The sequence below is a fragment of the Triticum dicoccoides genome, chromosome 3A (assembly GCF_002162155.2).
Source record: "Triticum dicoccoides isolate Atlit2015 ecotype Zavitan chromosome 3A, WEW_v2.0, whole genome shotgun sequence".
Lineage (NCBI taxonomy): Eukaryota > Viridiplantae > Streptophyta > Magnoliopsida > Poales > Poaceae > Triticum > Triticum dicoccoides.
The window spans coordinates 622399752-622471840 of NC_041384.1; the positions used below are offsets into that span (position 1 = coordinate 622399752).

At 48.0% G+C, this 72089-nt stretch overlaps 1 protein-coding gene across 7 annotated transcripts; it reads left to right on the forward strand.

Moving 5' to 3' along the window:
• The first annotated feature begins 28897 nt into the window (after positions 1-28897).
• On the forward strand, positions 28898-37175 carry LOC119272333 (bZIP transcription factor ABI5 homolog). 7 transcript variants are annotated; one of them, XM_037553835.1, is made up of 8 exons: positions 28898-29018; positions 29099-29178; positions 29969-30030; positions 31097-31147; positions 35295-36368; positions 36476-36547; positions 36646-36675; positions 36831-37175. In XM_037553835.1, exons 5-8 carry the CDS (start codon positions 35388-35390, stop codon positions 36921-36923), a joined length of 1176 nt encoding a protein of 391 aa, XP_037409732.1. In that variant the 5' UTR covers positions 28898-29018; positions 29099-29178; positions 29969-30030; positions 31097-31147; positions 35295-35387; the 3' UTR covers positions 36924-37175. The 7 variants fall into 7 exon arrangements, with proteins under 7 accessions (XP_037409732.1, XP_037409731.1, XP_037409738.1 ...); XM_037553834.1 differs by having other exon boundaries at positions 29099-29175; XM_037553841.1 differs by having other exon boundaries at positions 29099-29175; positions 36649-36675.
• The last annotated feature ends 34914 nt before the right edge of the window (positions 37176-72089 follow it).

Genomic DNA, 72089 nt, shown 5'->3' on the forward strand with positions numbered 1-72089 from the left:
GTCCCCTACGGCGCTGGTTATCATTGCATGCACCTGTGATGGCCACAAAGTCATCAGCTTTGCGCTTACCATTGCTGCCTTGATTGGTAGAGTTGTAATGTTGTCCCTTCATGCCGTTACTCTTCTTTCCCTTTCTCGATCTTTCGTCCTCTGAATCGAGGTCCTTGGTACCATCAGAGTTGGCATACTTAACAAGAGCCGCCATCAGCTCCTCCATGTCATTGCAATGACGCTTGAGGCGCCCAAGCTTCTGCTTGAGTGGAATGAACCGGCAATTTTTCTCCAACATCAGAACCGCTGAGCCAACATTGATATTATCTAAAGAATGTTTGATAGTTGAGACCCGGTGCACCCAGCTGGTTGTTGACTTGCCTTCAGCCTGAATGCAAGAAACCAAATCCACAATCGACATAGGTTGCTTGCACGTGTCTTTGAAATTCTGTATAAACCGGGCCTTCAGCTCCGCCCATGACCCGATGGAATTAGCGAGTAATCCCTTCAACCAGGTACGAGCCTCAGGGGGTTTATCGGTTGTGTAATTAGGAACCTTACGAGGGCCTTTGAAGTCCTTGGGCAGACGCTCGTTGCGTATAGCTGCCGTTAGACACGGCACACTGAAAGCCTTGGAAGTCACACCTGCCTCAATTGATGCTGTCGGGTGAATCGACGCATGCTGATGAGCCACTAGTTGAGCCGCCAGCTCAGCCTCCCGACGTGCTCTGGCCTAGTCCACCAAATCCTATGCGTTGGCTCCATTGCATGCCGGGTCATGTCCGTGAGGTTGGTTACGGCGCCATTCAGTACTCGAGACCGCTGGCGAGGCAATGTGCCTGTTGTAGCTCCGGCTTGGATGAGGGGTCTCATGAATCTGATCACGGCTATAAGAGTAAGCCTACTACTGCACCAGAGCTGTTTGAAGAAGCTCCATGGCCCTTCGGGTTTCAACCGCTGCTGGAGTTTCACCCTCATCGGGCAGAGCCGCCAATCATGTAGTTGCAACAATCATGTTGCCTAGATGGGTGGAGTAATGACCCGGCGGTGTCATCACACGCTGAGGCGGAGTGCTGTTCATATGCGGCTGGCCGAGCGGTTCAACTATCCGGTTCACCACCGGCGGGTTACTGGCCTCGGCTCCAGGAGTGTTGAAGAGGTCCCTTGACTCATAAACAAAGGGCAAACGAGTCCGGTGCTTCCTCCTCAAGATTTCGTGTGAAGCGTTTTGATCTACCCTAAGTCGATATGAATCTGCTTGAATCTGCTATGCTTGGGCGTCCAAAACGGCTTGTTCTACGGCCATCCTAGCGTTCTCTGCCACTAAGTCTGACTTAGCTTGCGCTATTCCATCACGTAATTTAGCCACTTCTACCTTCTGTTGCTCCTGGTTTTCTGGGGTTACCTCAACCTCCATCAGAGTCGCCAGAGCATCCAGTAGATCTGTTAAGACTTGAGCCGGCGGGCGAGCTGAACCGCCAGCCCCGGCTATCGTGACCGCAGCTGCACTAGAAGTTATAGCTACAGTGGCTGTCGAACCCAGAACCGACCGTCTGCCAGCCATGAAGATCGCCACCTTGTTTGGCGGCTCACGGGGGTTCGGAATACTGTCGCCATCGGAACAGCCCCGAAGCCTCCCATCTTGCAGCTGATACATTGAATTGGCCTCGCCCGTGGACTCATCATCAGAGCAAATTTCCGTCTCACCGCCAGAGACAGAGCCTTATATATAGCTCAGCCCCATGGTTGAACCCAATGAAGACATACTTTACAGCAGGTTGAGCCCGGGCGGGTCATGCACGCTAAGCCGTTTCGATGATGTCGGTGCAGACGTCCGGCTCAGGGCCTGGCTCGCCAATATTTCGGATGAAGACGTGGATTCCGCCGAAGGGGACCCGGTACCCGTACTCAATTGAGCTGGCCTCGGGGCCCCAGCCTGCATCATCGATGTAGAGCTTGCCGTGACGACTCTTAGTCATCCGGCCCACAGTGTATCCCTTGAGCCCTTCCAAGCTGCCCTTTAAGAACTCGAAACCACCATGCACGGGCCCCACGGTGGGTGCCTACTGTCATGGAAGTGTCACGGTAGATGTCCTCATGGAAGGACTTAGTTTTGGAGCCATTGCGACGAGGTTAGCTTAAAGGGGTTTAAATGGGACAAAGGACACAGAGAGTTTATACTGGTCCGGCCCCTTGCGGGGAAGGTAAAGGCCTACTCCAGTTTGAGGTGGTATTACTAGGGTTTCGATTACCAGGGAGCAAATACACTTTCCCTCGCTTTCGATTGGATGTTTCTTGCCCTAAACCGCCACCGGGTTGTCCCCTTATATACATGGGTTGACGCCCTGCGGCCTACAGAGTCCCGGCTGGCTCATACAACATGTCCGGCTCGATGACACATCGTACATGCCTTACATTACAAGTCTACACATACAAGGCGGTTTTATACTTATGGGCCTTCAGCCGCCTCTAGGATTGGGCCTCTTATAAGTCTAACTATGAACCGCCATCTTGTATATTCTTGGGCTTCATTTAGATGAACCGCCATTGTGGTTGACCCGGCCCCTCCTGGGCAGGTCATATCTGATAGTCATATCCCCAACACAGCATGACCTAAGAAACTACGAATACCTTTTATATCTTTAGGGCATGGCATTTTCTAAATTGCATCAACCTTAGATTTGTCCACTTCAATACCCCTTTAAGAAATGTTACGACCCAACACAATGCCTTCATTAACCATAAAGTTGCACTTCTCCCAATTCAAGACAAGATTTGTTTGTTCACATCTTTGCAAAACTCGATCAAGATTGCTTAAACAATCATCAAAAGACTTCCCATAAACAGAGAAGTCATCTATCAAAACCTCAACAATCTTTTCAGAAAAGTCAGAGAATATAGCAGTCATACATCTTTGAAAAGTAGCAGGTGCATTACATAAACCAAAAGGCATACGTCTATAAGCAAAGGTTCCAATGGGACAAGTAAAAGTGGTCTTTTCTTGATCAGGTTGAGAAACATGTATTTGTGAAAAACCAGAATATCCATCAATGAAGCAAAAATATGTGTGCTTAGACAATTTTTCAAGCATTTGATCAATAAAAGGCAGAGGGTAATGATCTTTTCTAGTTGCTTTGTTTAATTTTTTAAATCAGTTACCATTCTATAGCCTGTAACAATTCTTTGTGGAATAAGTTCATTCTTATCATTAGGAACAACCGTTATACCTCCTTTCTTAGGGACACAGTGAATAAGACTTCCCCATGTACTATCAGCCATAGGATAGATTATACCTGCTTCCAGAAGTTTTAAGATTTTCGTTCTTACCACTTCCTTCATTTTTGGATTTAACCGACGTTGGTGATCAACAACGGGTTTAGCATCCGATTCCATATTAATTTTGTGCTGGCATAGAGTGGGACTAATGTCCTTTAAATCATCAAGAGTATATCCAATAGCAGCTTGGTGCTTCCTTAAAACTTTCAATAATCTTTCTTCTCCATGTTCTGAAAGGTTCGCACTAATAATAACAGGATATATCTTCTTTTCATCAAGATAAGCATATTTCAAAGTGTCTAGCAATTGTTTTAATTCAAACACAGGATCACCTTTAGGTGGAGGAGGACCTCCTAGAGTTTCAATAGGCAAATTGTGTTTAAGCAGAGTACACTGTTCAAATATAATCTTATTTATTTCATTTCTTTCATGCATATGTAAATCATTTTCATGGTCTAGCAAATATTGTTCTAGTGGATCAGTAGGAGGCACATAAATAGAAGCAATACCAATTAAGTCATCTTTGCTATGAATCATGAAGCTTTCTACTAAACTGGGAAAAATGAAACTCATGAGACTCATCACGAAAACTAACACCGATAGTTTGTTTCTCACAGTCTATTCTAGCATTAACGGTGTTCAAGAAAGGTCTACCAAAGATAATGGGACAAAATACATCTTGTGGGGAACCAAGAACAAGAAAATCAGTATGGTATTTTATTTCCCCACACAAGACTTCAACATATCTAACAATTGCAATTGGTGATATAGTGTCTTTGTTAGCAAGTTTAATAGTAACATCTATGTCTTCTATCTCTACAGGTGCTATGTCATTCATAATTTATTGATATAAGGTGTAAGGAATAGCACTCACACTAGCACCTATGTCACATAAACCATGATAACAGTGATCTCCTATTTTAACTGAGATGACGGGCATGCCAATAACAGGTCTATGTTTATCCTTTTTATCAGGTTTGGCAATTCTAGCAGCTTCTTCACAGAAGTAAATAACATGCCCATCTACATTTTCTTCCAAGAGATCCTTAACCATAGCAATACTAGGTTCTACTTTAATTTGTTCATCAGGTTTAGGTGTTCTAATATAGCTTTTGTTGACCATAGTTGAAACTTTAGCATGTTCCTTTTATCATAACAGGGAAAGGTGGTTTCTCAATATAAGCAGAAGGAACAACTGGATCAACATTGTAAAGTATAGTTTCTTCTTTAACTGGTACCAGTTATTTGATTTCTTATTTAATAGGTGGGTAATATTTAAACCACTTATATTTAGGGAGATAAACATGAGTAGCAAATGATTCACAAAAGGAGGCTACTATCTCGGAGTGAAGTCCATATTTAGTGCTAAACCTTTGAAAAGCATCGGTATCCATAAAAGATTTAACACAATCATACTTAAGTTTAATACCTGACTCTTTACCTTTGTCGAGTTCCCAATCTTCAGAGTTGCGTTTAATTCTTTCCAAAAGATCCCACCGGAATTCCATAGTCTTCTTCATAAAACAACTAGCACAAGAAGTACCAGGCATGGTTTGATCATTACGAGAAAGCCGAGCATAAAAGTTCTGGATAATAATTTCTCTTGAGAGCTCATGATTGGGGCATGAATATAACATTGAATTAAGCCTTCCCTAAGCTAGAGAGATACTTTCTCCTTCACGAGGCCAAAAATTATGTATATATAATTCCGATCACGATGAACTAGATGCATAGGATAATTTTTTTGATGGAACTCCAATTTCAAACGATTCCAATTCCAAGATCCGACATCATCGCATAGCCTATACCATGCCAATGCTTTTCCCTTCAAATATAAAGGTAAAACCTTTTTCATAACTTCATCTCCGGTTAAACCAACAAGCTTGTAGAATCCACGAATTTTTTCTACATCTATCAAGTGCATATCAGGATGTTCGCTTCCATCTCCTGCATAAGGATTAGCTAGCAGTTGTTCTATCATACCCGAAGGAATTTCATATTCAATATTTTCTATAGGTGCAGTAGGTTGAGGGGTAGCTGAATTTGGTTTCGGTCGAGGTGAAGATACCCCGAACAAACCCCTCAAAGGAATGTTTTCCATAGTAACAAGTGACAATAAATTTCAGCACACTATATAAATCTTTCCTTACCAAAGGCGCTTCACTCCTCGGCAACAGTGCCAGAAAATAGCCTCGATGAACCACAAGTATAGGGGATCAATTGTAGCTCTCTTGGATAAGTAAGAGTGTCAAACCAAACGAGGATCAGAAATAAATGACAAGTGGTTTTCAGCAAGGTAATGTCTGCAAGTGCTGAAATTATAAGTAGTAGAGTAGTTTGATAGCAAGGTAATTTGTAACGAGCAAGTAACGATAGTAGTAACAAAAATGCAGAAAGGTAGCCCAATCCTTTTGAGGCAAAGGACAAGCCAAAACGGTTTCTTATGATAAGAAAAGTGTTCTTGAGGGTACACGAGATTTTCGTCTAGTCATTTTCATCATGTTGTTTAATTCATGTTCGGTATTTTCATAATTTTATATGTGGGTGGACCGGTGCATAGGTGTTTTTCTTACTTGAACAAACCTCCTACTTATGATTAACCCTCCCGCAAGCATCCACAACAATGAGAAAAGTATTAAGAATAAATTCTAACCATAGCATTAAACTTTTGGATCCAATCGGTCCCTTACGGAATAGCGCATAAACTGGGTTTAAGCTTCTGTCACTCTCGCAACCCATCATCTAATTGCTACTCCACAATGCATTCCCTTATGCCCAAATATGGTGAAGTGTCATGTAGTCAACGTTCATAAGACACCACTAATGGAATCACAACATACATACTATCAACATATCGAACACATATCAAGTTCACATGATTACTTGTAACATGATTTCTCCCGTGAGCTCAAGAACAAAAGTAACTACTCAGAAATGATAATAATACTCAAGATCAGAGGGGTATTAAATAGCATATTGTGTCTGAACATATAATCTTCCACCAAATAAACTATATAGTAATCAACTACAAGATGTAATCAACACTACTAGTCGCCCACAAGCACCAATCTGTAGTTTCGGTAACAAGATTGAACACAAGAGATGAACTAGGGTTTGAGATGAGATGGTGATGTTGAAGATGTTGATGGAGTTTGCCCTCCCCAAGATGGGAGAGTTGTTGGTGATGATGATGACGATGATTTCCCCCCTCCAGGAGGGAAGTTCCCCCGGCGGAATCGCTCTGCCGGAGGGCAAAAGTGCTCCTACCCAAGTTCCGCCTCGAGACGGTGGCGCTCCGTCCTGAAAGTCCTCTCCTTATTTTTTTCTAGGTCAAAATGACCTATATACTAGAAGACGGGCACCAGAGGTGGGCCTAGGTGAGCACAACCCAGCAGGGCGCGCCTAGGCTCCCTGGCGCGCCCACATGGGTTGTGCCCACCTGGTGGGCCCCCTCTGGTAGTTACTTGCTCCAATATTCATCATATATTTGATAAAAAATCCCCGTGAAGTTTCAGCTTGTTTGGAGTTGTGCATAATAGGTGGCCTGACGTAGCTTTTCCAGGTCCAGATTTGCAGGTGCAGAAATTCCCCCTCTTTGTGTGTACCTTACATATTATGAGAGAAATGGCATTGGAATTACTCCAAAAAGCATTATTATGGATAAAAACATCATAGATAACAGTTAGAAAACATGATGCAAAATGGACGTATCAAGGGTGATGCTAAGAAATGGTTTAGTACTCTTGCTCCTGGTTGTGTGCGTAGTCCCCATGATATAATATATTACTTCTCTGAAAAATATTTTCCTGCTCATAGGAAACAAGCTGCCTTACAGGAAATATTTTTTTTAATTTGAAGAAGAGAATCTCCCTCAATCTTGGGAGAGGCTTCTCCAATTAGTTAATGCTTTGCCTGATCATCCTCTTAAGAAAAATGAAATACTTGATATATTTTATAATAGACTAATTAAGCGATGATTCTAGGGACCACCTAGATAGTTATGCTAGTTGTGTTTTCACGAAATGAATTGTTGAAAAGGCCGAAGAATTAATGAGTAATATATTAAGAAATGACAATGATTGGACACTTCCTGAACCACCGCCGAAGCCAACTCCGAAGAAAAGAGGTATTCTATTCCTCAGTCCAAAAGATATGCAAGAGGCAAAGAAACCTATGAAAGAAATGGGTATTATAGCTGAAGATGTTAAGAATTTATCACCTATCAAAGAAATACATGGACTCTATATCCTAACACAGGTAGTAAAGGTAAATTCTCTTTATAGGTGATATTCCTTATAATAAATCTGCTAGTCAATGCTTGGATGAATTTGATAATTACATTGTTAAGCAAGAACACATCAATATGTATGTTAAGAATCAATTGAAATGAAATGATATTTTGATTGATTGCTTGAGTGACTTGATGTTTAGAACTGCTAATGATGTTAAAGGTTTAGGTAAACATGCATCCATGGTTCATACTCAGTTAGAACAAGTTGCTAAGTCCCAAAATGATTTTCTTAATGAGTTGAATAATAAAATGAATGATCATGCTGTTAGAGTGATCACTAGAGGAGGTAGAATGACTCAGCAGCCACTATATCTTGAAGGTTACCCCAAAAGAATTGAGAAACATTCTCATAGAATTAATATCGATGCACCTAGTTCTTCTAAGAAGAAAAAGAAAAAGAAAAAATATAGAACTTTGCATTCTTCTAGTGAACATGAGGTAGAAAAACCTTCTGAGAATCATAATGATGTTTCTATTTCTGATGTTGAGACACAATCTGGTAATGAGCATCCACCTAGTGATAATGATAATACTGATGTTCATGTGGATGCTCAACTAGATAATGATAAAGAACCTGATAATGATGTAGAAATAGAACCTGCTATTGATCTTGATAATCCACCCCCTAAGAATAAAACACATGATAAAAGAGACTACATTGCCGGAAAACATAGTAAATAAAGATAACCATGGGTCTAGAAACCCATGCCTTTTCCTACTAAGCCTCTGAAAAAATAAGATTGAGGAGGATTTTGAGTGCTTTGTTGAAATGCTTAGACCTATCATTTTGCATACTCGTACGACTGATATTTTGAAAATGCCTCCATACGCAAAATACATGAAGGATATTGTCACTAATAAAAGAAAGATATCCGAAGCTGAAATTTCCACCATGCTTTCAAATTATTCTTTTAAGGGTGGAGACCTAAGAAGCTAGGAGATCTAGGAATACCCACCATACCATGCTCCATTAAAAGAAGTTATGTCAAAACTGCTTGATGTGATTTGGGAGCCGGTGTTAGTGTTATGCCTTTCTCTTTATATAGAAGATTTGATTTGAATAAGTTGACACCAATGATGGCTCGTGTTCGCGTCAGTATTTTCCCCGAAGAGGAAGGGATGATGCGGCACAACTACGTTAGGTATTTCCCTCAGTGATGAGACCAAGGTTATCGAACCAGTAGGAGAACCACGCAACACTATGTAAACAGTACTTGCACACAATGAACAAATACTTGCAACCCGACGTGTAAGAGGGGTGGTCAATCCCTCCCGGGTAAAAGATAGATTGGTTTGTAGTAGTTTGGATAAATAGATCTCGCGGAAACGTGAAATAAAATAAATAACAAAAAAATGCAGCAAAGTATTTTTGGGTTTTTGGAATAATAGATCTAAAAATAAAAGAGGCAAATAAGAGATCGGAAAGCAAATGTGATTGTCGGATTACGGGTTCCGGCAAACCCTTGAGGTTTGAACACCGGGGTGTGCACGAAGATCTCTCTGCGAGCCCACTCTCGCAACGATCTCAAAGCCTAACTTGCCGAACCCGAAGAACAAGGGACACAAGGGTTTATACTAGTTCGGGCCACCGTTGTGGTGTAATACCCTACTCCAGTGTGTTTTTGTGGATTGCCTTGTAGGTCAAGGATAAACAAGTACAATGGAAGAATAGCCTCCTGAGGAGAGGTGTTCTTTAGCTCGATGAGCTTGTGTGTGTGTGGATGGTCTGAATCATCCCTCCTCCATGGTGGTGGCTAGTCCTATTTATAGAGGCCCTGGTCCTCTTACCAAATATTAGGCAGGAAGGGATCCCACAACGGCCAATTTTAAGGGGGACAACTAGTACAAGTTATCCTGACAAAAGGTGGTCTTCGCTTGGCAAAGGCTCTGGCAGTGACGCCGTCGTGGGCTCCGCGGTGACGTCCATCCTGCCGTCCTGCTGGCCTTTGTCTCGTTGCACCAATATGGAAACCTTCGCCTGATGCCTCGAGACTCCTCGCCTGTGCATGCCCCTGTAGCATCAAAGGGGAAACTCGCACTCTGCGCCCGGTGGCGCCCGCCTGGCCTTGGTCGTCATGGGTCGCGTCACGTGCTCCTCGTGAGGTGCCCCTTGCATAGGTATCTCTGCTCCTCGGGAGTTAGCCTAGGGAGGCCGCCCCGGAGGAGGTCTTGGTGTCGTCCGCCTCGCGAGGCTTGGCCCCTCGCGAGGGTCTTGAGTGGTTGCTGGTGAAGATGGGTCGTACCAGGCCGCTGGTGGAGCCACGCCCTGGGCTGCAGGTAGGCAAGTATGGGTACCCCCATTCCCAGGATGCCGACAGTAGCCCCGGGGCCTAAGGTGCGCTCGTACTTGGCTTCACGACGAAGCCAAGGGTCAAGTGCGGAGCGCCGCGGGCCCCAATAGCCTGCGGCATTGATTGACGCATGGCGATTGGCCGGTCGTTGGCGTCTCCGCTTCTCCAAGTTGCCTCGGCAACTGCCCGTATGACAAAAGGTTGGCGCACGCCGCAGTGCCCTTATTGGTTCCCTTCGTCTTGCTCCAGATCCCCTTTCTTGCTCCTCTCGCCCCAAAAAACCTCCTACCTACTAGGGATTCACCCGCCTGGTACGAGGCAGCCTTGAGCGCACCCAGCGTCTTAGAGGAGAAGCTCGCCGCCGCACACCAGATGACGGTGGGTGATGACGACGAGGGAAGAGTAGCGGCACTGCGGGCCGGCTCCACCAAGCCTGAGGCTCCGGGAAGCACCTTTCATCCCTTCTTTTTAAACAGCGTGTTCGCGGGGCTGGTTCCTCCCTTTTCCGATTTCTTCTATGCCGTGCTCAGCCACTACGGCCTCCATGCTCTTCACCTCCATCCCAACTCCGTTCTCCTCCTGTCATTTTTTGCCTTCTACTGTGAGGCATTTGTGGGGGTGATGCCATCTGTGGTGTTGCTGCGCCATTTCTTCTACCTTTGGGTCAAGGACGACCACTGCTCGGGATGTGCCAATTCCGTTGCAGCCAACAGGACCAACGCAATCTCGAAGGCGGGGAAGAAGGCTGAGGGCTTCTGGAACAGATGGGTCCTTATGGATGCCAAGAGCTCCTACTCCTAGCTGTCGCTGCCGACTGGGATGCCTTCTTCTGACAAGAGTTGGCTTAGCGTGAAGCTCTCCGACCCCCGGGCGAAGCACGTGCTGGAGAAGATGGCCGCTGACCTGAAGCCCGACGGTCCGAGGGCGCAGAAGCTGACGGGGGCCATGATACTCAAGGAGTTTCTGGCGCAGCGCCTGTCCCCGCTTTAGTCGCATTCGCGCCCCCTTTGGAAGCTCGAGGATGATGGGGATGACCTCCGCTTGCGCCCTGACTCTTTGTCCGACGAGGACCTGGACGCTGCCCAGCGACTCCTGGTTGGGGAGGACCAGGGATTTCCGCCGGACTCACATGTTCCGCTATACCGCCGTTCTGATGGGGCAGAGATCGCCGCCGCCATGCCCATCTTCAATGAAAAGGGGCTTGTGCCTCCGGCGCCCTCCGAGGTCCTGGTGGCGATGACTCCGGTGGTGGTGTCTTCCGGTGACTCTGATGAGGAGGAGGAGCGAGACTCGGAGGCGACCCGGGAGGGGGCAGGGGAGACTTCCCCTCCATGCAAGGCCGACCTTCTTTGCGCCTTGCCTGATGACGACGACGCTGACGATCATCCGGCGAGGGAGGTCTTCCCCTCCGCTGGGGTCTCCATGAGGTCTTGGGTTACCCCCTCGAAGAAGCCGTCGGCTAGGGTCCTGATGAAGAGCCGACCGTCGCTGATCTCCTGAGGCAACGGTCCTGAGATCCACGCGTCGACACCCCTGGCTGTGAAGCCTACGGGCTTCGCGGTCCTGAAGAGGCCGAGGGACTACGTCGCCATGGATCAGTAAGTGCCTTGTCTTGATTTCGTCCTTGCTCTTGCTGCTACTTCTGACGCCCTTCCTTGCTCCGCCAGGCCAACATCGGCGGCAAAGAAGAAGAAAGAAGGGGCACCCGTGCCTTCTATGACCCAGCAGCCTGCCGTTGCCACGCCTCCTCCTGCGCGGAAGGGTGGTGACAGCACCCATGCCTCTCCAGCTCGGTCCTCCTCGTGAGGCCTGGTGGACCGGCCTCAGGAGAAGGAGATCTCCACCACCAAGCCGGCTCCAGAGGTACCTATCCCCTACTCGCCGCTGATGTTTCCATGGCTCAGGAGCCCCCTGGTTCCTTCTTCCGCTGCTGCCAGCGTGCAAGCCGCGGCAGCAACGCTGCATCCTCCTCCTCAGTTATGCCGCTGGCCCTTGATCCTTCCGACGGACCTGAAGTTTTGGGGGAGGCTCTTTCCGTGCTGACTCGGCTGCGGAATGATCTTCAAGGCACCGACTGTCGCTTGGTGGCGGGGCGCCTGTAGCTGATCTCAGGTTGGTTGCACTCCGACGCGTTTGTCAGGGAGGCGTTGGGCCGGGCCTTGGCAGCTTCTGAGGAGGACAATAAAGCCGATGGCCAATACACGGCCGCCCGTGAGGTGGTGGTGAAGGAAGACGAGGCTACCAAGGAGCGTTGCTGGTCGATGAAGGCCGAGCTGGAGACCATGCACAACGAGCACGCGGCCGAGGCCCGTGGTCGCAAGGCGGAGGAGGAGAAGATGAAGGCCCGAGAAGATGCCGTCAGCAGCCGTGACGCTGAGCTAGAGCAGTGGGCGAGGGCGCAGGCCGCAGAACGTAGCCGCCTGGAGGAGCTGGAGAAGAAGGTGGCGGCGGAGAAGACCCAGCTGGAGGCCAAGGCGAAGGTTCTTGCTGAGGACCGCGTGGCCTTCAAATCTCTTGAGGAGAGGTCCCGTGTGGTGCTGCAGGATTTCTATGAGAAGGGCTTGGAGAAGCCGCTGGCGACCGATGACGAAGGCCCTGCCCAGCTGCTCCCTCATCTTGTCGTGGCGCTCGAGGGTGTTGCCAACAGAATCGGTCCCCTGGTGAAGGGGGAAGCCCGCGCGCTCTCCTCATCTGCCCTGATGCGCGTCTTCAGCCATCTCTATTTTCGTGACCACGGCGTTGACCTCGGCGAGCTGCTTGAGCCCGTGGAGGAGGAGCGCTGCTGTAGCTGTTGCTGCAGCCATGGAGGGCCAGGTGGAGGCCCTGCTGAAGAAGTTCCTCGCCATTGAGCCTACACCTCCAACTGACAGCGCCGCCAATCTCGCAACCGAGGCCAACGATGCGATCGACGGTGATGCCGCCAACAGGAAGGCGCCTCCTGACGACGGCGCCCAAGGCTGATGACAAGGCTTGCTTGTGAAGGACGGCACTCCTTCTCATTTTATTTTCCTACGGACTTCCCTGTGACATGAGATGTGCCTCGTGGAAGCATTAAAAAATTGTTTGATGTTTGAAGGACAATATGTAATAATTTATTTAGGTTCCCCGATTTCCTTCCCGTTTGCTTGATGTTCTACGTCGACAGGGCCCGACCCCGCGCATACCTCTACCGCCGTTGGGCCGTACGGATCACCAGGACGAGACCAAGGCATGAGGGGCTACGTGGCCAGTTAGGCTCCTGAGTCACGATGCTCAGGAGTCCCCCTTGACACGCAAACGGCCTGCGGGAAGGAAATGCAAAAATAGGCCTTAGGGTTCTACGTTGGCAGGGCCCGACCCCGCGCATACCTCAGCCTTCGTTGGGCCGTTCGGATCACCAGGACGGGACCAAGGGGTGAGGGGTTATGTGGCCAGTTAGGCTCCTGAGTCGTGACGCTCAGGAGTCCCCCTTGACGTGCAAACGACCTGCGGGAAGGAAATGCAAAAATAGGCCTTAGGGTTCGGCGTCGGCAGGGCCTGACCCCGCCCATACCTCAGCCACCGTGAGGCTGTCCGGATCACCAAGACGGGACCAAGGGGTGAGGGGCTATGTGGCCAGTTAGGCTCCTGATTCACGATGCTCAGGAGTCCCCCTTGACGCTCAAACAGACCTTCATACTTGCCCTCGCCGAGGTCCCGCTCGAGAGGGGTGCGTGACGACCAGGTCTGAGGGACCTGACAGGGCGGCGTACGCTAGGCGAGGCCTGAGCCTAGCCCCTGTGCCGAGTCCCCTCGCGTGACTCTCCCGAGGGGGGAGCATTGCGGTGAGGCTGCACACTAAGTCGGGTGGCTCCCTGAGGTTGGTACGGTCATGGGGCCGCCCTTAGTTGTTTATCACCAGCGCGGAGCATAGCGCTTCCGCACTTGCACGGGCATAGCCGCTCTTCGACCATGTCGACTACTAGCGCGGAGCATGGTGCTTCCACTGGTGCATGGGTGAGGGCTCCTTCTGAGTGGAGCCCCTGGGGCGTGCACAGCCCCGCCCTGACACGTGGCTTGCATGGCAGGCTAGACGATGTGTGTTTGGGCACCCGCAAGCCAGCGCGGGACTCACGAGGCCCTACCTCAAGGCGGGTTGTGCCCGGTCTTGGTTCTTGGTAGCTTCAGTGGTCCTGCAAGATGGTTAGACAACCTACACCGGATGAATTTCCTGAGGCTGTCACATGAGAAGGCTAGACACCAACGACCCCAGGAGGTGACGTGAACGGGTCCAGCCCGCCAGACAGAGCTCAGTCGTTGGGTTTATCGATGCTACAGGGACGGACCCGAGCACAGACACTGTGCCTAGCCTACTCATGCGAGGGATCCTAAAGAAAGACAACCGGCGCGCGGCTCCCGTGGTAACGAGGGCGGTCGCGGGTGGGATATCGAAGTACCAGATAAGCAGGTGGTAATCATAAAACGACTCAAGCAAAGAGGCAGATTAGATTAGATAGATGCAAGAACGATACATGCCACAGGGACGGACCCATGCGGCCTGGGGATGATGCAGCCTGAGGGGCGTCCCCATCAAAGTAAGCTAGAGATGCAAAAGGATACACATCGCAGGGACAGGCCCGTGCGACTTGGGGATGATGCTGCCCGAGGGGTTCCCCCAACTGAATGAACTGGAAAGAGTCACCTGATACCGTAGCAGGAGCGGTGTTGGAGTAGCTGGAGATGCGCGCCGAAGGGTTGCTCCTCATGAGCCACCAGGGTCCTGAGCCTTGGGAGGCTCCGCAGGCCCAAGTGGCTCCTGAAGGACCGTCGCGACCTCCTCTAGGACGGCGTGATGCCTGGCCTTGTTAGCCGCTCTGATGCTCCGCGCATGACGCTGGAAGGTGCCAACCACGCTCGGCAAGCCGAATGGCATGCGAACGTAGCTGTGAGGTGGACCCTCACACCGTCCAACGCGCGAATGCCAGAAACGTCCCTGAGATGCGGCCCTGTTGAGCCCAGGAATGTTGACACAGACGCGCAGCCCGCCATCCTCGCTAGGGTGGGGAGCTGCGCCGGGTGGTGGGCGGCGGTCGCCGTGTATGGCCCTTGCCTCTTGAAGCTCCTGGATCGCCTTGGTGATGAACTCCCAAGCACTGGGTGTTCCGTGCCTTGTGCCGTCTTGAGGGAAACATGCAAAAAAGCACGCCTCCATGTGGTGCTCGAGCACCTCCCTCGTGATGTTGACTAGGTCTAAGGCCCTCTAGAAGAGAGCCCCCGAGCCCAGCCTGAGGAGGGCGCCGGGCGCGCCTTCCTATGCGAGGAAGGGAGGCGCTCCATCTACCGGCACAGGTTCTGAGGAGGTACCACCGCAAACGCCGCTCTCCTGAGGTCCTGGGTGGAGTAGCTGCTTCTTCTTGTTGGGAATGGCTTCATGAGGGTATAGGGTGCCTTCGTTGTTGGGGTTTTCGACTGTTGCAGCCTGGTAGGCGCGCTCGAGGGAGCACATCGCATCTCTTTCTTCGTAGGCAACCGAGATGACGCCTCCACTCCCTGGCATCTTGAGGACGTTGTAGCCGTGGTGGGTCACTGCCATAAATTTGGCCAAGGTTGGATACCGAAGGAAGGCGTTGTACGGCAGGCGGATGTGGGCGACGTCAAAGTCGATGAGCTCGGTTGCGGTAGTTGTCACGCTGGCCGAAGGTGAGAGGGAGGCGGACCTGCCCTATCGGGGTGGTGGAGCCGTCGGTCACTCCTGAGAAAGGCTTGGTAGGCTGTAGCTGATCATATGGCACCTGAAGGCTGTCGAATGTCTCGACGGACAAGACGTTGAGCCCTGAACCATCGTCGATGAGGGTCTTGGTGACTTGAACGTTGCTGATGACGGGTGAGAAGAGCATCGGGAGGACGCCGGCGATCGCCGTGCACTTGAGTTGGTCCGCCGAGCTGAAGGTGATGGCGTACTTGGACCACCTGAGCGGGCGTGTGGCCTCGAGCCTGGGAAGGGCTGCGTTCACCTCACGAGTGAACTGCTTGAAGATACGCTGAGAGGCTAGGGCTTGAGGGCCACCCAAGATGCAGGCGATGGCACGAGGCTCTTGGAAGCCCCCAGCCCCCTCGTCCTGATGATGGTCGTCGTTCTCCTTGGCGGTGGTGGCAGAGGAGGGAGTCCGGCATTGCCGTGAGGGCGGTCCACACAAGGCTGCTCCTTCCAGGCGCCCTCGCGAGGCGGGTCCTGCCGGCGGTCCTCACGAGGCCGATTGTGCCACTCCTGGCGGGGGCCATGGTCGTCCGAGTGTCCTCCACTTCGTCCTCCTCCTCGGCCGTAGCCTCGGTGGTTGTGCTCGGGGCGTCGACTGAAGCGCCCATCATGGATGGCCCTGAGCTCCTGACAGTCGTTGGTGTTGTGGTTGTGGACATTGTGGAAGGCGCAGAACAGGCGGCTGGCCTTGGATGACTCGGGATGGTCGCGTCCATGTTTCATCTCCGGCTCTGCCGCGAGCACGGCAGCCCCCTTGCGCTTCACGTCCTTGCTCTTGGCCTTCTTGTCGTCCTAATCAGTAGCTGGGAGCTCAAGGAGGGAAAGTTGCCCTTCCTCGGCTCTCGTGCACTTGGTTGACATGTTGAACATTTCTAGGGCCGTGCACAGGTCCTCGTGCATGGCGAGCTCCTCCTTCATCTTAACGTCACGGACGCCATCGGAGAACACGGAGATGATCGCTTCGTCCGTCACCTTGGGGATCTTGAGAAGAACGTCGTTGAAGCACTGGATGTACTTCTAGCGTTTCCTGCAGCAGCTGCTTGATGCGCCGCAGGTCGCCCGCGGCCGGCGGGCGGTCGCGAGTGCCCTGGAAGTTGGCAAAGAAACACTCGCGCATCTCGCCCCTAGAGGAGATTGATCCCACGGGTAGGTTCAGGAGGCATGAGCATGCGCCATCTTTGAGGGCCATAGGGAACCAATTCGCCATGACCTTCTCATCGCTGTTGGCCGCCTCGATGCTTAGCTCATAGAGATGCAGGAACTCCGTGGGGTCGGGGGTGCCATCAGAGCACGGAGGCAGGTCTGGCTTGAACTTGCCAGGACAGACGACGCTCCGTAGCTTGGGAGTGAAGGCATGGTAGCCTGCTGTGGTCACCGAAGCTCGTTGTGGAGGCGGAGCCTGATCCAGGTGTCCACGCGTTGTGGCCGCCGCAGGCGGCGCGCGGTCTTGGCACTGCTGTGCTGGGAGCAAGAGCGTTTCCTTGTCGCCCCGGGACTTCTTGGCAGCTTGCTTCTTCGTGCACGGGCGCACGGCGCGGTGGGTCGCGTCGTGGGACCGCGCGTCTTGTTGCGAGGGCATTGTCTTGGTGTGGAGGTGGTGGAAGCACTCCGTGGGCGACGTCGCCCACCGCTAGAGATGGTCCAGGTAGCGAAAGGATAGGTGTAGGATAGCCCCCAGTAGCACTGACGACCTCGGTGATGCGGTCGAGCCAGTCGTTATAGAGGTCGTTGACCAGGCGGTAGCGCAGGAGCTCGTGTGCCATGAGCAGCGCCAGCCTGCGCGTCCGTGGGCGCGTGTCAAGCATGGGACGACAAGCCGGACGGAGTCAATGACGGGGTGGCGGTGTGTCCGTCCCGCCGCACAGATGGGTGCAGTGATGAGGCCTGCTACTCGTTTGCTGCCGGGCCAGTGGTGGCATTGGCAGCGGGTGATGGAGAACGGCGGGGAGGTCCGCCAACGGGCACCGTCTGAGCGAAGCGGGTGGCGAGGGCGGTGCGGCGCTCAGCACGGGCTCGGCGAGTGTCTGACATGGATGCGATGGAGCAGTGGAACTCGGATTGACGGAAGAAAAGGCTTCAATGCACCCCTAACTGGCATGCCAAATGTCATATTATGGGTTCCGGGAAACCCTTGAGGTTCGAACACTGGGGTGCGCATGAAGATCACTCTCCCCCATGAGCCCACTCTCGCAACGATCTCAAAGCCTAACTCGTTGAACCCGAATAACAAGGGACACAAGGGTTTATACTGGTTCTGGCCACTATTGTGGTGTAATACCCTACTCAAGTGTGGTGTGGTGGATTGCCTTGTAGTCTGAGGATGAACAAGACAAGGGAAGAACAGCCTCCTGAGTAGAGGTTTTCTTGAGCTCGATGAGTTTCTGTGTGTGTGGATGGTCCGAATCATCCCTCATCCATGGTGGTGGCTAGTCCTATGTACAGAGGCACTGGTCCTCTTCCCAAATATTAGGCAGGAAGGGATCCCACAACGACCAATTTGAAGGGGGACAACTAGTACAAGTTATCCTGACAAAAGGTGGTCTTTGCCTGGCAAAGGCTCTAGCGGTGACGTCGTCGTGGGCTCCGCAGTGACCTCCGTCCTGCTGTCCTACTAGCCTTGGTCTCATTGCACCGATATGGAAACCTTTGCCTGATGCGTCAGGACTCCTCGCCCGTGCTTGCCTCTTTAGCACCAAAGGGGAAACTGGCACTCTGCGCCCACTGGCGCCCGCCTAGCCTTGGTCTTCATGGCTCACGTCAAGCGCTCCTCATGAGGTGCCCTTTGCATACATATCTCCGCTCCTCGGGAGTCAGCCTAGGGAGGCCGCCCTGGAGGAGGTCTTGGCATCGTCCGCCTTGCGAGGCTTGGCCCCTCGCGAGGGTCTTGGGTGGTTGCTGGTGAAGATGGGCCATACCAGGCCACTAGTGGAGCCACGCCCTGGGCCGCATGCATGCAAGTCTGGGTACCCCCGTTCCCAAGACACCGACAATGATAAAGAATAGACCCCGAGGTCGTAGATTTCACTAGTGGCTTCTCTCGAGAAAAATAGCATACAGCGGGTAAACAACTTACTGTTGGGCAATTGATAGAACTTCAAATAATTATGATGATATCCAGGCAATGATCATTATATAGGCATCATGTCCAAGATTAGTAGACCGACTCCTACCTGCATCTACTACTATTACTCCACACATCGACCGATATCCAACATGCATCTAGTGTATTAAGTTCATGGAAAATGGAGTAATGGAATAAGAACGATGACATGATGTAGACAAGATCTATTCATGTAGGAATAGACCCCATCCTATTATCCTTATTAGCAACGATACATAAGTGGCATGTCCCCTTCTGTCACTGGGATTGAGCACCGTAAGATCGAACCCATCACAAAGCACATCTTCCCATGGCAAGAAAAATCGATGTAGTCGGCCTAAAACCAAAGACTCAAAGAAGAAATATGAGGCTATAGGTAATCATGCATATAAGAGGTCAAAACTCAAATAACTTTCATCGATAAAATAGATCTGATCATAAACTCAAAGTTCATCGGATAGATCTACAAGAGACCATTGTATTGAGAATCAAGAGAGAGAGAGAGAGAGGAAGCCATCTAGCTACTGCCTATGAACCCGTAGGTCTGAACTACTCACACATCATCAGAGAGGCACCAATGATGATGATGAACCCCTCCGTGATGGTGTCTAGATTGGATCTGGTGGTTCTAGAACTTGCGGCGGCTGGAATTGTGTTTCGTCGACTCCCCTAGGGTTTTTGGATTTTCGGGGTATTTATAGAGCAAAGAGGCGGCACGGGAGGACACCGAGGTGGGCACAACCCACAAGGGTGCGCCTGGGCCCCCAGGCGCGCCCAGGTGGGTTGTGCCCCCCTCGGTGGCCTCCCTCTGGTACTTCTTTTGGCCCAACTTGTGTCTTCTGGTCCAGAAAAAATCTCCAAAAAGTTTTGCTGCATTTGGTTTCCATTTGGTATTGATTTTCTGCAAAGTAAAAAACAAGCAAAGAACAACAACTGGCACTAGGCACTATGTCAATAGGTTAGTCCCAAAAAATGATATAAAGTTGCTATAAAATGATTTTAAAACATCGAAGAATGATAATATAACAGCATGGAACAATAAAAAATTATAGATACGTTGGAGACGTATCAACCTACTGAAATATCTTTGCAAATGGATGATAACTGTCATACCTATCGATAATTGTGAGGATGTGCCTGTTGTAGTTGCAAATGTTACCATCTTAACATACTTCGTTATACTTGATATGCCCGAGGACGACAACATGTCAATTAGCCTTGGTAGACCTTTTTTGAATACTTCAGGGGCTGTTATTGATTGGAACAAAAGCAAGGTCACTTTTCATGTCAATGGTAATGAGCATGCGGTGTATTTTCCGAAGAAACAACTCCAAGTGAATACTATCAACTCTATTGAAAGAATTATGACAATCACTATTGGAGGCTTTGAATTCCCTTTTTCGTCTGTCAAAGAGAAATATGAAACAATTATTGTTGGTAAGATGCATATCCCCATTGAGGTAACCTAGTGTTATACGATGATTCTTTGGTTTCATGTCACTCGGAAATAGTTTGTTAATAAGACTTGATCAACCTAATTAATGGATTCTTTTTGAGGGGCATGTGGTCGATGAATTTAGGAAACACAAAATACTGTAATCATAGTTTACTCCCTGTTATTTATAGTTTACTAAAGTAAAATGCCATGATTATCCTATTTTTTAAATTATTCGTGCAATAAAAAAGGACCCAAAAATTAAAGTGCTCGGAATGTCTTAAAATTTTAACATGATTTTTTTGGAATGTATAAGAATTTTTGGCATTGAATACATCCCAGGGGGTTGCCCCTGTTGCTCACAAGGCAACAGGGCATGGCCACCCCCTAGTCATGCAAAGATGCCATGTGGGGTCCACAGGACCCCACTCACTTAGTACATCAACCCACTTCATCTCTTACCTCCAGAAAAAATTGTGGAGCTCTCTCTCTCTCTCGTGTTCTTTCTCCCAAACCTGATATTTTTGATCTCTTTGCTCGGAGCTCCATTTTTGAAACTGTTTTGGGGGATTGTTCCTTGGTATGTGACTCCTCCATTGCTCAAATTAGTTTTTGTTTTAGTGGATTATATTTTGCATATTTTTCTGCTATTGGTCCTACTGAAAATGAGCTTGCATATTGATTTCTTTGAGTTCCAAGTAGTTTGAATACTTGATATAGTATCTAGACATCCATAGGAGTAGTTTCTATCAATCCTGTGAAGTTTTGTTATTATCTTTTTATGGTCCAAAAATTTCAAAAAATTATTCCTAGGAAAATGAACTTCTTCCGAAGAGGATCTTCGAGCTGGAGTCCCAAGGGGATCTTTCGGGATAACCTGGACCGTGACCTCAACATTCCTCGGAGGATGGAGGTCCGGCTATGCGAATGACCACACAATGCCTTCATGAACGAATCTGGATTTCACTAAGAGTTTGCAAAATTCATTGCAAATGCCAGGTTGATCAACTTCCTTGCAGATGAGTGTGATAAATACCACATCCTTACAAACTCCTTTGTGCAAAATTTATATTTCGTACCTACGCTCGATATTCCCATGGTATGCTTTGATTTATGTGTTGGACATCATGAGATACCACTTGCAGAATTTTGCGAGATATGTTTGATTCCCTCTGATGGGGAATTGAGAGAGCCTCGACCAGAGGAGTTCGAGGACTTCCTCTGTACTTTAACTATGGGAGAATATAGGGGCATGTCGAGATCCCGAGTTACTAGTTTTCATTTTTCCTGATGTGCAATACTTTGCTTTAGTCATAGGGAAAGGTTTCACTGCTGGGAAGGAAGGTGGCACACTCAGTGCCCCTGACCTTGCCATATTACGCCACACACTTTTCAGTGAAAACACTTATAGCTTTGGAGCTACCATTGCGCATCGCTTGCACACTAACAGGACAAGGGGTAAAATTCATGGTGGTATTTATGCTACTTGCTTGGCGAGATGTTTCTATGTTGATATAGGCCACACTGTTTATTTTCTACCTAGGATTTACTTAGACCACCAGTCCGTGATAGATCACCATTTTATTGATGATCTTGAGCCTCCTCACCACATTCTTTATAACTTGGTATTTAGCGAGAACACTCATGATACTATTCCATTGCCTACACCCTCTTTGTTTGATTCTCATGCCAGGCACGCATATGTCATCATGCCACCGGATATCACTGCTTACAACAGCGAGTTGGCCGCGGCGGGGAACGAGGCCCAGCCTTGGGACGCTCAAGTGCCTCTGCCCATCCACTTTCCTCCCGGACCCGATGGATACTATGGGTGGTGATTACCAAGCTAGGCCAAAAGCCTAAACTTGGGGGAGTATGTTTTCTCACTGACATTACGTTCATGTTCAAAGATTCATTCAATTGTCAGTGTTCATCCTTTTTCATTTGTATATCCATGTTAGTTTTATTTTCCTTTCTTCTTGTGTGTTTGAAAAACTTTGGAAAATCCAAAATATTTCTTGCTTCTTTTCGGTTTTTCTTTCTTGTTTATTTAGTAAGATTACTCGTTTCTTCCTTTTCTTGTTGGAGCTTTCCCGTGTAAATAGTTTTTCTCGCCTTTTGTTTTCCTTCATTAGTATGTTTCCTTTAGAAAGACTAAAAACTCCAAAAATATTTTAGTGTGTTTCTATGAATTTCTTTTCTTTTCTTTGAGTCTTCGTAAGAAGAAGACCGCGATAAAGTTGTTGAGTGGCTCTCATATGCTTTGTTGCTAATCTAACGAAGAGCCAACATTACCTTATCGTCTCCTTTGAATGAAATGTTTGCAGAGTCCAGCTTAGTCCACGACACTCTTGCACTATTATTATTTTCATCTCGTTCGATCGTGCAAGTGAAAGGAAATAATGTCGATGATTTGATGAAGTGACTGTGGCAAAGAAAAGTTGGTATGAACTCTCCTTGTATTTTTTATAAATATGTTTAACTCAGCATCCATGATTCAGCATGTTTGTGATGACAATTAGATATTATAGTTTCTCATGCCATGTTTAAGTAGCTAGGAGTGGATAATGATTTATCTTGAGTGTCAACATGCATTAAAATGGTTATGATGTAGTATGCTAGTATGGTATCCTCCTCTGAATGTTTCAAGTGGCTTGACTTCGCACATGTTCACACATGTAGTTGGTTCAAAACCAACGTAGCCTCCATGATATTTATGTTCATGGTGTTTATATCCTACTCATGCTAGTATTCAATGTTAATTATTAACAATGCATGATTATGACCATTGTCGCTCTCTTTTTGGTCGCTTCTGAACCTATTTGCTAGCCTTCTCCTGTACTAAGAAAGAATGCTGCTTATGCATCCAAATCCTTAAACCAAAGTTTTTCCAGATGAGTCCACCATATCTACCTATGTGCGGTATTACTCTGCCATTCCATGTAAATTTGCATGTGCCACCTCTAATCATTAAAATAATCATCTGTTTTGTGTGCCTGTACTACTCATGAAGCGACAGGGGGCAGTCAGTATCTTCAATGCTAAGCGGGTTATTCTCACAATGGGTGTTTATTCACTTGTCATTGCATGAGAGAGGCTGGTAATTGGGGTGATCAGTCCCTTTATCAAAATAAAGAAAAATATAATGATCCCTAGGAAGGTTGATTGTATGGATGGCACCCGTGAATTCGGATAGCCATGACTTGTGTTTGAATGGTTGGGGGGTTAAACTTCACCTTTTCGCTTGGGAACTGCTGATAATGTGTTTAGCATGGAAGGTATTGAAAATCCTAAGACGTAACATTGACAGGAAAGGTATACCTCTCAAAATGTATTCATCTCTTATTCAAGCTTCGAGCTCTGGTACCTCTCCAAATATATGATTCACTCTGCGAAGGGACTTCCTATTTACTTTTATGCTATTTACTTTATTGTTGAGTCATCACCTTCTTAATTAAAGCACCAGTCCTGAGAGCGTTATTGTAATTCTTATGCATTGAGTATAGTTAATATTGTGTGCACCATGATTGGATCTCTTCTACCATGAATTACAATGTTTATTCATTGCTTGAACTTTAGAGGTGCTCTGCATTTATGTTTTGCGGTCTAAGAAAACTCTAGCGAGATACCATGTTATCATATTATATCATGATTGTTTTGACAAATTGTTGTCATTTGACATATGTTTTTATTGCTCGCTAGTTGATTGTGCCATTGATATGAGTAAATGTGATTTTTAAGTATTATCATTTGCATGTTTAGTTCACGATCTTTGCTGAAAACTTTGGTGCTATTTAAGCTTATATATAGATACACGAACAAAAGAGTTCGTAATTTTTTTATTTATCGCTTTCAGTTTGTCAACTGAATTTGCTTGAGGACAAGCAATGAGTTAAGCTTGGGGGAGTTGATACGTCTCTGTCTTATCTACTTTTCCAAACACTATTGCTCTTGTTTTGGACTCTAATTTGGATGGTTCGAATTAAACTAACCCGGAATGATGCTGTTTTCAGCAGAACTACCATGATGTTGTTTTTTGTGCAGAAACAAAAGTTCTCGGAATTGGATGAAACTTTTTGGAGATTTTTTATGGAATATATAAAAAATACTGGAGCCAATACCGACCAGAGGGGGCCCACCTATTGCCCACAAGGCAACATGGCGCGACTACCCCTAGGTGCACCATGTTGCCATGTGGGGCCCACATGGCTCCACTGACCCTAATCTCAAGCCTATAAATTCCTTTTCCCCAAGAAAAAAATAAGAGAAGAAATTTCATCGCATATTATGATGGAGCTGCCTCCACCTCCTGTTCTTTAACGGGAGGGCTGATCTAGAGTCAGTTCGGGGCTCCAGAGAGGGGGATTCATCGCCATCATCCTTAGCAACCTTTCTTTATCACCAATTTCATGATGCTCACCACTGGGAGTGAGTAATTCCTTTGTAGGATTACTAGACGGTGATGGAGTTGGATGAGATTTGTCATGTAATCGAGACAATTTATTAGGATTTGATTCTAGTATCCACTATGTTCTGAGATTGATCTTGTATGACTTTGCTATGCTTAATGCTTGTCACTAGGGCCCGGGTGCCATGATTTCAAATCTGAACCCTCTATGCTTTCATGAATATATTTGAGTTCTTGATCCTATCTTACAAGTTGTATGCACCTATTACTTGTTTTGATCCGCATACCCCAAAGTGACAATAGTTGGGATTCTTCCTGGTGATGACTATAGTATGGGGAGTTCATGCATTCACCATGTGTTAATGTTTTGTTCCGGTTCTCTATTAAAAGGAAGCCTTAATATCCCTTAGTTTCCTTATGGACCCCACTGCTACGGGAGGGTAGGACAAAAGATGTCATGCAAGTTCTTATTATAAGCACGCATGACTATGTATGGAATACATGCCTACATTACATTGATGAATTGGAGCTATTGTGTATCGCTCTAGGTTGTGGCTATTATATGGTGAATTTCATCCAACACAAATATCCATCACTGATCCAATGCCTATACTTTTTGCATATTGATCTTTGCTAAGTTGCTTTCATTGCTCCTGTTGTTACAATCACTATAAAACTACTACTGTTACTACTACTATCAAACTATCATACTACTGTGCTACTAAACACTTTGCTGTAGATATTTAGTTCTCCAAGTGACTTGAATTACCAACTCAACTATTAATACCTATAAATATTAGCTTCAATCGGTTAATTCGACTGCTAATACTACCGGCCTAGAAACTTTGTCCTCACCTTTTTTAAGTTGTGGAAATCAACACAATTCTCAAGGAATTGCCCACTGATTGAGCTCCTGGACCTGATGGCTTCAATGGATTATTTGTCAAGAGATGCTGGCCTATAATTGAGAAAGATTTTTTACAGCTTATCCAGGACTTCTATGATGGGAAACTGTCTTTGGAAAATATTGATGGTTCTTTGATCACCTTAATACCAAAGATGCTCTACCCAGAATGACTTGCTGATTTTAGGCCCATTTCTCTGACTAACACATGTTTGAAATTCCTCACCAAGCTTTTGGCCAATAGATTACAAAAAGGTTATTCTTTAGTGCATAGACAAAAATCAGTATGGATTTTTGAAAGGCAGAGCAATTCAAGATTGCCTTGCCTGGGCTTTTGAATACATTCACCAATCTAAGCAGTCCAAGAAGCCTATCATTATATTAAAACTTGATTGTGCCAAAGCCTTTGATACAGTTGAGCTTGAGGTTTTTTTGCAAGTCCTCACATATAAAGGCTTTGATGCAAAATGGATTGCATGGGTCAAGGAGATTCTATCCTATGGATCATCTTCTGTGCTTTTGAATGGTATTCCTGGAAAGCAATTGAAATGCAAATGTGGGGTCAGACAGGGGGACCAACTGTCTCCACTTCTGTTTGTCATTGCTACAGATCTTTTACAAACAGTGGTTAATGATATGTTGCCAGAGGAGTTCTATCACTTCCAATTCCATATCATGATATTGATTTTCCTACTATTCAGTATGATGATGACACCATTATAATTTTATCTGCTGTTGAGGACCAGCTAGTTGCTCTCAAGAACATGCTACACATCTTCCAGCAGTCAACTGGACTTAAAGTGAACTTTGCTAAATCCTCCATGGTGCCCTTGAATGTTGAAGCTGTTGAAGCACAGAGGTTGGCTGATATTTTGGGTTGCAAGATTGGACAATTGCCCTTTACTTACCTTGGTCCGCCACTTGGTACTACAATGCCCAAAATCAGTGAGCTTATGCCTTTAGTTGACAGTGTTGAAAGGAGGTTGTCTGTCAATTCTTCCATGCTCAACCAAGGTTCCAGGTTGCAGCTGCTCATTTCTTTGCTCACATCTCTGCCTATTTACTTCCTTTGCAGCCTCCATATGCCCCGGTATTATCAAACAACTAGACAAGATTTTGAGGCAGTGTCTATGGAGAGAAAACTCTGATGCTCCAAAATAGTCTCTGGCAGCTTGGGATCTAGTTTGCAGACCTAGGGATAAAGGTGGCCTGGGTATTATCAACTTGCACATCCAAGACCAAGGGCTTTTGATCAAGCACTTACACAAATTTTATAATAAAGTTGATGTCCCCTTGGTGCAGTTGATTTGTGACAATTACTATGATGGTATTGTTCTTCACGCCATGGTGATGGCATGATCTTTCTGGTGGAGGATGTTATTAAATTGAGTGATCATTATCAGTCCATTGCTTTAGTGCATATTAACATGGGGGATTCTGCAGTTTTTTGGCTTGATGCTTGGCATGTGGGAGGATCTTCCGGGCCATTATATCTCAGGCTGCCAAAGCTATATTCTTTTGTTATGGATGAAAAAGTCTCTGTTAGGGATTTTCTTCAAAACTAGGATATGTTCTCCATGTTCTATCTGCCAATCTCTCAGGAAGCAACCTCTGAATTGCAGATCCTGGAAGGGTGGTTGTTCCATCTACAGAGAGATCCATGACTGCCTAATGTTTGGATATGGGCCTGGGAAATCTGGACAGTACAAAGCAAAAAGTTTCTATGACATCATGCACACCCACCTTCCAGTCATTCAACCTTGTAAGTGGTTATGGCAGAGCAGGTGTACTATGAAGATAAATGACTTTGGCTGGCTTCTCTTCTTTGATAGGCATAATACCAACGACATGTTGGTTAGAAGACACCGGAGGTCCCCCTCGGATGATAATCTCTGTGTCATTTCCAATGCTTATGTTTATGAAGATAGAGTTCATCTCTTCTTCCAATGTAACTTCAGTTGCAGAGTATGGTATTACTTGCAAATTGACTGGAGCCATGGATCTAACATTTAGCAATGCATCTCTCAAGCTAGAACATGATTTTGTCATCCTTTCTTCTTTGAGGTTATGCTCATGGCTGCATGGAATATATGGATCCTGAGGAATGGGAAAACATTCACAGGGGAACATGCTACTTTTGCTACCTGGAGGTGTAAATTTGTACATGATATTCTCCTACTTTCTCAACTTAGAGATAGCACCAAGCAGAAGCTTATTTCTTGGGTAAATACCCTTTTGTAATTGTAAGTATGCCCTTTCATAGTTTAGACTTGTAGCATTGGAAACCTTCTATACAGTTCCCGTTTCTTAATAAAGGGTTGTGGGGTTTTACCCTACCGTAAATATTCAACAAAATAATTACAAATATTCTTTGGCTCCCCTTGTGTCGAATCAATAAATTTGGGTGAAATATTACCCTCAAAGATTGTCGCGATCCCATATACTTGTGGGTTATCAGGGCTGGGCTATGTCTAGCTTAGCTAGGCCGGCCTGGCTAGTTGGCTCGGTTGGGCCTTTTTCTTTTTTATGTTCTTTTTGCCTTCTCTATTTTATCTCTTCCTTTTCATTTGAATTTGAATTTGATTTTTCTTCCTAGAGAAAACTTTATCTAAATCCAAACATGAATATTTTTGACTGTGCCTACATTTTATTTGGCTCTTCTGAGCATACATTTTCTGCACTTTATTTTCCATCTTGAATTTCAATTTGGTTTAAGATGAAATATGTTTTAAATCCAATTTGGAAAATTTGGCAAAAGGTCAAGCCTATTATTTGGACATATGGGATTCACTTTCTTGCCAAATAATTCAAATCCCCCCTTTTTTTGTAAAAATCCCTATTTGATTTTTGAATTGATTCCAACCAATCCACTCCAATAATTTAGGGAAATTTATTAGGGCTTGAATATCATCTAGGTCTTATTAAGGATAGCCTTATGCCCATTTTTTTAAATTTTCAACCTATTTTGGGATTCAAATTTATTCCCTAAACCTTGTAGGGTTCATTCTGTCTCCCCAAAATTTCAAACAAGGGTTTCAATGTGGCCATAAGGTCCTTGGCCCTCTAGGTGAATTCAAACAGAACAAACAAGTCAACCATTAAGAAAATTCCAAGGCAATATTTAGCTAGAGGCTAACAAGCATAGGTTTTCCTAGAAAAAACTTTAATTACCTGTGAAATTTTTAACGTACTAGATTTGGGAAAAATCTGGGATGTGACACTTTGGAAATTATATTGGATGGACTTTACCTCACAAATATCCTAGCCTAATGCAATAATGTTGCATTGATCACACATGTGGACAATATAGCATGGTCTGGCATAGAGCGTCCGTGTTTTATCCTTTTTGGTGAGACACATTGATAACCGTATGTTACGAAATGAAGGGAGGAGATGATCTGGGGTGTTGGTGGAGTAGGGTTGGCAGTTTCACTATTTTAGGGAACCACGCCCCTTTTCCCCATTAAAACAACGCTTGCCGGGGCTGCATTTACACCACCGCTCCTCTTTCGCACACCAGATCTCCTCACCCTCAAGTTTTACACCAGTTTGGCTCGCCGCCGCATCGCCTTCGCCGGAATCCGTCCACTCTCGCACTCATACGAGGTACGAATCACGCATCCACCCACTCTTCTCTTTGTTGTCCAAATCTTTGACGTGTTTGATGTGCGTTGTTATTATGTCAGATTTTTTGCGAAATCGTGCAGAGTGGATCTAGGATAGAAGTGGTTTTAAGGTTGAATACAAGTTCATTTTCTGCCAGGTGGTGAGGCGCACTTTAATTTTTGTTATTATGATGCATTGATTTCATCCATGTGCTCACCACGACAAGGATTTTGGGGGCTAGGGTTTGGTCATGGAGGGGTGGGGTGGGAGGATGCGGGATCTGACCCCGCATGATGAAATTATGGTTGATCGGGAAGCGAAGTGGCTCGGTCTTTAGGTTCTAGTCTTGTAAAGTTCTATTTGTGAATTAGTAGAGTTGGGGGGAACAAAAGACACAAGATGATGCATGTTCGTGCGGTGGTTGGGGGAAGTGCTTGGGCGGGCGTACATGCATCTTGGTATTATCTAGCTATGATTTCTATCTGGACCCCCTTGGTGGTGAGCTGGACTTTATTATGATTCATCAATTTCATCTATGTGCTCACCACGACAAGGATTTTGGGGGCTAGGGTTTGGTCGGGGAGGGGTGGGGTGGGAGGATATGAGATCTGACCCCGCAAGATGAAATTGTTGTTGATTGGGAAGCAGAGTGGCTCAGTCTTCAATTTCTGGTCTTGTAAAGGAGTGTTTGCGAATTAGTAGAGTTAGGGGAACATGAGACACGAGATGATGCATGTTTGTGCGGTGGTTGGGGAAGTGCTTGGGCGGGCGGACATGCATCTTGGTATCATCTAGCCATGATTTCTATCTAGACCCCCCCCCCCTTGGTGACCCCTACGGTTTTCTAATCCTCCAATTTTTTTATTGATTTTCCTCTCGTTGAAGGAACATATATATGGTTTACAAGTTTTTTGATCTTACATGCATCTTTCCTTCTAACATTGCCGCAGGGGGCGATAGGTATTGGAAACAAAAGAAGGAAGATTCTCATCTCCATAGCCCATCACCAAAGGTAATTAGTCTATGCACACAATTACTTCATCTGCATGCTTTATTCACATGTCTTTGGCAACTATTTGTGACATTAAATTAATTTCTAGTTCGCTTATGTGTGTCCAATTTTACATAGATTCCATGGCAATCTCTCCGGTACATCCCAACAATTTTTATTTGCTACTGATTTTGTGACTACGCATCATATATGACAACTTTTGTTGTCCACATATGGATTTCGTGTTACCTGGGAGACACATTTCACTTTTTTGGTAAAAAAATTCTATGAAACAGAATGTCATTCTCTACATATGCATGCATAACAACTTCTTTCCTGATTTTTTGGTCACACCATATCTCTCAAAACATTTGTAGTGTCCTCTTTTTTTTTACATTCTCCCATGTGTGCATATTGTACATTTATCTCATGGCACCCCTTTGCAAAGGGGTGTCACTTTTTTCTTTCTTGAGGTGTGGATACATATTGACAACTTTCTTGTTCATAAATGGATTTATATATTTGTTTGGCGTGTGGAAAGTTTTGTTTACTTAACACTATAGGGCCAAGTTCCACAGCCAAATTTCCTTTCACGCCCCATGATTTTGCTGATTTTTCACGCACACCCTCTCCATTTTTGCATTTTCTTTGTCATTTGCAGCTACTTCATGTTGACAACTTAGACACTGAACATCTGTAACTTGAAATAAATATATCCCGTGAACCTATCGTTGTATCCTCATGAAAAACAAGCTCATTTCTCAGATGATAAAGGTAGACATTGAGGTTGATGGCTCTTTCAACAATATGCACGCAATTCAAGGAAATCTTTACACAATTAACATGGAAACTTATACTTATATGATAGTAGTTCATGCTCACATGTCATGGCAACTTTAGTAGGGCCAAGTACTGTTGGTATCAACTTTTTTTGCTTGCACATGGTATGCTTCATGATAGGGTTGTCTAGTTTCTCTATGCAAACAAATTTTCCTCATCTTCTCTATTTTTCACTATTGGTCTATGAATGCCAATGAACTACATCTTCTTCTTGTGCATAAACTACATCTTCTTCTGGGGCATATAGGGATTTAAGATATGGAATGATCTCAATACGACTCCTACTAGTTCTACCAAGGTACATTATTTGGTCTTATGTTCTTATCCATTTCCTCTGAGTGCACCATTCGACTATGTGCCATTTTGGAGTATGACCTTGCGTGTTTTCTTTTCCATCCTGGTATTTGTGTTTTTGGATATTGTGTGTGCAACTACGAAAATAACCACGACACATGGGAACTCTCACACACACCATATGGTCGTTTTATTTAGCAAAACATGGCAAACTTTCCTAGCATATGCATAACTGATTGGCGTTAGAATGGAGGCAAACCTAATTGGCTTGTGTTGATGGCAATCTGACACATACTTATATGCTGACATTATACCACAAAACACATGTCAACTTTTAGATAACTACATGGCAACACTAGGTATCGACACATGACAACCTTTTGTTTCCTGGGTTCTCGAGGGAAATTAGAGGGGGTGAAAACTTATCACATGTGGATGGAAGCACTAGAGCATGATACATAGAAGTCTTTTCCATACATTTTTCATTTGACCCATGTTTTTATATGGAGGGTGGAACATTACCATAACCTTAGATGACCACTCCAAAGCACAAGGCATCACAATTTTCATTCAACATTCATGTTTTTTTTACTTTGGAGATAGTGGGAGGGGGAATTGGTGTTGATGGATAGTTGTATCCCTGTGTCGCATGTACCGCAAGGGACATATATGCATAGGGACATGGGGGTTCAAGGGACCCATACATGGGAGACCGATTTAATGGAAGGTGACTTCTGAGGTTTCCTATAAAGGAAGTCAAGGCCTTTCAAAACTAGGGAAGAGTCCAATTCTTAGGGACAAGCATCACTACTGTGTGTGTGGGGGGGGGGGCTGCCATATTTCACATATACAAGGTCGTCTGACACCACAGAGAAGAACCAAGATGTACACACATTGCAACCTGCCCATAGAAGCCACATCAATCCATGACATCCAGTCTAGATCGACCCCTAGAACTCGACGAGTTGCCTCCCAACTTGTCGAAACCCTCTTTGTAAATCTCCATTGTACTCTATATCAAGATTAATCCCATATAATTAAGCATGAGTGGAGCTATTAGCCCCCACCCCCTCCCAAGGGGAAGGAGGGGCACTGAAATAATATGTGAGTCCCGTACCGCTAAGAGGTGCCAGGTGAAATTATCCTCGACAATTGCATGTGCCCTCTTCTCTGTTCTCTACAAGGATATCCCTATTGTGACAGGGGGCGGCTGGGGGTTGTACAAAGGAGAGGGAATCAGGTGGAGTGAGGGGGGGGGGCGCAGTTACGGGAGAAACGATGTCGATGTTGTTTCACCGATGGGGTTTTAGGAGAAGCTATGGTGATCTATCAATACGAGAACCCGCAACACGTCAGATCGGGGAGGGAGAGGGGCGGGGTGGTTGGGGTGTTTTTCTGAAGGAGGAAGAAACTCGTCGCAGAGTCAGGATGAACCTAGACCGGTTTTAGATCTAGTGGCCCCGCGCTTACACTTGCTGGTTGAAGAGTTTGATCACAAGACTTCTCTCTATTGCCCGGTCATGGCGTAGCTCGCGGCTCGTTCCAGTGTGAATCATTTCTATCGCGCGTCGTTGTGCCAGGGGGACAACGAACCTACGTTCATGCCATATTTGTGTCCAATAACATATCCGCTTGAAACAAAGCAACTAAAAATTGCAGGAGTGGAAAAATCACAGGAATTCTGATGCCATTTAATCTGTTGAATAAGAAATTATGTTCAATTTGAGTTCTAACCTAAAACAGGGGAATGAAATATACATGAATTCATGACACAAGTTGGAAAAAACGAAAGATAAGACCACATGTATGATTTCCAGCAAAGTTCCTAGGGATTTTCCAATTCATAAAAAATCTGGTGAAGCATTTCTTTATTCCGAATGATACCATAGGAACTATTTATATAGGTATTTAGTTCTCCCAATTCCTAACTTTTTCCTTTTTTATTAAACGAGGCCTAGAAGTAGGATAGAAAATCATTTTAATTGTTTAAAAAGGTCAGCATTAAAGCTCGTAAGCTCTGGTTAAGCCAGCCGGAAAAAAACGGGTCGCAAGGTGCCGATAACTTTTGCCACTCTGGTTAAGCCACATCTCTGCACCAAAGCTCCCCTGTTTCCGCAAGCTTCAGGCCAAAGGTTCAGGCTGTAGGCAGGTGCGTCGTATAAATACTCTACCATCAAGTAGATTCTGCATGGACCTCCAGCTTTGGGCGCGCGTTCTGGCGCCGCTCCGCAGCTGGCCGGCACGTATGTACGGTGACCAAAAGGGCGACGAGATAAGTAACGCGGGGAAGGAGGCAGCTGCGACCGTGTGGGCCGCAGAGCTGACAAAACCCGGAGTGGAAGTAAGCAAGCAGCATGCAGGGGCACAGCTAGCTCTGCTCGCTCGTAGCTACCCGTTCCTTTCCATCCCAGCCTCGGAACTCGGAGCCCATCGCCCGTCTCGGAAGGATGGCGATGGCTCTGGAAAGCCCAACGTGCCGACGCGCCCGACACAGCCAACGCCAGGAGGCATGCCGCGAGCACGTATAAACAGCGCACGCACATGCGTCTCTCCCTCTCTCTCCAGTTAGTAAGGAGCGATGCTGCCTCCCGTTTCGCCACAGCTCCCTCCCCCACGCAACTGTACTATAAAAGTTTCGCTTCCTAGGCTCGGCTGCGGCGGTGTCCGAAGCTGATCTGCGCGGCGCTGCTAGCGCTCGCGGCCGGCGCGCGGCCGGCCGTCTCGGTGGGCTCTCCGGCGCTTTACCGGGAGGTGGAGGTACGTGCGTTTGTCGCTCTCGTTTCATTCGGAGCCGTCAACTTTGCTCTCGTTTCACCATGCCATCTCCATCGATCGTAGTAGCAGCGGCTTCGGCAACCTAACGCCTTTGTTTCACCGCCGTTTCATTCATGTTCGGGGTCGGAACGGCGGGGGAATTCTTGGTGCCCGGCCGGGAGTGATTCTTGTGTAGCACCAGCAGTAAATAAATCTTGAACCGCCTTGGCTGCTGCTTAAGTGCTTATTATATGCTGCGAGGATCCGGTATTCCGGTAGGCTACCTTCTCATCATCTGAATCCTTCGAAATCGTGCAACCGCAAGCCAGTCTGTGCTTGCCTGCACGCGTTGTACTAGTCATAGCAGTTTCGCCTGGGGTGGCCATTGTTGGTGTGATGTGAGCTGAGGCATTCTTCTTCATATGCCCTCGAGAACCGTCGGGTTGCCGCTGAAAAGCGAGCCCGTGTCTTTTCCTTCAGACAGTGAGAAGTCATGTGTTATCATCCGTCGATTCTGTCTGATTCTTCTTTTCCATACCATAGCACCCTGTCTGATTTTTCTTTTCCACACCATCCTAGGGACGTCGGCTCTATCTGATTTTGCTTTTCCATGCCATCAGGTCGACTCTTGTCTGATTAATAACTGTCTTCTTTTTGAGTGAAGTCTGGTTAGTATCTGTCAGTATGACATTTTTTATAGAACACGAAGAGTCAGTATGAGATTAGTATCTGTCCCAAAAAAAAACACTATATTGCTGTATCTCTGGGCCTCTAACAGGCCCACTAGTGCAGGACAAACTCTGGGCCTAGATTCCCTCTAGATGGTCCAGGCCCAAAAATAAAAGGTAGACATGCATTTTCACGTGCATGACTGACTTTCTCAAAAAAGAAAAAAGAAAGAATGCATGACTGACTTTGCTATTTGTCACCTATCTATTTTTCCATTTTTGATGACACCACCTTTGTCACCTCTTTGAATTGAAGAGCACCGTGTCGTAAGACTCCTTATACTAATCCAACCCCCGAATTAGAAACGGCGATCTTGGCAGCATTAGGCAGTAGCAAACGGCCACACACGGTTTACTCATGTCCTTGTCTCTCACGCTAACGCGCGTAATGCTCAGTCGTCGGTACTGAGGCGTCTCGGCGGCGGTAGTTGCCGGCTAGCTATTGAATGAAACCAGCAGACCCCGCGGGTTCGTCTCGTATACCAGGCTTAACTCGCGGCCACGTTTGGCGCTTTGGCAGTACCCTATCTATCCAGTACGAGACGAACTATTTACTACTGTATCTATCTATCTATCTATCTATCTATCTATCTATAGCTCACCGTTTTCTCACGTGAATTTAATAGCTATCTAATGCTTTAATTCATGCTTATCTCTTGCATGCTGCAGGCTATAAATAGGGAGCGTGGCGCACAAGACTGAACCACACACACCACAACCACCAAGCAAGAGCGTACGTAGACAGTGGTGAGGAGAGATAGGATGGCGTCGGAGATGAGCAAGGATGTGAAGTTCTCCGAGGAGGAAGTCACCTCACACCCGCGCGTTCTCGAAGGTGAGGAGCAGGCGGTTGCGCCGGCGCGACAGTCTTCCATCTTCGCGCTGACGCTGGACGAGCTGCAATACTCGGTGTGCGAGGCAGGGCGCAATTTTGGGTCCATGAACATGGACGAGTTCATGAGCAACATATGGAATGCCGATGAGTTCCAAGCAGCGACCGGCGGTGGCTTGGTGGGCATGGAGGTGGCTCCTGTGGTAGGTGCTGGTGGGGGTGGAGGTGGCCTTGATGCAGGAGGAAGCAACCTAGCCCGGCAGGAGTCGTTCTCCTTGCCTCCCCCGCTGTGCCGGAAGACGGTGGAGGAGGTGTGGGCTGAGATCAACAGGGAGCCCCGCCCGGTGCATGCCCAGCCTCAGGCCGCGCGACCCTCACAGCAGCCTCCTGTCCAGCCATCGGTTCCGGCCAACGACCGGCAGGGGACCCTAGGCGAGTTGACGTTGGAGCAGTTCCTTGTCAAGGCCGGCGTGGTCCGGGGATCTGGCACCGGCGGCCAGGCGCCTGTGCCGGTCGGCATGGTCCATGGACAGATGAACCCCGCGCAACAGGGGCAGCAGCCTGGCCCAATGATGTACCCAATTGCACCAGCCAATGGCATGTTCCCGGTGATGGGCGACGGCATGGGGTTCATCCCCAATGGGTACGCAGGGATGGTTGTGGTGCCGCCGCCACCACCTCCTCAAGGTGGGGTGGTGGGTATCGTGAGCCCCGGGTCGTCGGACGGGAGGAGCGCCATGACGCAGGCTGACATGATGAACTGCATGGGCGAAGGAGCGATGATGGAGAATGGCGGCACCCGGAAACGCGGTGCCCCGGAGGATCTGTCTTGCGAGAGAAGCATCGAGCGCCGCCACCGCCGCATGATCAAGAACCGTGAGTCAGCGGCACGATCGCGTGCTAGGAAGCAGGTACTTACCTTGCTGCCAAAATTGTTGGTTTTTATGCAATGCTATTTCTGTAACGGTGGTAACAATGTTGGTGACACCTACACTACCTGTCTTTCTAAATCCTACAGGCTTATACCGTGGAGCTTGAAGCTGAACTGAACCACCTCAAGGAGGAGAACGCTCGTCTGAAAGCCGAGGAGGTACAGAGCTGCTGACCAGTGAAAACCATGAGAAAATTCAGTTTTCATATGCTTTTCAGTTCTTACCATTACTAAACTGTTTCATTGTTTTGTTGCAGAAGACAATTCTGCTGACCAAGAAACAAATGGTATGTACAGTTTCCAACCATCACCTGGCAATCCTCCTACACTCGCCCCCACTTGCCAATTGCTTGTAACAAATCCACTGTTATTGCTAAGTCTTAAAATAGTCAATGTGTGCATGCTGATGGAAACGCCTTGTGGCGGCGATCTTTTTTTACAGCTGGTGGAGAAAATGATAGAACAGTCCAAAGAGAACGTGAACGCCAAGAAGGGTGCCCCTCTCTCGCGGCACTGCGGCAGCTGCATCTGGTGAAAGGTGACCCGCCATCCAGCTTCCATAGCCGTGCTCGCAGGAGGATGAGGAGGAATTGTGGTGTTTAAGCGGGGTCGTATAGTAATTTACTAGTAGTACCTAAAACCATAAGGACCCGAATGTCAGTGTTTATCTGGTCAAGCAAGTGAACTTTGTTGTTGTTACTGTTCATAGGTATATGGGTTTGTCAGAACTTCAGACAAATGGAACAAAAGAAGATTAGCAATATGTTGATGTGTACTCGCGCTTTAATGTGATGCAATGCATGTGGTCCATTTCTGGTGTGTGGGGGGGAGGGGGGTTAGAGTTTAGTCACGTAGACGCACTTTACTACATCAGAGAAATTTGAGGCATTCAAATAATTTTTAAATCTAGTGAAATTTGAGCTATTCAAACACGGGATCCCGTGAGCCTTGACAGGTGGTCACCCATCGCCATGCTTGGGTAGTCGATTCCCTTTCCCCTCCGCCACAGCTCGCTGCTTGAGGGTCCGGCTAACTTTCAGTTGCGCTCTCTGGTTGGCCAACCATGACGGCTATCATCAACCTTTATGTTCTTACGACTGTCTGTATCGGAGGCGAGGGGTGATTCTCCTTTTCTCAGAAAAAATGCTCCTACACTTACCATCATTCGTCAGTTGCTTGCAAGAACCTAATTGCCCAGTCTTAAAACAGTTAATGTGTGTGTGTGCTGATGGTAACACCCGGTGGCCGTGATTTTTTTTACAGCTGATGAAGAAGACGGAACAGTCAAAGGAGAATGTCAACGCCGAGAAGGGTGACACCCTATCACGGCACTACGGTAGCTGCATCTAGTGAACGGTGACCCGCCATTCAACTTCCATAGCCGTGCTGGTAGGAGGAGGAGGACTTGAAATCTGGCTGTTTTGTGTGTTTGATGCAACTGCAGCGACAATTTTTTTTGAGGGGAAACTGCAGCGACTATTGTGGTGTTGATAGTAGTTACCTTTTCTACTCAAAAGTGGGGTGATATATTAATTTACTAGTGGTAACTAAAATCCATAAGGACCCATGTATCAGTGTTTTCTGGTCAAGCAAGTAAACTTGTGTTGTTGTTACTGTTTATAGGTGATGACGGGTTTGTTAGAAACTTGAGACAAATGGAATAAAAGAAAATTAGCAATATGTTGATGTGTACTCGGAAAGTCCTCTTCTACTTCTGAGCTCAATTGAGTTCAGGATGAATATTAAATTCAAAAAAATGAAAAAGAAAACTTTAATAAATCTTGAATTTTTTGGGTGTAAAATTTGACAAATGTTCTCAGTGCTTGAAAATTTCATCCTGAAATATCATTCGTGGAAGTCATGGCAAAAGACAACACTCAAAAATGCATTAAAAATAGCATTTATGGAGTGTCAAATTTTGCTTTTTTACCACGACTTCCAAGAATGTTATTTCGGGATAAAATTTGCAAGCATTGAGAACATTTTTCAAAGTTTGCACTTTTTTTACTTTTTTATATTATTGTTCATTAGAGAGCACATGATCTCAGGGCCATACTTTGTGTCATGTGTACTCGCGCTTTAATATGATGCAATGCTATGTGTGTGGTCCATTGTCCGGTGTATGTTGGAGTCTTTGCCTTTGCTATCTTCGGAAGAAGTGAAGATGACACATGAGTTGAGTTTACTCACATAGGTGCACTTTGTCGCGTAAGTGAAATTTGAGCCATTCGAATAGTTATTAAATACGATGAAATTTTAGCTATTCAAATAAGTGGTCAGACGAAATCCCATGAGAGTTGATAGTAGTTAGCTTTTCTTTTCGGAGCGGCTGCTGGGGAACGTAGCATGCAATTTCAAAAAAATTCCTACGATCACACAAGATCTATCTAGGAGATGCATAGCAACGAGTGGGGAGAGTGTGTCCACGTACCCTCGTAGACCGAAAGCGAAAGTATTAGGTTAACGCGGTTGATGTAGTCGAATGTGTTTGCGATCCAACCGATCAAGTACCGAATGTATGACACCTCTGAGTTCAACAAACGTTCAGCTTGATGACGTCCCTCGAACTCTTGATTCAGCAGAGGGTTGAGGGAGAGTCTCATCAGCACGACGGTATGGTGACGGTGATGGTGGTGTCATCCGCACAGGGCTTCGCCTAAGCACTACGATGCTATAACCGGAGGAGTAAACTGTGGAGGGGGGCACCACACACGGCTAAGAGAATAAATGTTATGCTTTGGGGTGCCACCCTGCCCCCGTATATAAAGGAGGTAAGGAGGAGGCCGGCGACCAAGTGGACGCACCAAGGGGGGAGTCCTACTAGGACTCCACTCCTAGTAGGATTCGCCCCCCTTTTTCCTTTCTCATCGGAGGGGAAAGGGGAAGGAGAGGGAGAGGGAAAGAGGAAAGGGGGCCGCGCCCCCTCCCCCTTGTCCAATTCGGACTCCCTGGGGGGGCACTCCACCCTGCGGGCTCCCCACTCTATCTCCCCTATGGCCCATGAAGGCCCATTAAGGGCTTCCGGTAACCCCTCGGTACTCTGATAAATATCCGAAACATCTCGAACCAATTCCGGTGTCCGAATATGATCGTCCAATATATCAATCTTTACCTCTCGACCATTTCGAGACTCCTCGTCATGTCCGTGGTCTCATCCGGAACTCCAAACAAACTTCAGTCACCAAAACACATAATTCATAATAGAAATCGTCATCGAACGTTAAGCGTGCGGACCCTACGGGTTCGAGAACTATGTAGACATGACTGAGACGTATCTCCGATCAATAACCAATAGCAGAACCTGGATGCTCATATTGGTTCCTACATATTCTACAAAGATCTTTATCAGTCAAACCGCAATAACAACATCCATTATTCCCTTTGTCATCGGTATGTTACTTGCCCACGATTCGATCGTCGGTATCATCATACCTAGTTCAATCTCATTACCGGCAAGTCTCTTTACTCGTTTCGTAATGCATCATCCCGTAACTAACTCATTAGTCACATTGCTTGCAAAGCTTATAGTAATGTGCATTACTGAGAGGGTCCAGAGATACCTCTCCGATACTTGGAGTGACAAATCCTAATCTCGATCTATGCCAACCCAACAAACACCTTCAGAGACACCTGTAGAGCATCTTTATAATCACCCAGTTATGTTGTGACGTTTGATAGCACACAAGGTGTTCCTCTGGTATTCGGGAGTTGCATAATCTCATAGCCAGAGGAATATGTATAAGTCATGAAGAAAGCAATAACAATAAAACTTAAGGATCATTATGCTAAGCTAACGGATGGGTCATGTCCATCACATCATTCTCTAATGATGTGATCCTGTTCATCAAATGACAACACATATCTATGGTCAGGAAACTTAACCATCTTTGATTAACGAGCTAGTCAAGTAAAGGCATACAAGGGACACTCTGTTTCATCTATATATTCACACATGTACTAAGTTTACGGTTAATACAATTCTAGCATGAATAATAAACATTTATCATGATATAAGGAAATATAAATAACAACTTTATTATTGCCTCTAGGGCATATTTTCTTCAGTCTCACACTTGCACTAGAGTCAATAATCTAGACTACATAGTAATGATTCTAACACCCATGGAGTCTTGGTGCTGATCTTGTTTTGCTCATGGAAGAGGCTTAGTCAATGGGCCTGCAACATTCAGATCCATATGTATTTTGCAAATCTCTGTGTCTCCCTCCTTGACTTGACCGCGGATGGAATTCAAGCGTCTCTTGATGTGTTTGGTTCTCTTTTGAAATCTAGATTCCTTCACTAAGGCAATTGCTCCAGTATTGTCACAAAAAAATTTCATTGGACCCAATGCACTAGGTATTACACCTAGATCGGATATGAACTCCTTCATCCAGACTCCTTCATTCGCTGCTTCCGAAGCAGCTATGTGCTCCGCTTCACACGTAGATCCCGCCACGACGCTCTGCTTGGAAGTGCACCAACTAACTGCTCCACCATTCTATATAAATACATATCCGTTTTGTGACTTAGAGTCATCCGGATCAATGTCAAAGCTAGCATCGACGTAACCATTTACGACAAGCTCTTTGTCACCTCCATAAATCAGAAACATATCCTTAGTCCTTTTCAGGTATTTTAGGATGTTCTTGACCGCTATCCAGTGATCCACTCCTGGGTTACTTTGGTACCTCCCTGTTAAACTTATAGAAAGGCACACATCAGGTCTGGTACACAACATTGCATACATGATAGAACCTATGGCCGAGGCATAGGGAATGCCTTTCATTTTCTCTCTATCTATTGTAGTGGTCAGGCATTGAGTCTGACTCAACTTCACATGTTCTAACATAGGCAAGAACCCTTTCTTTGACTGGTCCATTTTGAACTTCTTCAAAACTTTATCAAGGTATGTGCTTTGTGAAAGCCCAATTAAGCGTCTTGATCTATCTCTATAGATCTTGATGCCCAATATGTAAGCAGCTTCACTGAGGTCTTTCATTGAAATATTCTTATTCAATTATCCTTTTATGCTATCCAGAAATTCTGCATTATTTCCAATCAACAATATGTCATCCACATATAATATTAGAAATGCTACAGAGCTCCCACTCACTTTCTTGTAAATACATGCTTCTCCATAAGTCTGTATAAAACCATATGCTTTGATCACACAATCAAAGCGTATATTCCAACTCCGGGAGGCTTGCACCAGTCCATAAATGGATCGCTGGAGCTTGCACACTTTGTTAGTACCTTTAGGATTGACAAAACCTTCTGGTTGCATCATATACAACTCTTCTTTAAGAAATCCATTAAGGAATGCAATTTTGACATCCATTTGCCAAATTTCATAATCATAAAATACGGCAATTGCTAACATGATTCAGACAGAGTTAAGCATCGCTACAGGTGAGAATGTCTCATCGTAGTCAACTCCTTGAACTTGTCGAAATCCTTTTGCAAAAAGTCGAGCTTTGTAGACAGTAACATTACCGCCAGCGTCAGTCTTCTTCTTGAAGATCCATTTATTCTCTATGGATTGCCGATCATCGGGCAAGTCAACCAAAGTCCACACTTTGTTGTCATACATGGATCCCATCTCAGATTTCATGGCCTCAAGCCATTTTGGGAATCTGGGCTGATCATCGCTTTCTCATAGTTCGTAGGTTCATCATGGTCTAGTAACATGACTTCCAGAACAGGATTACCATACCACTCTGGTGCGGAACGTACTCCGGTTGACCTATGAGGTTTGCTAGTAACTTGATCTGAAGTTTCATGACCATCATCGTTAGCTTCCTCACTAATTGGTGTAGGTATCACTGGAACTGATTTCTATGATGAACTACTTTCTGATTCGAGAGAAGGTACAACTACCTCATCAAGTTCTACTTTCCTCCCACTCACTTCTTTTGAGAGAAACTCCTTCGCTAGGAAGGATCCATTCTTAGCAACGATTATCTTGCCTTCGGATTTTTGATAGAAGGTGTGACCAACAGTTTCTTTTGGGTATCCTATGAAGACACATTTCTCCGATTTGGGTTCGAGCTTACTAGGTTGAAGCTTTTTCACATAAGCATCACAGCCCCAAACTTTCAGAAATGACATCTTAGGTTTCTTGCCAAACCACAGTTCATATGGAGTCGTTTCAACGAATTTAGATGGTGCCCTATTTAACGTGAATGCAACCGTCTCTAAAGCATAATCCCAAAACGATAGTGGTAAATCGGTAAGAGACATCATAGATCACATCATATCTAATAAAGTATGGTTACGATGTTCGGACACACCACTACACTGTGGTGTTCCAGGTGGCGTGAGTTGCGAAACTATTCCACATTGTTTCAAATGAAGACCAAACTCGTAACTCAAATATTCACCTCCATGATTAGATCGTATAAACTTTATTTTCTTGTTACGATGATTTTCCAGTTCACTATGAAATTCTTTGAACTTTTCAAATATTTCAGACTTGTGTTTCATTAAGTAGATATACCCATATCTGCTCAAATCATCTGTGAAGGTCAGAAAATAACGATAACTGTTGCGAGCCTCAACACTCATCGGACCGCATACATCAGTATGTTTTATTTCCAATAAGTCAGTGGCTCGCTCCATTGTTCCGGAGAACGGAGTCTTAGTCATCTTACCCATGAGGCATGGTTCGCAAGCATCAAGTGATTCATAATCAAGTGATTCCAAAAGCCCATCAGCATGGAGTTTCTTCATGTGCTTTACACCAATATGACCTAAATGGCAGTGCCACAAATAAGTTGCACTATCATTATTAACTTTGCATCTTTTGGCTTCAATATTATTAATATGTGTATCACTACGATCGAGATTCAACAAAAATAGACCACTCATCAAGGGTGCATGACAATAAAAGATATTACTCATATAAATAGAAAAATCATTATTCTTGTATTTAAATGAATAACCATCTCGCATCAAACAAGATCCAGATATAATGTTCATGCTCAACGCTGGAACCAAATAACAATTATTTAGGTCTAAAACAAATCCCGAAGGTAGATGTAGAGGTAGCGTGCCGACGGCGATCACATCAACCTTGGAACCATTTCCGACACGAATTGTCACCTCGTCCTTAGCCAATTTTCGTTTAATCCGTAGCCCTTGTTTCGAGTTGCAAATATGAGCAGCAGAACCAGTATCAAATACCCAGGCGCTACTACGAGCATCAGTAAGGTACACATCAATAACATGTATATCAAATATACCTTTCACTTTGCCATCCTTCTTATCCGCCAAATACTTGGGGCAGTGCCTCTTCCAGTGACCAGTCCCTTTGCGGTAGAAGCACTCAGTTTCAGGCTTAGGTCCATACTTGGGCTTCTTCCTGGGAGCAGCAACTTGCTTGCTATTCTTCTTGCTGTTCCCCTTCTTAGCTTTGCCCTTTTTCTTGAAACTAGTGGTCTTGTTAACCATCAACACTTGATGCTCCTTCTTGATTTCTACCTCCGCAGCCATAAGCATAGTGAAGAGCTTGGGAATTGTATTTTCCATCCCTTGCATATTATAGTTCATTACGAAGCCTTTATAGCTTGGTGGCAGTGATTGAAGAACTCTGTCAATGACACTATGACCTGGAAGATTAACTCCCAGCTGAGTCAAGTGGTTATAGTACCCAGACATTCTGAGTATGTGTTCACTGACAGAACTATTCTCCTCCATCTTGCAGCTGTAGAACTTGATGGAGACTTCATATCTCTCAACTCGGGCATTTGCTTGAAATATTAACTTCAACTCCTGGAACATCTCATATGCTTGATGACGTTGAAAACGTCTTTGAAATCTCAATTCTTAGCCGTAAAGCATGGCACACTGAACTATCGAGTAGTCATCAGCTTTAGTTTGCCAGACGTTCATAACGTCCGTAGTTACTCCTAAAGTGGGCCCTGCACCTAGCGGTGCTTCAAAGACGTAATTCTTCGTGCAGCAATGAGGATAATCCTCAAGTTACAAACCCAGTTCGTGTAGTTGCTACCATCATCTTTCAACTTAGCTTTCTCTAGGAACGCTTTAAAATTCAAGGAAACGGTAGCACGGGCCATTGATTTACCACATAGATATGCAAAAAAACAATCAGGACTAAGTTCATGATAAATTTAAGTTCAGTTAATCATATTACTTAAGAGCTCCCACTTAGATAGACATCCCTCTAGTCATATAAATGATCACATGATCCATATCAAGTAAACCATGTCCGATCATCACGTGAGATGGAGTAGTTTTCAATGGTGAACATCTCTATGTTGATCATATCTACTATATGATTCACGCTCGACCTTTCGGTCTCAGTGTTCCGAGGTCATATCTGCATATGCTAGGCTCGTCAAGTTTAACCTGAGTATTCTGCATGTGCAAAACTGTCTTACACCCATTGTATGTGAACGTAGAGCTTGTCACACCCGATCATCACGTGGTGTCTCAGCACGACGAATTGTAGCAACGGTGCATACTCAGGGAGAACACTTATACCTTGAAATTTAGTGAGGGATCATCTTACAATGCTACCGTCGTACTAAGCAAAATAAGATGCACAAAATATAAGCATCACATGCAATCAAAATATGTGACATGATATGGCATCATCATCTTGTGCCTTTGATCTCCATATCCAAAGCACCGTCATGATCTCCATTTTCATCGGCTTGACACCTTGATCTCCATCGTAGCGTCGTTGTCGTCTCGCGAACTATTGCTTCTACAACTATCACTAGCGCATAATAATGTAAAGCAATTACATGGCGATTGCATTTCATACAATAAAGCGACAACCATAAGGCTCCTACGAGTTGCCGATAACTTTTTACAAAACATGATCATCTCATACAATAACTTATACCACATCATGTCTTCACGATATCACATCACAACATGCCCTGCAAAAACAAGTTAGACGTCCTCTACTTTGTTGTTGCAAGTTTTACGTGGCTTCTATGGGCTACTAGCAAGAACCGTTCTTACCTACACATCACAACCACAACGATTTTTCATCAAGTGTGCTGTTCTAACCTTCAACAAGGACCGACCGTAGTCAAATTCGATTCAACTAAAGTTCGAGAAACAAACACCCGCCAACCACCTTTATGCAAAACAAGTTGCATGTCTGTCGGTAGAACCGGTCTCATGAATGTGGTCATGTAAGGTTGGTCCGGGCCACTTCATCCAACGATACTGCCGAATCAAAATAAGATGTTGGTGGTAAGTAGTATGACTATTATCGCCCACAACTCTTTGTGTTCTACTCATGCATATCATCTACGCATAAACCTGGCTCGGATGCCACTGTTGGGGAACGTAGCATGCAATTTCAAAAAAAATCCTACGATCACGCAAGATCTATCTAGGAGATGCATAACAATGAGAGCGGAGAGTGTGTCCACGTGCCCTCGTAGACTGAAAGCGGAAGTGTTAGGTTAACACGGTTGATGTAGTCGAACGTCTTCGTGATCCAATCGATCAAGTACCAAACGTACGGCACCTCCAAGTTTAGCACATGTTCAGCTCGATGACGTCCCTCAAACTCTTGATCCAGCAGAGGGTCGAGGCAGAGTCTCATCAGCACGACAGCGTGGTGACGGGGATGGTGATGTGATCCGCGCAGAGCTTCGCCTAAGCACCACGACGCTATGACCAGAGGAGTAAACTGTGGAGGGGGCACCGCTTGTTGGTAGAGTTGGTCAGCGCAAATTAGTGCATCCTTCTTGTCTGACGGGACGGTGATGATCGTCACAGGCCTCGGCATCTTCAGGGTGTTGTAGGCGTAATGTGACACTGCCATGAACTTGGCCAGCGCTGGGCGGCCAAGGATCCTGTTGTAAGGCAAGGGGATCTTGGCAACATCGAACACAATCCTTTCTGTCCTGTAGTTCAGATCACTCCCAAAAGTCACGGGCAACGTGACCTTTCCCTTTGGTTGACTTCTTCCTGGGTTGACCCCCTGAAACGTGCCCGTCTCTTCGAGGTCTTCATCAGGGATCTGCAATTTCTCGATCACGGCAAGCGAGATTAAGTTCAGACCGGCCCCGCCATCGACTAGCATCTTTGTCACCTTGAGGTTGTGTATTATTGGTGAAACCAACAATGGCAAGCACCCGACTGCGGTAGTGCGATCAGGGTGATCCCCAGTGTCAAAAATGATAGGTGTGTTGGACCACTTCAGCAGCCTTTGGGCATCAACAACGGTTCCGCCGCTGTAATCTCACGCGCCCACTGTTTAAGCTAGCGGTGAGAGGTATGCAGCGAGGCGCCGCCATCGACACACATGGCCTCTGTAGCTTTCTGAAATTCTTGGTCACCAGACTCATCGTCCTCTTCGTGATCATCGTCTTCTGGCTTTTTGTCACGGCCCCGGGCGGGCCTCTCCTGTTTTTTATCTTTGCCGCGACGGCCTGCCTTGCCGTTATGCTTCTTGTCGGACCCCTCAACACCGTCCTGGCCTTTCTCCTTGTCCCGCCTCTCATATTCAGCCCTCTGCTTCTCAGCAAGGAGCTCAACCTGTCGGCAATTCTTAAGATCATGGCCTTTGGTGCGATGGATCTTGCAGTATTGCTTGTCGGAGTTTCCTGCCTTCTCGGCAGCCGCCAAGGCCCGGCAGGCGACACATCCGGCAATTTCCTTGCCGGGGTCATCTGCCTTGGTTTTCTTGGCGGAGCCGGCGTCGTCAGATCCCTCGACGGCAAGCACAGCCTTAACTTTGCGCTTCCTGTTGCGGCACCGGCCTTTCTTCGCCTGGGCGGCAGTATCCTCATTTGAGGAGTCGGTTTCCACGCCAGCATCTTCGCTGGGGTACTTCCTTCCCTCTTCAGCTCGGGCACATCTGTCAGCAAGAACATAGAGTTCTGCCACATCTTTCACCTTGTTCATTGCCAGTTCTTCGCGCATCTTGCGGTTATGCACGTTCTGATGGAACGCGCTGATGATGGCGGCAGGGTGAACATCAGGGATATTGTACTGTACCCGGCCGAACCTCTGTATATACTTGCGCAGACTCTCGCCTCCCTTCTGGGGAATGACATGCAGGTCGCTTGCTTGGACATGGGCTTGGTGACCTCCAGTAAAAGCGCCCACAAACTCATGGCACAAATCCGACCAGGAGGAAATAGAGTCTACCGCAAGTGCATCAACCACGACATGGCATTGGGTTTAAGAGCCAATGGAAAGTAATTCGCAAGCACCTTATCGTCGTGGGCTCCGGCATCGCGATGGTGTAGATGCTGAGGAACTCAGATGGGTGAGTCTTCCCGTTGTACTTTTCGCCAACGTCAGGTTTGAAGGTGCGGTGAGTGGGCCACTGGAACTGCCGCAGCTCACGGGTAAAAGCCAGACAGCCTACCTCGTAAGGTAGGCCTCCAGGGCTCTCCGGGGCCGGGTGGTTCACAGCAGGCCCTGCTCGCATGTCTGACTGGTGGCGCGCTCCGCGCCGGTGCTCGATAGTGGTTCGAGCGTCTTCATGGGCTCGTTCCCGAAGAACTTGGCGCTGGTCACAGTGGGTCCGCGGGTTAGATGATGCTATGGAGATGTCGTCGCCCGAGACGTCGCGACGAGCCGGCGTCCGCGGTACCAGATGGGGAAGAGGTGAATGCACCATGGTCGCGGTGCCGCCGGCTTTTCCGCCACTGGTTCGCGGGACTCCATCGGAGCATCGACCCGGGGGCCCCACCGGGCTTGGTTCGTCTTTGTTGGCCACCGCAACAAGGCTTCGGATAGTGGATCTCCATTCGTCGAGTTTCCCCATAGTGGGAGGAAAGTCGAGGAGCAACTACACGCGCGCCAGGGCCTCTGCTGGCGTCGGTGGCAGCGAAACCTACACGGATCGTGACGCGCTTCGACTTCTGACCATGTCAGAAGGAGCTCTATCACGACCCCGCGGTCGCATGCTGTTTTCACAAGCGCCTCGGCGAGTGGGCAGGTCTTCTACGTCCCAGGAGTGGCGCTCGGGGCTCTTCCCGCGGCGACGCCCGGGATCTTCGGCGTGATTACGCCGTTCGTCGCACGCTGCCTGGGAGGAGCGCGCTGTTGGCGCCGGCGTGGGAGTCTTGGAGGCCCTTGCATCGCCTTCGGGTGGGGCGGCGATGACCTTGGAAGGCCCCGCTCCACCCGTGAAGGGCTTGGCTCCGCCTTTGGATTTGGCGACGTGTGGCCCATTACCAGGCGCACAAACATCGCCGCCTCCCAAACTCCGACTGCTGGGATGGTGTTGGTGTTCGCGAGCAGCGCCCCGGGTCCTTTCTGCGACCGGTCCGCTGCTCGCCCGCGTCGGATGGGCTGTCCGGCTTCCGACTGGCGAACCGCCATCGTCATCTTCTTCTTGGCCGCCATGATGATGAAGAAGCACCGAACTAACTGCTAAAGCCGATTCTCACAACTGTGCCCCCTACCTGGCGCGCCAGAGATGTCGGTGGGAACGACACATATGGGATCACAAGAATCCCTACTGTGGTTGGCGAGGCACGGGGTCGTGAGAAGAGCGGATCAAATAGATAGCACACGGTTCGTTTATCCAGGTTCGGGCCGCGAGGATGCGTCAAACCCTACTCTTGCTTTGGTGGATTGTATATCTGTGTTCTTAAGCTAGCTATGAGGCGTGAGGAGCTCCAAAAAGCCGAATCCTTCCTCTGGTCGCCTTGGGCCTCCTTTTATAGAAAAAAGGGGTTGCCACAGTGGCACACAGGAGGTGGAAAGGGTACAGTGCTGCGAGGTTATCCCTCGCATCACATGACAAGGTGCCTTTAATGCATCTTGCTTAGGTGTCCTTGCTTTATCGGGGACGGGGGAAAAACCTGTCTCGTCAGTCGCCGCTCCTTCTTGTGTCAACACGCGCCCTGGCCAGCGACGCCTGCGATGCCACGTAGGTAGGCATGCAGCTGAGGTGGAACAGTGGTGGGTCTTCACGAAGATCTGCATGCCGCCACACAGGTGCCTGCCCAGCTGGTTGGGTCAGCAGCTGCATGCATGCGGTGGTGGAGGTTTAGTCGGCGTGGGCCTGATGGTGGCCCTGCAGGTGTCCTCGGTAAGGGCCTTGCCGGGGCCCCGGCAAGGGTCTTGCCGAGGTGCCTGCTATCATCCCCGGCAAGGCGCTTGCCGGGGGCCTTGTGGTCTTCCTCGACTGGGATCCCGCCAAGGGTTGTCGTCTCCTTAGTGCGTATCTGATCTTGAATGTCTTCACAAAGATCTGCATGCCGCCACAGGTATGTCTCCCGAATCCTTGCCCTTTGGGGGCAGTGGACTCAAGGGTGGTTTGCTCTGTAGGCGCGGGATGAGTCGCCGCGGCAAGGGTCTTGCCGGGGCTCCTAGAACTGTCTCCCAGCAAGGATCTTGCCGGGGGAGTACGCTTCGTCCCCTTTGCTCTTCGTGGTCTTGGCCTTGGCGTTGTTCTAGTTCTCTTGAGCTTCGGTCTTACCCTGGCTCACCTCCCTTGCCTTGCTTGGTGTGGTGGTATCCGCGGCTCAGACTGCCCGTGCACAGTTATAGGGGTACAAAAAATGTACCCCTCTTTTTGTACACCGACACCCTGGCGCACGCAATTGCTCCTCGACTTTCCTCCCACTACGGGGAAACTCGACGAATAGAGAGCCACTATCCGAAGCCTTGTTGCGGTGGCCAACAAAGACGAACCAAGCCTGGTGGGGCCCCCGGGTCGATGCTCCGATGGAGTCCCGCGGACCAGTGGCGGAAAAGCCGGCGGCGCCACGACCACGGTGCATTCACCTCTTCCCCATCCGGTACCGCGGACGCTGGCTCGTCGTGACGTCGCGGGCGACGACATCTCCATAGCATCGTCTGAACCGCGGACCCACTGTGACCAGCGCCAAGTTCTTCGGGAACGAGCCCATGAAGACGCTCGAACCACTATCGAGCACCGGCGCGGAGCGCGCCACCAGTCCGACAGGCGAGCAGGGCCTGCTATGAACCACCTGGCCCCGGAGAGCCCTGGAGGCCTAGCTTACGAGGTAGGTTGTCTGGCTTTTACCCGTGAGCTGCGGTAGTTCCAGTGGCCCACTCACCGCACCTTCAAACCTGACGTTGGCGAAAAGTACAATGGCAAGACTCACCCGTCTTAGTTCCTCAGCATCTACACCATCGCGATGCAAGCCGCCGGAGCCCGCGACGATAAGGTGCTTGTGAATTAATTTCCATTGGCTCTTAAACCCAACGCCATGTCGTGGTTGATGCACTTGCCGGTAGACTCTATTTCCTCCTGGTCGGATTTGTGCCATGAGTTTGTGGGCGCCTTTATTGGAGGTCACCAAGCCCATGGCCAAGTAAGCGACATGCATGTCATTCCCCAGAAGGGAGGCGAGAGTCTGCACAAGTATATACAGAGGTTCAGCCGGGTACAGTACAATATCCCTGATGTTCACCCTGCCTCCATCATCAGCGCGTTCCATCAGAACATGCGTAACCGCAAGATGCGCGAAGAACTGGCAATGAACAAGGTCAAAGATGTGGCAGAACTCTATGTTCTTGCTGACAGATGTGCCCGAGCTAAAGAGGGAAGGAAGTACCCCCCGGCGAAGATGTCGGCGTGGAAACCGACTCCTCAGATGAGGATACTGCCGCCCCGGCGAAGAAAGGCCGGTGCCGCAACAGGAAGCGTAAAGGTAAGGCTGTGCTTGCTGTCGAGGGATCTGACGACGTCGGGTCCGCCAAGAAAACCAAGGCAGATGACCCCAGCAAGGAAATTGCCGGATGTGTCGCCTGCCGGGCCTTGGCAGCTGCCGAGAAGCCAGGAAACTCGGACAAGCAATACTGCAAGATCCATCGCACCAAAGCCATGATCTCCAGAACTGCCGACATGTTGAGCTCCTTGCTGTAAAGCAGAGGGCTGAATATGAGAGGCGGGACAAGGAGAAAGGACAGGACGGTGCTGAGGGGTCCGGCAAGAAGCGTAACGGCCAGGCGGGCCATAGCGGCAAAGATAAACAGCAGGAGAGGCCCGCCCGGGGCCGTGACAAAAAGCCAGAAGACGATGATCACGAAGAGGACGATGAGTCTGGTGACCAAGAATTTCAGAAAGCTACAGACGCCATGTGCGTAGAGGGCGGCGCCTCGTTGCATACCTCTCACCTCCAGCTTAAACAGTGGGCGCCTGAGATTACAGCGGCGAAACCGTCGTTTGATGCCCAAAGGCCGCTGAAGTGGTCCAGCACACCTATCATTTTTGACACTGAGGATCACCCTGATCGCACTACTGCAGTTGGGTGCTTGCCATTGTTGGTTTCACCAACAATACGCAACCTCATGGGTGACAAAGATGCTAGTCGATGGCGGGGCCGGTCTAAACTTAATCTCGCCTGCCGTGATCGAGAAATTGCAGATCCCTGATGAAGACCTCGAAGAGACGGGCACGTTTCAGGGGGTCAACCCGGGAAGAAGTTAACCCAAGGGAAAGGTCACGTTGCCCATGACTTTTGGGAGTGATCTGACCTATAGGACAGAAAGGATTGTGTTCAACGTTGCCAAGATCCCCTTGCCTTACAACGGGATCCTTGGCCGCCCAGCGCTGGCCAAGTTCATGGCGGCGTCACATTACACCTACAACACCCTAAAGATGTCGGGGCCTGTGACGATCATCACCGTCCCGTCAGACAAGAAGGATGCGCTAATTTGCGCTGACCAACTCTACCAACAAGCAGTTGCAGCGGCCGCCACTGCTAAGGCGCTTGCTCCTGCCGCTGGAGCCCCGTGAAGGAAAAAGAAGAAGACCGGTGAGACCTCAGGCACCCACTCCGGCAAGCGCACCTCTTCGGAGTGTAGCGCTCCCGTCGAGGACGTGCCAGAGAGCTCCGCCGACAGAAACAAGAAGTCCAGGGCCACACAGCCGGGAACCAAGAAGATTTATGTCAAGGAGGACGGCACGGGAGGAGCTTTTACCATAAGCTCCACCCTTGATGACAAATAGGAAGACGCGCTCGTCACCTTCCTGCGGGAGAATGTCGATGTGTTTGCATGGCAAGCATCCGACATCCCCGGCGTTCCCAGGGAGGTGATTGAGCACCACCTTGTTGTCTGTCCTCATGCGTGGCCCATCAAGCAGAAGGTCAGAAAGCAAGCTTTGGAACGACAAGAGTTCATCATAGAGGAGATCCGGAAACTGGAAGCAGCGGGTTTGGTAAGAGGATTGCTCCATCCAACGTGGTTGGCCAATACGGTGGAAGTGCGCAAGGCAAATGGGAAGTGGAGGTTGTGTATTGATTACACAGATATTAATAAGGCTTGTCCCAAAGACCCCTTCCCGTTGCCGCGCATCGACCAGATTGTTGACTCCACAGCTGGGTGTGATCTGTTGTCATTCCTCGATGCCTACTCCGGCTACCACCAGATCTTCATGACAAGGGAAGATGAAGAGAAAACGGCATTCATCACCCCATGTGGTACGTATTGCTTTATATGGATGCCTTTCGGGTTGAAGAGTGCTGGTTCAACATTTGCAAGGGCGGTCCAGATTGGTTTTCAACCCCAGCTCCATAGAAATATGGAAGCTTATATGGATGATATAGTGGTGAAAACCAAGAACAGGGCAACCCTCATATCAGATTTATAAGAAACATTTGCAAACCTACGCAAGATCAATCTCAAGCTGAACCCTGAGAAGTGCGTCTTTGGCGTCCCGTCTGGCAAGCTTCTTGGGTTCTTTGTGTCACAGCGTGGGATAGAGGCCAATCCGGACAAGATCAAAGCTATAGAGCAGATTGAAGCGCCCAAGCGAGTCAAGGATGTGCGTCGGCTTGCTGGTTGCGTTGCCGCCATGAGCAGGTTCATTCCCAAGTCCGCCGAGCGGGCCCTTCCCTTTTTCAAAATTTTGAAAAAGGCGGGCCCAATGGAGTGGACGCCAGAAGCCGAAGCAGCATTGCAAGATTTGAAGAGGTACCTCTCCTCAGTGCCAATACTAGTTGCGCCTAGGCCACAGGAACCGTTGCTGCTGTACCTGGCGGCAACGAACCAGGTGGTCAGCGCCGCACTAGTGGTGCAGAGAGAAATTGATGACGAGGTAATAGCAGCGACGGAGCCCGATGCCACCGATGCCGAGACGACGCATCCAATTGAAGTGCCGCCGAAGAAGAAAATGATGCAGCACCCGGTCTACTTTGTTAGTTCCCTCCTGCAGGGGGCTAGATCGAGGTACTCCGGTGTGCAGAAACTGCTCTTTGGCCTTCTTATGGCCTCAAGGAAGCTGCGTCACTACTTCCAGGCGCACGAAATCACTGTCGTCACTTGCCTCCCTCTGCAACAGATATTGCACAATCCAGACGCAACGGGAAGGATCGTAGAGTGGGCACTAGAACTGTCCAGCTTTAGCCTCAAGTTTGAGAGTACCTCGACGATTCAAAGCCGAGTCGTGGCGGAGTTCATTGCAGAATGGACCGCGACGCCTGACGAAGAAACCCAAGAGACTGCTCTCCCCGGCAAGGAGGCAAGTTGCGACTGGATCATGTACTTTGATGGAGCTTTCCCCTTACAGGGCACCGGGGCTGGCGTACTGCTTGTCGCGCCCACCGGAGAGCACCTCAAGTACGTGATCCAGATGCACTTCCCCAGGGAGGTGTCAACAAACAATACGGCTGAGTACGAAGGGCTACTTGCCGGTCTTAGGATCGTGGCGAACCTCGGAATCAAGAAACTCGTCGTCAGAGGCGACTCGCAACTTGTCGTCAAGCAAGTCAACAAGGATTACCAGAGCCCGTTGATGAAGGCCTACGTCGATGAAGTGAGAAAGCTGGAAGAGCGTTTTGACGGTATACAGGCAGAATACGTTCCCCGAGTGGAGAATGATATCGCCGATTACCTGTCAAAACGCGCTGCCCTCAAGCTACCTGTGGAACCAGGTACCTTTGTGCTTCGGCTAACTCATACATCCATTGATCCATCAACAGAGCAGAACAAGAGGAGAAAATCAGGGCCCGGCAAGTACTTTCCCGCCGAGCTCCCCGAAGCCGCCGGCAAGGATGTTGCCGAAGACACTGAGCCCGCCACGGGACGGCTGGCTCCGACAGAGCATCAAGCTCTTGCCATGGAGACAGCCGCTCCGATAGCGGAGGAAATGCCTTTAGTCCTCGCCGTCGAGCCCCAGGCTCCAGCGTGGGCACAGCATACCGTCTGATTCCTCCAAACAGGGGAACTTCCTGAGGAGCAGGAAGAAGCGGAAAAAGTAGCCCGTCGCTCTACTATGTACCAGTTCGTCGATGACGACCTATACAGAAAGAGGCCGAACGGCGTGAAATTGAAGTGTATCCCTCGAGAGGAAGGACTGGGGCTGTTGGCGGAGATACATGGAGGCATATGTGGATCCCACATCGGGTCAAGGGCCCTTGCTGGCAAAGCATTTCGGCAAGGCTTCTTCTGGCCCACCGCCCTCCAGGATGCGACGACACTAGTCACCAGGTGTGAAGCGTGTTAGTTCCATTCAAAGAAGCTTCATCAGCCAGCTCAAGCCCTTCAAACCATTCCTCTCTCCTGGCCTTTCTCGGTCTGGGGGCTCGACATACTGGGCCCTTTCCCCCATGCTGTCGGGGGCTTTGAGTACTTGTACGTTGCAATCGACAAGTTCACAAAGTGGCCAGAAGTGGAAGCAGTGAGGAAGGTCACAGCACAGTCAGCCGTCAAGTTCTTCAAAGGACTGGTGTGCTGTTTTGGTGTACCCAATAGGGTTATCACCGACAACGGCACGCAGTTCACAAGCCACACCTTCATGCAATATATTCAAGACCTCGGCAGCAAGGTCTGTTTCGCTTCCGTTGCTCACCCACGAAGCAATGGTCAAGCTGAGAGGGCAAATGCTGAAGTACTGCAAGGCCTGAGGACAAAGACCTTTGACAGACTGCACAAGAGTGGAAGGCTCTAGATTGACGAATTGTCGGCGGTTCTTTGGTCAATCAGAACGACACCAAATCGAGCCACCGGCCAGACACCCTTTGCCTTGGTATACGGGGCAGAAGCAGTTCTCCCCACGGAACTCATATACGGGTCACCTCGAGTACTCGCTTATGACGAGCTTGAGCAAGAGCAATTGCGGCAAGATGACGCAACTCTCCTTGAGGAAGATCGTCTTCGGGCGGCTGTGAGAGCAGCGCGCTACCAGCAAGCCTTGCGCCGCTACCATAGCCGCAAGGTTCATGCCCGAAGCTTTGAGGAAGGCGACCTTGTTCTTCGGCGCGTTCAATCGGCCATGAATTCCAACAAGTTGACGCCAAAGTGGGAAGGCCCTTATCGGGTAATATGAGTCACCAGGCCCGGCGCAGTCCACCTGGAGACCGAAGATGCCATTCCGGTGAGTAACTCCTGGAACATTGAGCATCTTCGTAAGTTTTACCCATGAGGCGCGGCTTGCCGGGCCCCCCGGCAAGCCACCTTTTGTACGAGCCTTGCCGATGACGCATGTAACCCTTTGTACAAAGCCAGGCGCAGACCCTGAGCATAAATAAATGAAGCGCTGGCGCCCTAAGTTATAGCATGCATGCTAGGTGGAGTCTCGTCCTTGGTTAGGGTTGATAGTGCTTAGCGGCAACTAACCCCTAGCTTAGAGGTCGAGTGCGTGTCTCTTTGTCTTTCTTTTGTCTTCTTTGGTTCACAAGACACACAGATATCCATGCCGAACCACTTGGGGAGGAAAAAAAGAGGAACAGACTAGCATCTAGCCCCCGGCAAGCCAGTATTGCCGGGGGCTGCAAGAGCAAAGATTCACCCACGGCGAACCAGGGTTGCCGGGGACTGCAGCTTCAGATAAGTTCTTCATCCCTTATCATGCATTCCATTATGGACTGAGGTATGTGAAACCTCGTTTTCCCCTAAGCTACCGTGCTCCCATAAATCTAGGCCCTAGGGCTCGTTCCTGGGGCCGAGTTTGGTCGTAGTCGCGGCAGCGAAAGGATGAAACAAGGAGCCTGAACCCGCCTCATCCCTGCCTCCGCCAAAGGCGTGAGGAAGGTCGAGCGAAGTGGGGAGACGGCAAGGCCTGTTGCCGTGCAAGGAAATGTTTATCTTGAAGATATCAAGGATTTACTCCTTGTTGTGGGTTCCACCCGCAAACAAATGACCCGGCAAGCATCCCTTTTTCATTAAAAAAACATTCCACTCAGGTACAGTCCATAGGGAATGAAAAACATGAATGATGGGATTACAAGTTTTAAATTCAACAAAGGCCCAAAGGCTTACAAACTAAAAAGAGATAAGGTGCCCATAATCCCTTTCTTGTCCCTCTCCTCAGGAGGCAGGTCAAGGAGGCGAAAGGGACAAAAGGAGCGCCTAGGCGAGCTACGGGTGGCAGAAGACACCAAGAGAACATCTTCGTGGTCGTCCAAGGGCTGGATGGTGATGGCGGCGCCGGAAGCAGAGCTCGAAGACGAGGCGGCAGGACGTCAGCACGCGTCGAAGGTGTCGGTGCCCACATACTCTGACTTGACGGCCTTGTCGCCCGCCCTCTTCCTCTTTCGCAGCCTCCCAACGCCAGCCGCCCAAGGAGACGACCCCGAGAAGTTCAAGGAGCCGGCGACACGGATGATGGGGTCGCTGGTGCCGCACGGAGCGGCACCCGACACCTAGTCGGACCCGTCATCCTGCCTCCTACTACCCTCATCGTTGCTGCCGCCGTCCTCCTCATCACTCCCGCCCGAGGAGGAGTCTTCACGATCAGAAGAGCTCTCCATGCAGCACCTTGCACGGGTCCCAAAGCACCCTAAGACCTCGACGGAGAGAAGGCCACCCTCCATCAGCTTAAAATGGAGAGTGAGCCCCTCTGTCAAGCGGTGGATATGAGAAAACGTCTTCCATCCCCGACGAAGATACATCACGTGAGGGGCGGGGAAGTCGACGCGGACCCGCGTGCCACTGATCCCGCAGCCCCTCATGTGCAGCTGCAATGATTCCGGCGGATCTAGCTCCATCTCCCGCGCAAATGGAGTCAGGAGACGAAGGCGACGGCGCGGCGGCCGGCACAGCCTGACGAAGAACTCACAAGGGGCATCCCCAACATGGCCCTCCATTGGAGGAGGAGCTGCTGGCGGAGGCGAGGTCAGAGCGCCGCCCCGTCCTCCTCTTCCCCGAGCGCCCCGGTCTCGCCCACGGCCTCGCCCCCTCCCCCTTCCCCTCGCTGCTGGCTCTGCCACCGCAGGCGCAGGAGAAGGAGGGACGCGTTGTCGAGCGGCGACCCTTGCTGCCACTGTTGAAGGACCAGGATTCCCTCTCTCCATGACGGATGGAAGGGAGGAGCAGAAGCTGAAGGAAGAAGAAGATGAAAGAATGCGGGACGCCATCCCCCTCCCGCTCTTTATAAAGGATCGGGGTTGGGGCTCGGCCGCCCCGCTCGAACAATCAAGATACGGAAGGCGCAGGGAGCCAGGACCGACCCGCCGCCCCAACCAGCGACGGCCCGGTTTCCCCCTCCACCGTTTGCCACCCCAGGCGCATGGGAGACACGTGGCGGACGTGCAGAACCGAGGGGACGGGTGAGACGACCCACTCCCCCCCCCCGTGATCGTGGGGAGTGGACGCCTTGAAGATCGCGCCTCAGCCCCATTCAGTAAATGGGCCACGCCTCCATGCCTCCCTCCGTTATGGGGAAGGCGCGAACCGCCCCTTTACTATGATGTGACGCATGCCTACGGGAACCAACCCCACGCATGCCGCCCATGTCACACGCGCCTCCCCACGCCGCGCCACGCGCGGGAATCGTGGGAAGCACAGTGCGCGAAGAATCTTACCGCGGTAAAAGCCGTCCCGCCTGCCCGCGCACCGTTTTTGGGCCTAGCCCAACAACCCGTTGCGGTTATGTGTGGCCCAGGCCCGGGGGCTCCTGTCGGTGTACAAAAAGAGGGGTACGTTTTTTGTACCCCTATAACTGTGCACGGGCAGTCTGAGCCGCGGATACCACCACACCTAGCAAGGCAAGGGAGGTGAGCCAGGCTAAGACCGAAGCTCAAGAGAACTAGAACGATGCCAAGGCCAAGACCACGAAGAGCAAAGGGGACGAAGCGGACTCCCCCGGCAAGATCCTTGCCGGGAGACAGTTCTAGCAGCCCCGGCAAGACCGTTGCCGCGGCGACTCGTCCCACGCCTACGGAGCAAACCACCCTTGAGTCCACTGCCCCCAAAGGGCAAGGATTCGAGAGACATCCCCGTGGCGGCATGCAGATCTTTGTGAAGACATTCAAGATCAGATACGCACTAAGGAGACGACAACCCTTGGCGGGATCCCAGCCGAGGAAGACCACAAGGCCCCTGGCAAGCGCCTTGCCGGGGATGACAGCAGGCGCCTTGGCAAGACCCATGCCGGGGCCCCGGCAAGGCCCTTACCAAGGACACCCGCAGGGCCACCATCAGGCCCACACTGACTAAACCTCCACCACCGCATGCATGCAGCTGCCGACCCAACCAGCTGGGCAGGCACCTGCGTGGCGGCATGCAGATCTTCGTGAGGACCCACCACTGCGCCACCTCAGCTGCCTGCCTACCTACATGGCATCGCAGGCGTCGCTGGCCAGGGCGCGTGTCGACACAAGAAGGAGCGGCGACGGACGAGAAAGGTTTCTCCCCCGTCCCCGATAAAGCAAGGACACCTAAGCAAGACGCATTAAAGGTGCCTTTTCATGTGATGCGAGGGATAACCTTGCAGCACTGTACCCTTTCCACCTCATGTGTGCCACTATGGAAACCCCTTTTTTCTATAAAAGGAGGCCCGAGGCGACCAGAGGAAGGATTTGGCTTTTTGGAGCTCCTCACGTCCCATAGCTAGCTCAAGAACACAGATATACAATCCACGAAAGCAGGAGTAGGGTTTTACGCATCCTCGCGGCCCAAACCTGGATAAACGAACCGTGTGCTATCTGTTTGATCTACTCATCTCACGACCCCGCGCCCCACCAACCACAGTAGGGATTCTTGTGATCCCATAGGTGTCGTTCCCACCGACACAGGGCCTCTGCTGGCGTCGGTGGCAGCGAAACCTGCACGGATCATGACGCGCTTCGACTTCTCACCATATCAGAAGGAGCTCTATCACGACCCCGCGGTCGCATGCCGTTTTCACCAGCGCCTCGGCGAGTGGGCAGATCTTCTACGTCCCGGGAGTGGCGTTCGGGGCTCTTCCCGTGGCGACGCCCGGGATCTTCGGCGTGATTACGCCGTTCGTCGCGCGCTGCCTGGGAGGAGCACGCTGTTGGCGCCGGCGTGGGAGTCTTGGAGGCCCTTGCGTCGCCTTCAGGCGGGGCGGCGATGACCTTGGAAAGACCCGCTCCACCCGCAAAGGGCTTGGCTCTGCCTTTGGATTTGGCGACATGTGGCCCGTTACCAGGCGCACAAACATCACCGCCTCCCAAACTCCGGCTGCTAGGATGGTGTTGGTGTTTGCGAGTAGCGCCCCGGGTCCTTTCTGCGACCGTTCCGCTGCTCGCCCGCGTCGGGATAGGCTGTCCGGCTTCCGACTGGCCAACCGCCACCGTCATCTTCTTCTTGGGCGCCATGATGATGAAGAAGCGCCGAACTAACTGCTAAAGCTAATTCTCACAACTATGCCCCCTACCAGGCGCGCCAGAGATGTTGGTGGGAACGACACCTATGGGATCACAAGAATCCCTACTGTGGTTGGCGGGGCGCGGGGTCGTGAGAAGAGCGGATCAAACAGATAGCACACGGTTCGTTTATCCAGGTTTGGGCCACAAGGATGCGTCAAACCCTACTCCTGCTTTGGTGGATTGTATATCTGTGTTCTTGAGCTAGCTATGGGGCATGAGGAGCTCCAAAAAGCCGAATCCTTCCTCTGGTCGCCTCGGGCCTCCTTTTATAGAAAAAAGGGGTTGCCACAGTGGCCCACAGGAGGTGGAAAGGGTACAGTGCTACGAGGTTATCCCTCGCATCACATGACAAGGCGCCTTTAATGCGTCTTGCTTAGGTGTCCTTGCTTTATCGGGGATGGGGGAGAAACATGTCTCGTTCGTCGCCGCTCCTTCTTGTGTCGACACGCGCCCTGGCCAACGACGCCTGCGATGCCACGTAGGTAGGCAGGCAGCTGAGGTGGCGCAGTGGTTGGTCTTCACGAAGATCTGCATGCTGCCACGCAGGTGCCTGCCCAGCTGGTTGGGTCGGCAGCTGCATGCATGAGGTGGTGGAGGTTTAGTCGGCGTGGGCCTGGTGGTGGCCCTGCGGGTGTCCTCGGTAAGGGCCTTGCAGGGGCCCCCGCAAGGGTCTTGCCGAGGCGCTTGCTGTCATCCCCGGCAAGGCGCTTGCTGGGGGCCTTGTGGTCTTCCTCGGCTGGGATCCTGCCAAGGGTTGTCATCTCCTTAGTGCGTATCTGATCTTGAATGTCTTCACAAAGATCTGCATGCCACCACGGGGATGTCTCCCGAATCCTTTCCCTTTGGGGGCAGTGGACTCAAGGGTGGTTTGCTCCGTAGGCGTGGGACGAGTCGCCGTGGCAAGGGTCTTGCCGGGGCTGCTAGAACTGTCTCCCGGCAAGGATCTTGCTGGGGGAGTCCGCTTCGTCCCCTTTGCTCTTCGTGGTCTTGGACTTGGCATCGTTCTAGTTCTCTTGAGCTTCGGTCTTACCTTGGCTCACCTCCCTTGCCTTGCTTGGTGTGGTGGTATCCGCGGCTCAGACTGCCCGTGCACAGTTATAGGGGTACAAAAAATGTACCCCTCTTTTTGTACACCGACAACTAGAGTAAATAATCTAGTTCACATCGCCATGAGAGTAACACCCAAGGAGTACTAAGGTGTGATCATGTTTTGCTTGTGAGAAAAGTTTAGTCAATGGGTCTGTCACATTAAGAGCCGTGTGTATTTTGCAAATTTCGATGTCTATAATGCTCTGCACCGAGCTACTCTAGCTAATTGCTCCCACTTTCAATATGTATCTAGATTGAGACTTAGATTCATCCAAACCAGTGTCAAAGCTTCCATCGACGTAACCCTTTGCGACAAACTTTTTGTCACCTCCATAACCGAGAAACATATATCCTTAGTCCACTAAGGATAATTTTGACCGCCGTCCAGTGATCCACTCCTGGATCACTATTGTACCCTCTTGCGAAACTCATGAAGAGGTACACAATGGGTGTGGTACACAACATAGCATACTTAATAGAACCTATGACTAAGGCATAGGGAATGACTTTTCATTCTCTTTCTATTTTCTGTCGTGGTTGGGTTTTTTGAGTCTTTACTCAACTCCACACCTTGCAACACAGGTAAGAACTCCTTGTTTGACTGTTCCATTTTGAACTACTTCAAAATTAATCTTGTTAAGGTATGTACTTATTGAAAAAACTTATCAAGCATCTTGATCTATCTCTATAGATCTTGATGCTCAATGTGTAAGCAGCTTCACCGAGGTCTTTCTTTGAAAAACTCCTTTCAAACACTCTTTTATGCTTTCCAGAAAATTCTAATTTCCGATCAACAATATGTCATTCACATATAATTATCAGAAAGGTTGTAGTGCTCCCACTCACTTTCTTGTAAATACAGGCTTCACCACAAGTCTGTATAAAACCATATTCTTTGATCACACTATCAAAGCGTATATTCCAACTCCAAGAGGCTTGCGCCAGTCCATAAATGGATCGTTGGAGCTTGCACACTTTGTTAGCACCTTTTGGATCGACAAAACCTTCTGGTTGCATCATATACAACTCTTCTTTAAGATATCCATTAAGGAATGTAGTTTTGACATCCATTTGCCAAATTTCATAATCATAAAATGCGGCAATTCTAACATGATTTGGACAGACTTAAGCATCGCTACGGGTGAGAAGTTCTCATCGTAGTCAACTCCTTGAACTTGTCGAAAACCTTTTGCAACAAGTCGAGCTTTGTAGATAGTAACGTTACCATCAGCGTCAGTCTTCTTCTTGAAGATCCATTTATTCTCTATTGCTTGCCGATCATCGGGCAAGTCAACCAAACTACACACTTTGTTCTCATACATGGATCCCATCTCAAATTTCATGGCCTCAAGCCATTTCGCGGAATCTGGGCTCATCATCACTTCCTCATAGTTCATAGGTTCGTCATGGTCAAGTAGCATGACCTCCAGAACAGGATTACCGTACCACTCTGGTGCGGGTCTTACTCTGATTGACCTACGAGGTTCGGTAGTAACTTGATCTGAAGTTTCATGATCATCATCATTAGCTTCCTCACTAATTGGTGTATGAATCACTGGAATTGTTTTCTGTGTTGAACTACTTTACAATAAGGGAGAAGGTACAATTACCTCATAAAGTTCTACTTTCCTCCCACTCACTTCTTTCGAGAGAAACTCCTTCTCTTGAAAGGATCCATTCTTAGCAACGAATATTTTGCCTTCGGATCTGTGATAGAACATGTATCGAACAATTTCCTTTGGGTATCCTATGAAGACACATTTCTCCGATTTGGGTTTGAGCTTATCAGGTTGAAGCTTTTTCACATAAGCATCGCGGCCCCAAACTTTAAGAAACGACAACTTGGGTTTCTTGCCAAACCACAGTTCATATGGTGTCATCTGAACGGATTTAGATGGTGCCCTATTTAACATGAATGCAACCGTCTCTAAAGCATAACCCCAAAATGATAGTGGTAAATTAGAAAGAGACATCATAGATCACATCATATCTAATAAAGTGCGGTTAGGACATTTGGACACACCATTTCGCTGTGGTATTCTAGGTGGCGTGAGTTGCGAAACTATTCCACATTGTTTCAAATGAAGACCAAACTCATAACTCAAATATTCACCTCCACGATCAGATCATAGAAACTTTATTTTCTTGTTATGATGATTTTCCACTTCAGTCTAAAATTCTTTGAACTTTTCAAATGTTTCAGACTTGTGTTTCATTAAGTAGATATACCCATATCTGCTCAAATCATCTCTGAAGGTCAGAAAATAATGATACCCGCCACGAGCCTCAACACTCATCGCACCGCATACAACGGTATGTATTATTTCCAATAAGTCAGTGGCTCGCTCCATTGTTCCAGAGAATGGAGTCTTAGTCATCTTGCCCATGAGGCATGGTTCGCAAGCATCAAGTGATTCCAAAAGTCCATCTGCATGGAGTTTCGTCATGCGCTTTACACCAATATGACCTAAACGGCAGTGCCACTAGTATGTTGCACTATCATTATCAACTTTGCATATTTTGGTATCAATATTATGAATATGTGTATCACTATGATCGGAATTCCATAAACCATTCACATTGGGTGTTTGACTATAGAAGGTTTTATTCATGTAAACAGAATAACAATTATTCTTTGACTTAAATGAATAATTGCATTGCAATAAACATGATCCAATCATATTATGCTCAACACAAACACCAAATAACATTTATTTTAGGTTCAACACTAATCCCAAAGGTAAAGGGAGTGTGTGATGGTGATCTTATCAACCTTGGAATCACTTCCAACACGCATCGTCACCTCGCCCTCAACTAGTCTCTGTTCATTTTGTAACTCCCATATCAAGTTACTAATCATAGCAAGTGAACTAGCACCAAATACGCAGTGTCTACTTTGAACACTAGTAAAGTACACATCAATAACATGTATATCATATATACTTTTGTTCACTTTGCCATCCTTCTTATCCGCCAAGTATTCGGGCAGTTCCACTTCCAGTTCCACTTCCACTTCTTATCCTTTGCAGTAGAAGCACTCAGTTTCATACTTGGGTCTAGCTTTGGGCTTCTTCATGGGAGTGGCAACTTGCTTGCCATTCTTTTTGAAGTTCCCTTTCTTTCCCTTGCCCTTTTACTTGAAACTAGTGGTCTTGTCAACCATCAACACTTGATGCTTTTCTTGATTTCTACCTTCGCTGATTTCAGCATCGTGAATAGCTCGGGGAATCGTTTTCGTCATCCCTTGCATATTATAGTTCATCACGAAGTTCTAGTAACTTGGTGATAGTGACTAGAGAACGCTGTCAATCACTATCTTATCTGGAAGATGAACTCCCAATTGATTCAAGCGATTGTAGTACTCAGACATTCTGAGCATATGCTCACTGGTTGAGCTATTCTCCTCCATCTTGTAGGCAATATACTTGTCAAAGGTCTCATACCTCTCGAGTCGGGCATGAGTCTGAAATACCAATTACAGCTCTTGGAACATCTTATATGCTCCTTGGCGTTCAAAACATTTTTGAAGTCCCGGTTCTAAGCCATAAAGCATGGCGCACTAAACTATCAAGTAGTCATCATACCGAGCTTGCCAAACATTCATAACGTCGGCATCTCCTCCTGCAATAGGTCTGTCACCTAGCGATGCATCAAGGACATAATTCTTCTGTGTAGCAATGAGGATAATCCTCAGATCACGGACCCTAGTACGCATCATTGCTACTATCATCTTTCAACTTATTTTTCTCTAGGAACATATCAAAAATAAACGGGGAGCTACATCGCAAGCTATTGATGTACAACACAGATATGCAAATACTATCAGGACTAAGTTCATGATAAATTAAAGTTCAATTAATCATATTACTTAAGAACTCCCACTTAGATACACATCTCTCTAGTCATCTAAATGATCACGTGATCCATATCAACTAAACCATGCCCGATCATCACGTGAGATGGAGTAGTTTTCAATGGTGAACATAACTAAGTTGATCATATCTACTATATGATTCACGTTCGACCTTTCGGTCTCAGTGTTCCGAAGCCATATCTGCATATGATAGGCTCGTTAAGTTTAACCCGAGTATTCTGCGTGTGCAAAACTGGCTTGCACCCGTTGTATTGGAACGTAGAGCTTATCACACCCGATCATCACGTGGTGTCTCGGCACGATGAACTGTAGCAACGGTGCATACTCAGGGAGAACACTTATACCTTGAAATTTAGTTAGAGATCATCTTATAATGCTACCGTCATACTAAACAAAATAAGATGCATAAAGGATAAATATCACATGAAATCAAAATAAGTGATATGATATGGCCATCATCATCTTGTGCCTTTGATCTCCATCTCCAAAGCACCGTCATGATCACCATCGTCACTGGCTTGACACCTTGATCTCCATCGTAGCATCATTGTCGTCTCACCAACTATTACTTCTACGACTATCGGTACTGCTTAGTGATAAAGTAAAGCAATTACATGGCGATTGCATTTCATACAATAAAGCGACAACCATACGGCTCCTGCCAGTTGTCGATAACTGTTACAAAACATGATCATCTCATACAACAATTTATATATCACCACGTCTTGACCATATCACTGTTGGGGAATGCTGTAATTTCAAAAAAAAATCTACGCACACGCAAGATCTATCTAGGTAATGCATAGCAACGAGACAGAAGAGTGTTGTCCACGTACCCTCGTAGACCGTAAGTGGAAGCATTATGACAACGTGGTTGATGTAGTCGTACGTCTTCATGATCCGACCGATCCTAGCACCGAAGGTATGACACCTCCGCAATCTGCACATGTTCAGCTCGGTGACATCCCACGAACTCTAGATCCAGCTGAGTGTCGGGGGAGAGCTTCGTCAGCATGACGGCGTGATGACGGTGATGATGAAGTTACCGACGCAGGGCTTCGCCTAAGCACTACAATGATATGACTGAGGTGGAATTCTATGGAGGGGCACCGCACACGGCTAAGAGATCAACTTGTGTGTCTATGGGGTGCCCCTCCCCCGTATATAAAGGAGTGGAGGAGGGGAGGGCCGGCCCTCTCTATGGCGCGCCCTAGGGGGAATCCTACTCCCCCACCGGGAGTAGGATTGCCCCCTTTCCCTAGTTGGAGTAGGAGAGAAGGAAGGGGGGGCCGGCCCCACACCCAATTCGGATTGGGCTAGGGGGGCACGCCCTCCACCTTTCCCTTCCTCTCCTCTTTTCCACTAAGTCCCAATAAGGCCCATATACTCCCTGGGGGGTTCCGATAACCCCCCGGTACTCCGGTAAATGCACGAACTCACTCGGAACCATTCTGATGTCCAAACTGAAGGAAATATGCCCTAGAGGCAATAATAAAGCTGTTATTTATATTTCCTTATATCTTGATAAATGTTTATTATTCATGCTAGAATCGTATTAACCGAAAACTTAGTACAAGTGTGAATATATAGACAAACAGAGTGTCACCAGTTTGCCCCTACATGACTAGCTTGTTGAATCAATGATGGTTATGGTTCCTAACCATGGACATGAGTTGTCATTTGATTAACGGCATCACATCATTAGAGAACGATGTGATTGACTTGACCCATCTATTAGCTTAGCACGATGATCGTTTAGTTTGTTGCTATTGCTTTCTCCATAACTTATACATGTTCCTATGACTATGAGATCATGCAACTCCCAAATACCGAAGGAACACTTTGTGTGCTACCAAACGTCACAACGTAACTGGGTGATTATAAAGGTGCTCTACAGGTGTCACTAATGGTGTTTGTTGAGTTGGCATAGATCAAGATTAGGATTTGTCACTCCGATTGTTGGAGAGGTATCTCTGGGCCCTCCCGGTAATGCACATCAATATAAGCCTTGCAAGCAATGTGACTAATGAGTTAGTTACGGGATGATGCATTACGAAATGAGTAAAGAGACTTGCTGGTAACGATATTGAACTAGGTATTGAGATACCGACGACCGAATCTTGGGCAAGTAACATACCGATGACAAAGGGAACAATGTATATCGTTATGTGCTTTGACCGATAAAGATCTTCGTAGAATATGTGGGAGCCAATTTGAACATCCAGGTTCCGCTATTGGTTATCGACCAAAGACGTGTCTCGGTCATGTCTACATAGTTCTCGAACCCGTAGGGTCCGCACGCTTAACATTCGGTGACGATCGGTATTATGAGTTTATGTGTTTTGATGAACCGAAGATTGTTCGCAGTCCCGGATATGATCATGGACATGACGAGGAGTCTCAAAATGGTCGAGACATAAAGATCAATATATTGGATGACTATGTTTCACTACTCTGAAAATGCTTATAGATAGAATTTTACCAGTAGCATTTGTTTATGACCCCAGGCTACTAGTAGTTAGTAGTAGCGCTGGGTAGAAAGCGCGCTACTGGTATGTGTTAGCAGAAGCGCTTGTTACCTAGCCCCACGCTACTGCTAAGTGTAACACACCACACCCCTTGGTCAATAAATATTAGCAGTGCTGGTCATCCAACCGGCGCTACTGTTAGTTTTGGATCTATAGCGCCTGTTTAGATAAGCGCGCTACTGCTATTTTTTCTATGTATAACATTTTACCAGTAGCGTGTTTCTCTAGACCGCGCTATAGGTAGTGCAACACTAGCCATAGATATTTTGCAAGCTGCCATAGCAGTAGCGTGTTTTTGCTCCACGCGCTACTGCTATGGTCGCCAGCCACCTACCACCTTCTCCTCCTTCCTACCCTTTCTTGTTCCTCCCCCCTTCCTTTCTCCCCATTTCCTTGCACCTTGCTTGTTCCAATGCTCCCCCTCCACCACCCCTCCATTAGAGCCCTCCCTTCTTCTCTTCTTTGCCCTTCCACCACCCCCCTCTTCTTTGCCCCTCCAACACACCCCTCCATTAGAGCCCTCCCATCACCACCCCCTCTTTCTTTGCCCTCCACCACCACCCACTACTAGGGTAAACATTATACACAGAATCTTAGCAGTAGCGCGGCACAAAAAGAGGCGCTGCTGCTAATTAGCAGCAGCGAGGTTAGGAAAAGCGCGCTACTGATATAAATTTAGCAGTAGCACATGATGTCTAAACCGCGCTGCTACAAAAATCCACCGACAGAACACAACGACCTAAGTTTACCAGCAGCGCAGCATCACGAAGCGTGCTACTACTAATGCAATAGTAGTAGCGTGCTTTTTAGTCACGTCGCTGCTGCTAATTTTGAAATTGTCCACACGGTTGGCTCGTTTAGCAGTAGCGCGTGGTGGGAAAGTGCGCTGCTGCTACGCTCTTAGCAGCAACGCATTTTTCCTCTCACGCTACTGCTAAGACGCAGGACCCACCACCTTTTTCCACCTCCCCTCTCCCCATCTCCTCTCCTCCCTTTCCCCTACCTCTCCCTCTATCACTCTTCTTCTTCCTCAATACTTCTCCCCCCATTACTCTCCCTCTTCTACCTACCTTTCTCTCTCTTCATTACTCCTAGCTAACTACACCACCTCCATTAATGCATCTCCTTTCTCTTTTTCCTTCCCCTCCACTAGTTCAAGTTGTCTCCTCCCAAATTAGCTAGCTAGGTAGATGTAACATTTAGTTAAGTGACCTATTTGCCCCCTAACTAGATCTTTGTTTGTCAAGAAGAGCTTTGTGCACTTTTGATCTCCGTACATCATCATCTCCACCGTCTGCTCGATCTCGAGATAGAGGTGATTAAAATTTCATGCTTTTGCAAAATGGAAATATGTGTATGTGTGTGTGATATGATAATTGGGCAACGTGATGGAAATTGTGTGTGTGGCATATGTTGACGCCAAATTGTGCTTTTGAGTTGCCTATGTTTTGTCGAAATGTCGATTTATTTCCATTTCGGCGAATTCTGGGCAAACTCTCTAGATCTACATATGTCCTATTTTTAGGGAAGGTCATGCCGAATTTTTGTATGACTTTGATGCATGCACGCATTTGCATAATCAATTTGTTTATTATTACTGTGCAGACATTCATGATGGTCAGTGGGACAATGGTGGACAGGTGGTTGTGGTTGGCGGTGCGGGGCATGAAAGAAAACAACTGGACAGAGGTTTTATGTCCGTGTCAAAAATGCAAAGGAATTGCTTGGCTCGACCCCTATGATGATGGTCGTGTCGAAGCGCACCTGCTCATGACTGTTTTCATGGGTGGCCATACTCGGTGGATAATTGAAGATGAGGATGATGCCGTTGAGGATGCCGACATGGCAGGCAATGATGACATGGGGCAAGACGAAGAGATGATCGATAATGGCGGTGGGGAAGAGGCCAGACATGGCGGTGGAGAAGGGGCCGGACATGGCGGAGTAGAAGGGGCCGGACATGGCGGCGGAGAGAATGAGGACTCCACGAAGCAAAGTTCGTCGGTACTAAGTTCAATCGTGCGGGACCCTCATGTTCAAGCACTGCTTCGCAAGGATATGAGTACTCAGAGAGCTGCTTCTAGAGAGGAGGCTAAGCTGGAGCAATTGGTGGTTGACTCAAACACTCCATTGTATGATGGTTGCAATCTTGAGGTGACCCGTTTGAGTTTCACGCTCCAACTCCTGAAGACGAAGGCTAAAAACAAATGGACCGACACTATCCTACATGAGCATCTCAAGTACCTAAAGGATGTTCTTCCCATGGGGAATCTATGTCCTACTAGTGTTGATGAGGCCAAGAAGATCGTGTGCCCTCTTGATCTGCCGCATGTTAGATACCATGCATGCATCAATGATTGCATAATTTACCGAAAGGAGCACGCAGAAAAAACAAGTTGTCCGGTGTGCAATGCTTCTCGATACAAGAAGGCCGGGAAGAAATGTCCCTAGAAATTTGTATGGTACTTACCGATCACTCCCCGTCTCCGGCGGTATTTCGTAGATCCCAAGGAAGAAAAGCTAATGCGCTCACACACGGAGAGGAAGAAGCCCGACAATGGAGATGATCCGATGCTGAGACACGTCAAGGATGGAAGCCAGTGGAGAGTGTTGAACAACTTCTATCGGTATTTTGAATGTGATGCAAGGAACATCGTTCTCGACGCGTGTACCGATGGCATGAATCCGTTTGGCAACCAGAGCACCAACCATAGCACATGGCCCGTGTTTGTATGGATGCACAACCTCCCCCTAGTTGTGCATGAAGTCGAAGTACATTCACATGAACATGCTTATTCATGGGCCGAAACAACCAGGAAATAATATTAATTTGTATCTGGGGCTACTTCAAGAGGAGTTAGACACTTTATGGAAAACACCGGCCAAGACATGGGACGCCAGCAAAGGTGAGTATTTCTACATGAGAGCCACGCTGATCACGATGGTGCACGATTATCTCGGTTATGGATATGTCGCAGGCCAGGTGTGCCATGGATATTGCGGATGCATGCGGTGCATGGATGATACGACGTCTCAGCAGCTAACGTCAAGGAAAGATGGCGGGTCTGGGAAAATCATGTGCATGGGGCATTGAAGATGGCTCGAATAGGACGACCTGTGGAGAAACTATGGAGATCTATTCAATGGTCACACTGAGCATCGAGGACCTCCATGTGAGCAGAGCAGTGCCGAAATCGATGAGCTGTTGAAAAACTAGAAGGAGTGCCCTATGCTGGGAAAGACGATGAAAAAGGCGCCGGAGCCTTTGCTGAAGGTAAGGAAGACGCAGTCTGTGTTCTGGGACTTGGAGTACTGGCACAAACTCGATACACCTCATTGCCTTGATGAAATGCACATCTGTAAGAATGTCCTTAAGAGTTTGCTCGCGACACTAATGAACATGCCGGATAAGACCAAGGATGGGCCGAAGGCAAGAAAAGACTTGCAAGATTTGAAAATCAGGGAAGATCTGCACATGCCGCCCCGTAAACAGTCAGACGAGACAGCGACGGAGACAGAGGCACGGGACAAGAAGGGCAAGAAAATAAAGAAAGAGGATTATTGCCCCCCTTCTTGCTTCACCTTAAGTCAGGCTGAGATCGATCAATTCTTTAAGTGCCTTACCGGAGTCAAAGTTAGTTTCGGTTACTGTGGCAAGATAAGCAGATATCTAGACACAGACAAGAAAAGGTTCAGCGGGATGAAGTCCCATGACTGTCATGTGATGATGACGCAGATACTACCTGTTTCCCTCAGAGGGATAATGGACAAGTACATCCGTGACACACTTATTGGTCTCTGCAAATATTTCGACGTCATCTCTCGAAAGTCGATCAGTCTGAAGCAGCTCCGAAGGCTACAGGAAGAGATCATTGTGATACTGAATGAGCTTGAGATGTACTTCCCGCCCGCGTTCTTTGACGTGATGGTGCATTTGTGTGTCCATATTGTGGACGACGTAATAGACTTGGGGTCGTCATTTCTACACAACATGATGCCCTTTGAGAGGATGAATGGGATCATCAAAGGATTTGTTCGTAACATGTCCCGTCTGGATGGAAGCATCGTCCAGGGCTATCTGACACAAGAGTGCATCTCTTTCTGCGAGAATTTTCTATATGGCGCAGACTAGCCGCCTGATGTTAGTGTTGTTTTGCCCGGTAAGAAGCATGATGGGAGGCTCAAAGGAGAAGGTCACTCCAACGGTCGCAGGGAACTGCACGTGGCATACTCAGATCGAAGCAGCGACTTTGACATAGAAAACTTGGTAGTGCTACAACACCTAGACGAGGTAGATCCTTTCGTGGCACTGCACAAAAAAATTATCGCAAAGAAGTATCGTGACCGGGGGGTATGCAGGACGGACGCCAAAGTTACTAAAGAGCACAAATCCACTTTCCTGCATTGGTTCAAAGAGCATATTATTGCTAATCCCCTGGAGGAGGGCTCTAAGGACAGATTGCTCATATACGCCTTAGCACATGGCCCCTCGCCCAACCTCCTAACCTATCAGGCATACGATATCAACGGATACACGTTCTACACGGAGGCCAAAGATATGGATAGTGATGATCAGAACTCAGGGGTGACAATGGAATGCATGACCGGTAGCGACAACGACGCAACTGAAAGATTTTACAGAAGGGTCGAGGAGATCTGGGAGCTTGACTAGTCT

Bases quoted from the DNA above. Each gene is read 5' to 3' on its own strand.
- LOC119272333 (XM_037553835.1), top strand. From the start codon at position 35,388: ATGGCGTCGGAGATGAGCAAGGATGTGAAGTTCTCCGAGGAGGAAGTC. The intron at 36,369-36,475 runs GTACTTACCTTG...TAAATCCTACAG, and splicing joins GATCGCGTGCTAGGAAGCAG to GCTTATACCGTGGAGCTTGA. The intron at 36,548-36,645 runs GTACAGAGCTGC...GTTTTGTTGCAG, and splicing joins CTCGTCTGAAAGCCGAGGAG to AAGACAATTCTGCTGACCAA.